Source organism: Vicia villosa, linkage group LG2 (genome assembly GCF_029867415.1).
Source record: "Vicia villosa cultivar HV-30 ecotype Madison, WI linkage group LG2, Vvil1.0, whole genome shotgun sequence".
Taxonomy (NCBI): domain Eukaryota; kingdom Viridiplantae; phylum Streptophyta; class Magnoliopsida; order Fabales; family Fabaceae; genus Vicia; species Vicia villosa.
This window is the reverse complement of record NC_081181.1, coordinates 124,936,648-125,008,736: the sequence shown is the minus strand read 5'-3', so window position 1 is coordinate 125,008,736 and position 72,089 is coordinate 124,936,648. Positions and strand designations below refer to the sequence as shown.

The window sequence follows — 72,089 nt, the reverse complement described above, 5'->3', positions numbered from 1 at the left end:
ATGAGTCTCCCAATTATATTTTCTGTTTTCCGATGTGATTCTCATTTTTTTATAAACATATAAAATGATTACTGTAGTTAGTTAGTTGATTTCTTTATCAAAGTTAGTGATAGTGATTCTTGTTTTGGTCTATTTATTTATTAAATTCATAATTCTCAAATGATATAATAATCATCATCATCGACTGGGAGATGAATGAGTCTCCCAATTATATTTTCTGTTTTCCGATGTGATTATCATTTTTCTTGATAAACATACAAAATGAATGTTGTAGTTAGTTAATTTCTTTATCATAGCTAGTGATAATGATTATTATTTTCGTCTATTTTGTTATTAAATTCAGAATTCTGAAATGATATAATAATCATCATCGACGGGAAGATGAATGAGTCTCCCAATTATATTTTCTGTTTTCCGATGTGATTCTCGTATTTCTTGATAAAAATACAAAATGATTATTGTAGTCAGTTGATTTCTTTATCATATCCAGTGATAGTGATTCTTGTTTTGGTCTGAATTTTTTATTACATTCATAATTCTGAAATGATATAATAATCATCATTGACTGGAAGATGAATGAGTCTCCCAATTATATTTTCTGTTTTTTCAATGTGATTCTCGTTTTTCTTGATAAACACCCAAAATGATTATTCTATTTTGTTGATTAATTTATCATAGCTAGTGATAGTGATTCCTGTTTTGGTCTGTTTTTTTTATTAAATTCACAATTCTGAAATGATATAATAATAATAATCATAATCGACCGGAAGATGAATGAGTCTCCCAATTATATTTTATGTTTTCCGATATGATTCTCGCTTTTCTTGATAAACATACAAAATGATTTCTATAGTTAGTTGATTTTTTTATCATAGCTAGTGATTGTAATTCTATTCACAAATATACTTTGACATTTTTTGGAAAAATGATTTTGTATAGAATAATAAAATAATGTTTATCATTTCTATATTTTAAATTTTTAGAATACTATGATAACATAAAAGTTATTTGGAAAATTTATTTAACTCCTCCAAAACCCCCCAAAATCATCCTTCAATACAAATTTCAAAGTTTCTCCCTATTAAGGAGTTTTTGGTGTTATGAATAAAAGATAACCCTTCATAGCCCTACCAACCAAAATCTTTCTATTCTTTTCACTCAATCTTTCATATTTTTCAAAGCACTCTCCTCCTTTCACCTCCAAACTCCCAAACAAAGCCTTAATAGTGGAATTGAGGTCACATTATCAAGTTAATTATTTTTACTATAAGGAAGACCATGTGAGTATCGAAAGAATTTATCCATTCATTTCACACCACAATCACAATGCTTCCGTTAGTTCCAGATTCTTGATCGATTTCTTCTCTATTTCTTAATTCAATTCCCTTTACCAATTTAATCGATTAATAACTTATCTGATTAACTCGTATTCCAAATTCTTGATGCATTTCTTCTCTATTTCTCAATTTAAATTCTTTCTACTTTGTTGTTTAATATTTTATCTTGTTAATTTGTATTAATTTATAGCTCTGAAGAATCAAGCAACGAGTAGGAGTTGCAGTTGATTGAACAATATTGAGACAATCTTATCTAGGAAGATGAACACAACTCAAAGTGTACGTTATTTCAATTCTTTTCTCCTTTGCGGGATTCTTATTTTTGTCTGTTTTTTTATTAAATTCACAATTCTGAAATGATATAATAATCATCATCGATGGGAAGAAGAATGATTCTCCCAATTATCTTTTCTGTTTTTCGATGTGATTCTCGTTTTTCTTGATAAACATACAAAATGACTACTGTAGTTAGTTGATTTCTTTATCATAGCTAGTGCTAGTGATTCTTGTTTTTGTCTGTTTTTTTATTAAATTCACAATTCTGAAATGATATAATAATGATCATCATCGACGGGAAGATGAATGAGTCTCCCAATTATATTTTCTGTTTTCCGATGTGATTCTCTTTTTTCTTGATTTACATACAAAATGATTAAGGTAGTTAGCTTATTTCTTTATCATAGCTAGTGATTCTTGTTTTGGTCTATTTTTTTTAATTAATTTCACAATTCCGAAATGATATAATAATCATCATGGACGGGAAGATGAATGAGTCTCCCAATTATATTTTCTATTTTCGGATTTTATTTTTGTTTTCTTGATAAACATAAAATATTATGGTTGGCTGAACGAGGGGACGTTCATACCAAGTATTTCCATGATTGTGTTAAGTAGGGAAGTATGAGGAACAGTTTGGCAGCCCTCCACGTGGGTGATCATTAATTGAAATAGGTTTTTGATGTTTGAGGGGAAATATCTGGGTTTTTCATGAAGCAGTTTTCAAACTTTCATGCATCAATGCAAACCATATAGCGGGTTTTCTCCCTAGTCATGTTGGGCAAGTAAATTCAAGCACAAGCGGGAAGGAGGATGAATTGTGGTATTTAAAATTCACAACTTATTTAGTGGATTTTTTAATTATACTTGAAATTGTGTTTTTCTTAAGGATAGAGTAAATATTAGGGCAAATAAAAAACAATTAAATAAATAGCACACATTAAAGAGGATAAGGGTTAGAGAGATTGCAGGAGAGATTTATTCAAGTTGGCTGAACGTTGGCCTAGTCCTGACCTCAAGAGATCTTCTTGAGATTTTGACTAAAACTTCGAGCTTTTAAAGGTTATGCACACTAACCTTTTGATACAAGATGATCTTTAAAATGGCTTATCCCTAATCAAACATGAAGCTTTTACCCTGGCTAAGATAACAAACCAAATAGAGATTTTCCAAGCTAATCTCAAGAACCATAAAAGAATTTTAAGACTAGTTAATCTCAAAAGGCAAACTCTATTCTTCAAGACTATCACACTCTTGAAAGTAATCACAAGGTTACTTCACTAAAAAAAACTTCCTTACATATAGTGTTTCACTTAAAAGCATAAAGGCAACTTTAAATGAAGAAAAATGTTTCTAGAGAGAGATAGGGAGAAAAATAGGGAGATAAATTCCAAAGAAAATATAAAATTGGGAATTGGTGTGAAATGAAGAGGAGGCGGCCCTCCTATATATAGGAGAAGGAAAAACCAAAAAAGAAAATGATCCATGTGTTACAATGCCATTCAAGATGGGATGATAACATAACAGTTGAGTTCATACACAGTCTTACTACAACATATATATGGTGAAAACGCACAGACTTGACTTCAATATCTATAACATGTTTTTGCACAGAGAAGTGTCAATAACTATTTCACAAATAAAACAAATATTAGTTAATGAAACTGGTGTTTTAATCTTAAATGTAGACAAGTTTTTAGTAGAGTATACCATTTAAATGTTGTTGAAGACCTCTTTATAAACTACATTAGCAGTTGACGACTTAGCGTTGTTCTCCTCATCGTGTATCAAGATTTTGATACACCTTTTGGTTGTAACCCTTGAAAGTGCAACATAAATTTGTCCATGAGTGAAATATTTGCGACGTATATAAAGTACGACACAATCTAATGATTGTCCTTGTGATTTGTTAATGGTCATAGCATATGATACAATAATAGGAAACTGTTGCATGTTTAATTTAAAATGAGCTTTTTATTGCTTTTATCAATGGAATTAGAGTAGTAGTAATCTTGTATCTCTCATGGAATTAGACTAAGCATGTCAACAATATTTTGGTCATGAATTTCAAATCTATCAATGGAATTAGAGTAGTAGTAATCTTGTATCTCTCATGAAAAAGCCAATATTTATAAGTGATATCAATGGTGTAAGTACAATGAATATATATATATATATATACATATATATATATATATATATATATATATATATATATATATATATATTAGTTAGTAAATTTACCCGACATCAACACAAGCACATGGTCATTGATCTTGTCAACAACTTCTAAAGTGGAAGCAAGGATGGCACAATTTTTGAGATAATCGTTAGAATGGTAGCATCCATTGAAATTTGGATATGTGTTGTTAACAATTGCAACAATAGGGTCGGTGAAGTTAGTAATTAAAATTTCAGGGGGGATTTCAATATTGGCATAACCGTCGTTTGGTTATGATATTCTTCCTTCTCCAATCTTTAAATGCCAATTAGAAAACTCAGCAATTTCCTTCTTTTCTTCTTCACTTGGTCCGGAATGTAGATGCATGTTCTTGGTTAAATTCATGACTTTGACGGAATGCCAAATACAAGATGCATTGATAGTTGAGTGGACAATATCAGAACGACTCCCTCTAGGGACGACGGGTAAAATCTATCTAAAATCCCCACCAAATACGAAGACCTTACCACCGAAAATGGTTTTGGAATTACTGTAGTTGCTCATAACATCCTTCAGAGTTTTGTCCAAAGCTTTGAAACAATGTTTGTGTGCCATTGGGGCCTCATCCCATATAATTAGCTTTGTTTGCCTCAAAATATTTGCAACATCATCATTGTATTCAACCTTGCAAGTTGAATTTTCTTCATATGGGACTGGTATTTTGAACTTAGAATGTGTTGTTCGGCCCCCCGACAACAAAAAAGATGCTATCCCACTTGTAGCAACAGTTAAACATATCTCATATTTAGACCTCAAAACACTTGCAAGCATTCTCCACAAAAACGTATTTTCGATACCACTATAACCATGTAGGAAGAAGACACCACCTTTTTTATTCTTTACAGCATCCATATTTTTGTCATAAATTTTCCTTTGCTCATCTAAATCAAAATTAAATAATAAAAATTAAAGGCTAAACATCAAATACAGAAGTTTCACTAAGTAAAAAATTTCAATAATTGTGGTAGCAAGTATCATTGTAGATAAACAAAGATAGAGTTACCAGTAAGAGCCTTGAAAAGCTTGGTGAATTCGTCTTTCATTAATTGGATGTCGTATTGCCTTTCGTCATATACCAAGCAATTTCCCAATTGCTGAATGACATAGCCTACTGGAGAAGGAATAGGTTAGAATTCATTCATACTTCGACGATTAGACTGTAGCAAACTCTCAATCTCGAGAAATGTCAAATTTTGAACATGTGCTTCTGTTAACGTTAATTCTGCTTATGATGCAATTATAGAAACACGAATATTTAGCACATTACAAATTGAAACTAAATAATGGAATAAGGAGATTATGTATATATAAGTTATGTAATAAATTGCCATGATTCTTTGTTCGTACAATAGACCATCCGATAACAAAACCCATGATTCATTCCAAACATGACTAAGACGGTTTACAGCACCCGACAATAGCATAACAACAAAGGGTTTCCTAAGATAATGTCATAATCCCCATGCACTTTCTTCCTTGATAGCACCGATGTATCCTCGATCATATTTTAGAAACCGCAATGCAAAGCAAGCTTCTCGAAAAGTTTCATATTGGGTGTCACCAACTTTTCTAATTTCTTCATAAGTTGTAGGTCCTTTGGCTATAGTCAACATCATCCGTAGATAGAAAAGTTAACCGGTTGTTGGTGGCACCCATACTAAGCGTCTGATGGTAAATCCTCTTTTTTGCGGCTTCCACAATCGACTTCGTTTAACATACACAAACTTTGTAACAAATTCACCATAGGTCAATGATCGGGCCTCCTCGTATTCTGCATTTGCAACCATCCAAGACGTGAACATCGATTTAGTGACACTTGCATTTTCTAAAATATTCTCCATCCGGTCATAATCGGTGTAATAGACGGCCTTTTCACCAATTAGATGGTAGAACATACAATCAACGGAAGGTTTTCATCCATGGATTTTGTAAGAAAAAATTCGTCAACATGCCTCACTTGGAGAAACATACCTGCAATCAAGATATTGTTTGATCTCATCTATGGGTTTGTTGTTTGCAGCCTTATTTGAGTTAGAAGCAACAACAGTTGCGGTGATTCGGTTGTATCCCTTATGAATGTACTTGAATAGATACTTGATAGAAGTACTTTGGTTATACCATTCCATATTTATATGCGCTTGATATTTCAACAACAATCGTCAAGACCTCTTCCTGCTTTCATTATGGTTATTATATCGTTGAGATGGTATAGTGTGGGCTATATTAGAGGTAAACATTGTTAAGGGTGATCGGGAAAATGAAGTTGTGTTATACCGGGAGATATTGAAACAGGAATAGAGCTCGTGGGTTGATTTTCTTTGTTTGAATTTATGTTGGAATATTTTCTCTGATCCAACATTAATTTCCTTCTTTTTCTAGCCAGAAATGTACTATTTTGATAATCATGCAGATGGTCTTTCTCCATGATCAAGCACGTGGATTTGAAAAATGGTAATGCACAAGCAGGGAAGAAGTAACTGCACATAGGCAATGGAGATATATCAGAATAGGTATAGTGAATGACCACTGAAAGTGTAAGCCGAAAAGAAATTTGAAAAATGGAGGGAGATGTGAAAACTTTACCACATATTTTAAAAAATTGAGGGAATTAGCATGGTTATCACAAAATGGAGTTTATCGAAAGATGTGAAAAGTTTTCCTCATATTTCAAAATAAATAAACGTCTCATTTTTTTAAAAATTTATAATGGATTGTGAACAGTGTTTGTTGTAGAACGCATTAAAGGTGCACAAAAAGGAAAAAATCCAAAAAAACATATTTTATATTGATATGTATGTAAGCATGCTGCATTGCCATGATATGTTTGGAAAATTTTGCATTGGTGCAAGAGATTTAGAAGAAAAAAACGTATATGACAGTTGGGCAAAAAGCACATGTCAAGTCAAAACTCTTTTACTGTTCCTACCTCTCCATACCATGTACCAGTAGGTTTGTAGAGAGTGAAGAGGTAGACTAAACTATTGTAAATCATGCAACAACAAAGAAATTCATCATTTGATAACCTGCAGATGGATGACATCATGTTTTGCGTTACATGGGTTGGATTATTTAGTTGCATAGACTATTACAAATACAAATGACATGGGGGAAGATGTATTATGCTATTGTGTTGGAGTTATCTACTCATTTTTTTAAAAACATCCTTCATATGGGATCTGATACACATTACAATGCATTTGTATTTTGGGGGTTCATTAAACAACACTTTAGTCCAAATTTTGTGACAAAGATGAAAGTTGAAATTGTACCAGTAAGGTTGTTAAAAATTATCAGTATGGTTATTGAAAATATAAAGATCTAAAACCTCGTACCGAAACTAAAATACGGAATGTCAAAAATATAATTAATCATAAATCCCAAAAATATAATTAATCATAAATCCCAAAAAATTACAATAATTGGCATTTTTAGCCACATCATATGTGTTTCAATAGGTTTTAAAGTGCCAAGGATGATAAGAATTACACAAGCATTAGCACAAAACAATAACTCCATACACAACGTAATTATAATATACAGCAAAACCACAAGTTGTGTGTCCATAAAATAGATTGTTTACCAAGGCACTATTACTTCTTCTCCACCTTCACATGCTTCTTTTCAACTTTCGTGACTTTATTGAGCTCTGTTAAAGACAACTCTCCTTCGCACAAGTTGGGAAGTGTTGTTGATTCACTCGAGCCATTTGGAGTCTGCCTTTTGGCCTTAGGTATCACTGGTTCTGGGTTGTGTTTTGAAGTAATTTCAAGATCCTGCAAAACAATGAAGAGATTAAGTTAAGATGTGTGCAAAAATCTATAATATGCATTAACAAATGTTTATTGGGTAGGTCAAAAATATGAACCGTAATAACATTGCAATCATCAACAACAGTAGCCTCATCGGCACTCTCTTTAATCTACACGCGTAAAAAACACAATCAATTTAGAATGACTCGGAATTAGTACATAAGCAAGACCGTAGGAGAAGAATGATAAAGGTGTGTATATCTGATAGGAAGATTCCTATCAAGACTACAAAATTAGGGTTTTCTACACTAAAGGGGAAGAACACTACAAGCTAAGAGAATAAAAGATAAAATAAACTTGGATTTCATTGATTGATTTCCACTTTCTCAATAAGAGTACATATATAGTGATAACAATAGTGGGTAGTAAAATAAAGGCCCAATAACTAAAAGACCAACTAAATAATATCTAAGACAAGCCCAACTAACATAAACTATTTTAAATAACTTAAAGCTCAATTTCATATTCTATCATTACCAACCCCTTCAAAAACAACCTTGTCCTCAAGGTTGTACAACCAAATTGCTGAATCAAGTTTTCTTTTTCCTCTCCTGGATCCCATTGTTTAGACTGAACAATCACAACATGCTTCTTCACAGTCCTAACATTTGGATGACCCTGATTCCTAATAATAACAAAATTCTCAGCACTAACAAGAACCCCACTTGGACCACCAGCCCCCCCAGGAACAGTAACAAGCAATTTAGCCCTATTATCAACCTGATCATACCACTTTCTAGAAATACGGTTAAGACCTAAAGCAAGCTCATAGAATGTCAAAGTCTTCCGAGCTTCAGAAACAGCCACACCAGTAGTAATAAAATCAATGTCAATAGTTCCAGCTTTTATATCCATTGCAGACAACAACATTGCAACTTCCAGAAGCCGAAATGCCTCCAATACAATATGTTTGGCAAGTCGTCTGTCAGTCTGTTCATCAGCCTTGTCAAGTAATAAGTAAATCAAATCAAACCTGGATAAAAGTGTGGGAGGAAGGTGTACGTTGTCAACGACAGACAATCGAGGATTATATCGTGATCCACTAGGATTTGCACAGGCCAACATGTAGTCAATAGCATTGAATACTACTCTTTTGTATACAACATTTGCATCTAGGTAGTGTTGCTTCCCATGTTCATCCACACTAATGCCCTCAGACACTAACCACTCTGAGAAACTTGGTTCAACAGGGCCTATCTCAATTATTGGGTTCACATGAAGGGAAGTAGGACCCATTGGTGTAAGGTACTCTTTCATGCCCCCCTTTACAATATCACATTTGAGTTCTAAGAAACCACTCATTTCTATTGCACCACATAGTGAGACTTCACCATCACCTTGTGAAAAGTGCATGTCACCGGTGCTGAGATTTGCTCCTTCTATAAAAACAAGAAGGTATACCTTTGAACCTCTGCTTAAATTCTTTATGTCACAATTTCCCCCATTCATTCTGCCAGGTACTGTTCTTACTGCTTTCCTAGCAATATTCTCCCGTTCTGGATGTCCCTCTACATCAAAAATCAGCAATTGGTTCATGGATGCAGCAGTCAGGTCATTGATAATTCTAAGAGCTTCAAGACCAGCAATAGTCGCAGCATCCGAAACAGTCCTTCTCTGAACATCAGTGAAATAAACCGGAATCCCTTGGAAGATAATAGTGTTCAAATAACATAAGGGAATGGTTGGCTGGGGTATTTCATATCCACTGCTGCAACGGAATTTATGTCCACTTAGGGGATGCTCAGCACCAAGGTTTGAAGTCCTGAGAATGATTGTGTTTCTATTATCGACAGTTCTGCCCTGTCCATTAGTTAGCCTTCCATCATCCAAGACTTGGAGAAGGGTGTTGAATATAGATGTATGCACTTTCTCAACTTCATCAAAAAGTACCACATTGTATGGCCTTCTCCTTAAACCTTCAGTTAATTGACCGAGGAGACAAACACGGCATCTTGTCTCCATTAAATTACATATATAACCGTGTAAAACTGAGTTAGAATGCCTCTGAGTTGTCTCTGAAGGAACCTGCTGAGCATATTTGATAAGCGAAATTTTGGCACACAAAATCAGATTGTTCCCCTTAAAATTTAGAACCAGTAATTGAACAGAATTATGCCCAGGTTTCAATACTGAGTTCATAAGAATAGACTTCCCATGATGATCTGCCTCATCGCCATTTTCATTTCCTATCATAGCAGATGACATGAAACATGCTGATAAAACCTCTGCACCAAGCAAATGTGCCTTGTATATATCTCCATGGGACTTGGGCTCCATGACTTCAATATCACGAGCCAGAGTCAGATATTCTTCACTTAGCTTAGAATTGTTTATGATATCCTGCAACACTTCTCGGTCTGCGTCATCATTACCCATTTCCTCATCAAGCTCAAAAGTGATTCCATGGCATGCAAGTATGTAACACAATTGCTTCTTTCGAAACGTGGTCCATTCCCTCATATGATTCTCAAATAACTCAGGGAGGTCTTGAAAATTCAACAAGTAAAATAAACTACAACATAATTTTTGTGACTCAAACAGTTGACGCAGGTTCTCCAAAGGTGGTGGAGGTGCCGACGTAGCAGCGGCGTCAATTAACGATGCAGTCTTAAGCAAAATCTCAAGCAAAGGACTTTTAGAATCACAAGAAAGGTTTACCGTGAGTGAATCAGGTGGCTCAAGAAGTGGAGAAGGTCGTGGTTGAATCGATTTCCCAAGCGCTAGCGTCGTAGGCTCACGGAGGGTGTCTTTGTCTTCGGCTTCTCCGGCGGCATCGAGGGAGAATTCGTCTTGGGTAGTAGAATGAACGAATTCGAATTGAGGCGTGTTGACAGGGATTTCATTACGAAAAACGGAGTATTGTCCGTGGTTGTCGGAATTTAGGGATTCCTCAGCGGCGAGAGCAAGTGGAGTGAGAGTGGTGTAGAGAATGGCTTCGGGAATCTGGAGATTCTCTGGTTCCGTAGAAACGAAACAGGTAGAAGAAGAGTGGAGGTTGTTGATGTTTGAGGCTGGTGATAGAAATTCGTTACCCAGGGTTTTGAGTTCGGCGACACATTGCTTCGAGGTTTTCTTCTTCTTGTTCTTCTGCGGTGAAGGTTCCATTTTTTGTTCAGTTGTAAGAATTGAATGCCTCTCGGGTTCACCCGAACCCCTATTCCCAACTTCATGTTCCAAAATGTTATGGAATTGGGATCTTTCAACATCACTGTTGGAATTGCGAAACTGGGTTTTTTGAGAGGTTCTTTTGGATCTTTTCTTAAAACAAGGGTTAGACACTTCTAAATGCTTCTCAAAATCTTTTTTAAATGTGTGATAGGTTTTTGTTGATTGCAGTGGTTGATGATGATTATTGTAGTAGAATGGATAATGAGATGATGAATATGAGTTAGGTGGTGGTGGATATGAGGTAGGTGTATGAGGTGAATATCCATGATTTAGATAAAATTTTGGTGATGAAGATCCATGAGTGTAGTAAGGTGTGAAGAGTTCCCATGGGAATGATGGAAATGAAGGTGTTGGTGTGGGTGTGGAATAGGTTGGAGGAATGCTCCATTGATGAGATGAAGGTGTATGATAAGCATAATCCATAGGAGGATTTGAGTACATGGATGAAAGCACCAATTGATAGGAAGATTCCTATCAAGACTACAAAATTAGGGTTTTCTACACTAAAGGGGAAGAACACTACAAGCTAAGAGAATAAAAGATAAAATAAACTTGGATTTCATTGATTGATTTCCACTTTCTCAATAAGAGTACATATATAGTGATAACAATAGTGGGTAGTAAAATAAAGGCCCAATAACTAAAAGACCAACTAAATAATATCTAAGACAAGCCCAACTAACATAAACTATTTTAAATAACTTAAAGCTCAATTTCATATTCTATCAATATCAAACCTGTAATGCAGGTGTGTCAATTGGCTGGGAAAAGGGTGAAATTTCAGGACCCCAAGGGGCTTTCAATTGATTAATAATAGCTTTTTCTCGAAGTAACATGACAACAGAATAATTCTTCCAGTCTGGTTGCCACTTTACCTTTAAGGCAATCTCTAAATCCAACATTTCGTCAAGTGCAAGCAGAAATTCAAGATGATCATTTATTCCACGCTATCAAAGTATGTAAAAATTAAAACTAATAATTTGGAAGGAACATTTGTATTTGTGAATAAAGTTTGAAAAGTCATTGCAAATACCTCAATCATCGTGGTGCGCATGTGTGCAGCAGACACACCTAAAAGTTGCTCACTTTCTTTGTCCAATAATACAAAGTTGCATTTTGTGCCACCATGAACAACACACAACTCAATGAGTTTCTTAGTGGTTGCAACAATTGCACAAAAAGTTATCTGACAATAGTTATAGGACACCACTAGGATTATATTTTCAAACATTAAATAGAAAAATTATTATAAACGGCCTAATAGATTGTTGCTAAAGAGTACCTCAGGCAGGTTAATAATTTCCACGAGAGGAAGTACCACAGATTTTGACATCAACTTATGGTAAGGAGATTGTTGAGAACCATAACAGTTTTGGAACCACACTTGAGATTGTGAACTTCGATGGTTAGACAGCTCCATCATAGTTTCCTTTGTTATTCTAAACAACAAAATAAAAAAACCATTGAAAAGTGACCCAACATATAATAGTTTGAAATATCAGAATACAAAAATTATAAAACCTTTTGGCAAATTGTTTTATAACGTCCAATTCCTCATTTATTGCCACTTTGGTCACATTGTAAGTGTTTGTAACAGATAGAGGATATTTTCCTACATAAAACAAACATTTGATCATACATCTGACACATTGTGTGGTGTCGTTTTTTTTACCTTCCCGTTTCACTTGAGAGGACGGCACGCTAAACCCTTCACGCGAAATTTGGAAGGAGAGAAGTGCCCTTGTGGGATGAATTTTATTCTAGTTCTTCCTACGATAGCACATGAACTTTTTAATTATCCTACGAGGAGGAAGGGGAAAAAGATCTCAAATAAACCCTATGAGTTTGCTAAGTGTGGGGATTCACCTAGACTAGAAATTCTGGAGTCCGGGAGGTCGGTTATACATAGGGAAGGTTTTAAGCACCCTACATATCCGTTGTACTCTACGGGAACCTTCTCTGTGTCTATGTGTTTGTGTTTGTTGCTAACTGATTGGGAAAGTTTCTCCTTTGTATTAGGAGAGAGAATTGAATTGAATTAAATGAAAGACAGACAGACTGACTATTTTTGGTTTTTTATTAACTCACTGAGATTCCTTGTGAACCTCATGCCTACATATCCCTAATGGAAGTCAGAGCTTTTTGTAGTTCGGGGAACTAATTAGGGAAATTAATTATTTTTGATGCCCTGCTTGAAGCTCAAGGTTGAAGCTTGAATTAAATCTCTGTTTACAGTATAGAGACATGAAATCATCTTTACAGAGAGGTATTTCTACTATTCCACCACAAACATTTAAAGTGGCAGAAAAGCTGAATTCATTTCATTAAGAGAAGGACCTTACTTGTGTATGTGCAAGTATACCAGTCAAATGTCTCTTGAATGAAAGAAGGATTTCTCAACCAAATTAGGGAAAGTTACACATGCCTAGGTTAACTTGCCAGAGCATGTCTTTCAAAATCCTAAATGGGAGAATGATTAAAAGTGAAATGTTTATTTGTTTGTTTGAATGTGGTGAGATAGGAGAAATATCTCTCTATAGAGATAAGCTATGTCTATCTACTGTATGAAAGATTTGATTTTAGCTGGCTTGTATGAGGCCCAAGCTTGAGGCTTTTTGATTGATTTTATTGACTCTGGGAGATGACTCCACTGGAAATCAACTTAAACTAAGAAATTTTGTATTTTGCACAAAGCCCAGAATTGAGGCTGACTCTAGTTGGAGAGTGTTTATTTTGTTTTATGATTGAAAGGTTTATTTAGTGTTTTGTACAAAGCCCAGAATTGTGGCTGACTCTACCTAGGGAGACTCTATTTTGTGCCTTGTATGAAGCCCAAGGTTGTGGTTGACTTTTAGCTAGGGAAGTTATTATTTTCTGCCTTGTATGAAGCCCAAGGTTGTGGCTGACTGTAGAGGAAACTGAGTATGGATGACTCTTTGGGGAAAAGATCCTGAAGGTTAGGAATCTTTTGACACAGGAAATGTGGTTTATCTGCCTTGTACAAAGCCCAAGGTTCTGGCTACTTGATGGGGAATGATTCACTGTGGAGACTCTATTATCTGCCTTGTACAAAGCCCAAGGTTGTGGCGGACTCTCTAGGGGAATACCTATGAGGAGGGTTCTGACTCTAAGGGGAGTATGTGCCTTGTACAAAGCCCAAGGTTGAGGCTGACTTTTAAATGGGGAAAGATCTACCAATGTGGGATCTTTTAACTCAGAGGGGATTTTTTGACTCTGTTGAGGATTATCCTATTGTTTAGGAACTAAAGGTTGACCCTACTGATGATTGTGCTTTTGTTAAGCAGAGATTGTTTGAGTGATTGACCTAAAGTAGACTCTACCGGGGAATTGGTTTTTATTGACTGAGACTGACCTAGGTGGGACTCAACTGGTGAGATTATCTTTTAAAAGTTGAATTTTTGGAAGCTAAACCTTTCCAAGGAATTATGACTTTAAAGGACTGATTTTGGAGGCTAACCCTTTCCAGGGAATTATGACTCTAAAGGACTGATTTTGGAGGCTAACCCTTTCCAGGGGTTTTTATTAAAATGAATGAATTAATGGAGGCCGACCCTTTCCAGGGAATTATGACTTTAAAGGACTGATTAATTATTTGAAACTTCTTGTTTAAAGCCCAAGATTAAGGCTGACTCTGACTGAGGATAGACAGATTGAGACCTAGACTCCGCTAAGGAGCAAAACTATTGAAGATAAAGGTGACAGAGACTGTCCATGTCTCTCATTCCAAAAGGTGAACTCAATGCTGAGATTGAGACATTCTTAGCTTGTTTAAAGTCTGGTTTTAAGAATAGAAGAAACTCACTAGGGTGGGCTAAAAGGTGACTAAAGACTTGTTCATATGTTTATAAGAAACCTGATGGGTCCTTGTATACAAGCTCAAGAGGAAGCTGAGAATGCTTTTAAGAAGCCTGTGGGTCCTTGTACAAAGCCCAAGAGGAGGCTAATCGAGGGTCCTTGTTATAGCACAAGAGAAAGCTATGTGGTTTTGAACTTATTTTTGCTCTAAGCAAATGGGTAAGAGGTTTCACCGGGAATAATTCCTCTTGGGTGGATGTATCCTATTTTTGTTCAAAGGCTTTTTTTCAAGATGTTTCACCGGGAATAGTTCATCTTGAGGTTTGAAATAAAGATCTCTAATTAGGAAAGAGCCTTTACTGGGAAGACATTCTCAATCCTAGGCCATAGTCCTATAATATATATATATAGTTTATTTGTCCTGTGGCTGACTGTAGAGGAAACTGAGTATGGATGACTCTTTGGGGAAAAGATCCTGAAGGTTAGGAATCTTTTGACACAGGAAATGTGGTTTATCTGCCTTGTACAAAGCCCAAGGTTCTGGCTACTTGATGGGGAATGATTCACTGTGGAGACTCTATTATCTGCCTTGTACAAAGCCCAAGGTTGTGGCGGACTCTCTAGGGGAATACCTATGAGGAGGGTTCTGACTCTAAGGGGAGTATGTGCCTTGTACAAAGCCCAAGGTTGAGGCTGACTTTTAAATGGGGAAAGATCTACCAATGTGGGATCTTTTAACTCAGAGGGGATTTTTTGACTCTGTTGAGGATTATCCTATTGTTTAGGAACTAAAGGTTGACCCTACTGATGATTGTGCTTTTGTTAAGCAGAGATTGTTTGAGTGATTGACCTAAAGTAGACTCTACCGGGGAATTGGTTTTTATTGACTGAGACTGACCTAGGTGGGACTCAACTGGTGAGATTATCTTTTAAAAGTTGAATTTTTGGAAGCTAAACCTTTCCAAGGAATTATGACTTTAAAGGACTGATTTTGGAGGCTAACCCTTTCCAGGGAATTATGACTCTAAAGGACTGATTTTGGAGGCTAACCCTTTCCAGGGGTTTTTATTAAAATGAATGAATTAATGGAGGCCGACCCTTTCCAGGGAATTATGACTTTAAAGGACTGATTAATTATTTGAAACTTCTTGTTTAAAGCCCAAGATTAAGGCTGACTCTGACTGAGGATAGACAGATTGAGACCTAGACTCCGCTAAGGAGCAAAACTATTGAAGATAAAGGTGACAGAGACTGTCCATGTCTCTCATTCCAAAAGGTGAACTCAATGCTGAGATTGAGACATTCTTAGCTTGTTTAAAGTCTGGTTTTAAGAATAGAAGAAACTCAGTAGGGTGGGCTAAAAGGTGACTAAAGACTTGTTCATATGTTTATAAGAAACCTGATGGGTCCTTGTATACAAGCTCAAGAGGAAGCTGAGAATGCTTTTAAGAAGCCTGTGGGTCCTTGTACAAAGCCCAAGAGGAGGCTAATCGAGGGTCCTTGTTATAGCACAAGAGAAAGCTATGTGGTTTTGAACTTATTTTTGCTCTAAGCAAATGGGTAAGAGGTTTCACCGGGAATAATTCCTCTTGGGTGGATGTATCCTATTTTTGTTCAAAGGCTTTTTTTCAAGATGTTTCACCGGGAATAGTTCATCTTGAGGTTTGAAATAAAGATCTCTAATTAGGAAAGAGCCTTTACTGGGAAGACATTCTCAATCCTAGGCCATAGTCCTATAATATATATATATAGTTTATTTGTCCTAAGGTTGTACTCAGACAGAGTTCTAAACAATATATATATATATATATATATATATATATATATATATATATATATATATATATATATATATATATATATATATATATACAGTTTATATTTGACAGGAATTTAAATGAAGACTGTAAATTGAAAGCTTGTAAAGCCTAACCTGGATGGAGTGGAGGCCTTTGAAGATGTATGTACAAAGCCTTACCAGTAGCTTTATTATTTATTGGCAACAGTTGAAGGTTGAATTGTAAACAGTTGAATATTTTATTTAAAACAAAAGAAGTGAAGATGGACACTAGGTCACATAGGTATCTGAAGAGTTTCACCGGGAATAATGCCCTTCAAATACCAGAAGAATGTTTTGAAAACAGATGAGGAGAATTTGTAAATACAGTTTTGAAAAACAAACTATGAAAAGAAAGAAGGTGTTGGGTCTTACACTCTATTAGAGGCCCATTGAAATTGATTTATTGTTTATGAAAAAAAGTTAAAGATGATTTGAAATTGTACAAGGTTTTGTTGTCTGAAAACCTTAATTGTCTGTTTAATCGAAGTTTGAAAACAGTTTAAAAATTGACAAACGTCAACTTAATTAGGATAAAGACAAAGTCTATATCTAATTAAGACCTAAATAATTAGGGTTTTATCACAACACTATTTACAAGAGATTAGGTTTTGAAAATCAAATGAAAATTATATTTTAAAGTATTAAAACATACTTAAAATATGTGATTTTAAACCTAATTAAAATATATTGAAATAATCTATTTTTTGTGATTTTTTTGGATATTCTCAAAATAGATATATTAAATGAGAAGTGTGTGAAAAATCAAGAGAAAATGATTTAATTTGATAGGTGAATTAATTGTGTGAAGTTGTGAAGAAAATGGAATAAACAAGTGGTAAAAAAAAAGGTTTTTGTCTCCACCATGGTTTGAACCCACGCCCTTGAAGTTGCCAATCAAAATAACAACCAATTGAGCCACGCGTGTGGACTGATAGTATATGGCAGGCATGTGATAATATATGAAAACAAGTATTGAAAATGTTTTGAAAAATAAAACAAACCAAAAGGTCTGAGGGGGGGATCGAACCCCAGACCTGAGGCAAGGCAAGAGAGTTAGGACGAGCGCTGTAACCATTGGGACATTAGTCACATTACGATGAATTCGTAAGTAACACACACACCACTAAATATATTTTAAATCCGGGCCTAAGGATTTGAAAAAATAGCGCCATCACCATCATCGTCTTCAACCTTAAGCTCTCCCATTTTGAATTTCTGAACTCTCTCAATTCTCAACCATTTTGAATGATCCAAACATCAAACTTGCTCGTTTTTAAACGAGGAACATGATTATGGGCTCAGAATTCATTTATTTTAAAGGTATCTAAAGAATTTCAGCATGAACTCTAAGAACACATAAACCCTAAATTTGAAATTAAATGATGGATACGATGAATAAATGAATGATGATAGAGGGTTTTTAATCCTCTGATGATGCTGAGTGAGATGATATTGAGTTTTAACAAAATAAGTGCACAAATTAAAGAGGTGGAGTTCAAAAACTTACCTCTGAAACTGAAGGTCGTGGTGATGGTGGAGAGCTTCTGGCTTTGAATGAATGATTGCAAAAGCTTCCTGGGACCTTGTTGATGCTATCTGTGCACTTAGATTGCTTTGAATACCTCTGCATTAATCTACTCGACCCCTCCTACTTGAGCTTCAAGTAGAAATGGAAGATGGTGATTCTGCACTAAGGAATGTGTCTGAATGCTTGGACTTGCTTGACACCCTCTGAATGGTTCTACAGACCTCCAACTGACTTTGCTCCAAATTGAAAATGAAGATGGTGTTCTTGCACTTACAGAAGTTTTCCAGGTGTTTGGATCACTTCTAATGGACCCCCTTTAGAGGTTTGAACACTTATTTTCAAAGGAAGAGCTCTGGTTTGAAAAAATCGAGTCTTCTTGCCAAAGAACCTTTGAAAAACCTAAGTGTGAGAGGAAGAAGGAGAAAGCAAGAATTGGAGTTGCTTTGGTGTGTTTATTACTGAGGAAGACACTTCTATCTATAGGCATAGAGCTCAGTACAAATTGGAGGAGTGAGTTTCCTTAATGAAGTCACTTTGGTTTCTTGGCCATGAAGAAATTCAAAGAATCTCCAAAATGTAATCATTGCAAATTCGAGCTAGCTCCCCATTGTCATACCCAAATTTTTGACCCGCGTATTTCATTCTTGGTCATGTCGCATCTGTATTTCATTTAATTTAGTTGTCGCATATTCTGCATATTTTTGAAATGAAATAGACTTTTAATAAGTCAACAAAAATAGTTTTCATTTTGCATCTTTTCATCTTTGCATATTCTTTATTCTAGTTACCATTTATCCGAGTTTTTATTTTTCATAGACTTTAATTTTTTTATTATTATCTTTTTTAAATAAAAAATATATCAATTTGTGTTTTAATAATTTAGTTTAATTTGGTCATTTAGTTAGTATTATTATTATTACTATTTTTTTATAGGATAGAATATAGTCTATTAGTGTAAGGCCCATTTAATTTTAGGTCCAAAATGGTTTTTCTTTCTTTTCACGTTTTCTTTTTGATTCAAAGTTGGTCCTTGCACCATCACCATCACCTCTTCCACTATCCTGCTACAACTGTCCAAAAATCTGCACTCTTGTGGTCCTAATACCCTGCATTTTTGCTGCATACAAAACTCCAAAATCTTCACCAAAATGGTCAACACATAACCTGCAAGAGAAAGCATAAAAATCAGTCAACCACAATTGTTTAAAAACCTTTTGATTTTCCCCCCAAAGATCAAAGGGCTGGGATTATAAACAGAGGGCCAGGACACACGGAGAGGAGGAGGGAAAAACGACCAAAAAATGAGAATAAAACCTATGCCTAAACCTTCATACAACATCATCTCCAACACACAAACTCTCTGAAAACCAAAACTCATCTCTTCACCAAAAAAACCATACTCATACCATTCAACATACCACTTACACAAAAACCTTCAGCAAAACCAAACACATAGCAAAGTCAGACACACATAACAACCAACAAAAACACACTCACTGAATACAACAACAACACAGCGGCTTCCACCACCGATTATGCACGGACCGGATGAAAATTAGACGAAGAGGGAACGTTTATCGAGAAGAAAGATTCAAGTATCATACCTCTCAGTTTCGGGATCGTCACCGGAGTAATTTCTCCGAAGGTATTCATTTCTAGTTCGCGTTAGACATCCGATTTGGTACCTTCAAGCTCTATTTTGCTCATTTGTATCTATGTGATTTGAAATTATTGTTGTTGTATGTTTGATGTTGTTTTGCGTTTTGTTCATGCCAATTTGTTCAATTTCTGAATCACTGAGGTTCGAGAGAGAGTGTAGACGAGTTGAGAGATTGACTGAGAGAAACCGAGTGAGGCCACTCTTTGTCTGATAGAGAGTGGTTATTAAATATTAGTTAGATATTTAGTTAGTATTTTAATATAATAATTAGTATTATTTAAGTTAGTTTATTAGTGGTATTTTTATTACATTTTAGTTGGGCTTTTTAATTATCAATCAAGTGGGCTTTTAGTGTTTAGGCCTTTTGTTAGATTATCCATTTGTGACATTATATAATGTATTGTCTTTGACACATTTGAGATATCAAAGAAATGAAATGAAGTTTAATTTTTCTAGTTAGTTTTTATTGTCTTTTATTTTACAACTTTTATTAGTCTTTCTCTAGTTTTGTTAGGGTTCCAAATCAACTTTCTAACATTGGTGCTTTCATTGAGAGTGGTTATTAAATATTAGTTAGATATTTAGTTAGTATTTTAATATAATAATTAGTATTATTTAAGTTAGTTTATTAGTGGTATTTTTATTACATTTTAGTTGGGCTTTTTAATTATCAATCAAGTGGGCTTTTAGTGTTTATGCCTTTTGTTAGATTATCCATTTGTGACATTATATAATGTAGCGTCTTTGACACATTTGAGATATCAAAGAAAGAAATGAAGTTTATTTTTATTAGTTAACTTTTATTGTCTCTTTTATTTTATAGCTTTTCTCTAGTTTGTTAGGGTTTAGAATTAACATCCTAACATTGGTGCTTTCATTCTTCCACTCAACCTCTTTTATGGCATATTCTTAATACATTCCATACCAACAACAACACAACACCTTCATTCCTCCATCCGTAAACCAATATCCTACATGTTATTACCCATCCACAAATCCTCCATTTTCAACCTTCATTCCATACCAACAACACCACATCATTTCTGATCCAGATCAACAACCACCCTTCACCTTCTCTTATCCTCATGAGTCCATTGTCACACACACAACACCTTCATCACCTAACCATATTTCAACACCTTCACCTCAAGATTTCTATTCACAAGTAAAAACTCTAAAACAATATATAACCGAAACTCATGAAATCTCTAACAGATCTAGAGAGGAGTTGAAAGAACAACTTCAAAATCTTTCTAATTCATTAAAAAAAACACAAGAAAAATGGAAAGAGAAATATGTTCTGAGTACTATGAAAAAACATATGGAGGAAGAAAACAAAAGAATCAAAAAAGTTTTTGTTTCACAAATATCATCCTCGGTGATATCTCCGGCAACAACTCCGGCGAAAATTCCGGCACCTTCTCCGGCGAAACTTCCGGCGGTGTTTTCTCCGGTGAAAATTCTGACAGCACCTCCGACGACTCTTCCAAAGACAAATCCAACATCATTTCGGGTGAAAACTTCGGTGACGCTTCTGTTGTCAACTTCGGTATCTCTTTCGACGAAATTTTCCGATTTGCAACTGCCTCCGGCCAAACCTCCAGATCTACAACTTTTATTGGCAAAGCTATTAGATCTGAAAAGACCATCACCGAAACCACCAGATTCAAGTGTTCAAAATGGATTTATTGAAGCAAATATGAACGAAGAGGTAAACACTACTAAAGAGAAACAAAGCAAATGTAAATGGTGGTACTGTGAAAGAAGTCCAAAACTGAAAAACAAAGCAGAAATGAATGCTACAAGCAATGGAAAAAGGGAAAATTTGAAGGAGAAAAGAGAATTTTTTTTCACTTGCTGGATATGAAACTGAGATAAGTTGGGTTATTGAAAGTGAGGTAAAGGTTGATAAAGTTGGAATTTCGTACTTTTTGGCTATTATTAATGTGTTTTTTTTTAACCTCACACAAAAAAAAACCATTATGTCATCTAAACTTTTTTAATACCAACCCTAAACTCTTTGTTGTGAAATCCCACTTGCTAGAATGTTGGTAAAAAGCCAAGTCCTTTTGAAAACGCCAAGTTTTTTTTTCTCTGCCCTCACGTGATTCTCTATGTTGTCATCATTTCACTATGCTGCATTACTCTTCCCTTTCCACTTATTACGGTTAACTTTTGACCCACTAAATAAATCATGTGATGTATTCTATATTTTTCCACATATTCAGCCTATAGTAGCTAGCTAAGTGACACAATTATTTTCTCCCACTATAGAATATTCTAGAGACATTATGTGCTAAATGGCTAAATTTTGTTGGAAAATTTTAATATGTCATGATGTTTATTTTAGAACCTTGAGGACAAGGTTCAAGTGAACCCGACGACAATGATAGAGAGTGGTTATTAAATATTAGTTAAATATTTAGATAGTATTTTAATATAATAATTAGTATTATTTAAGTTAGTTTATTAGTGGTATTTTTATTACATTTTAGTTGGGCTTTTTAATTATCAATCAAGTGGCCTTTTAGTGTTTAGGCCTTTTGTTAGATTATCCATTTGTGACATTATATAATGTTTTGTCTTTGACACATTTGAGATATCAAAGAAGTGAAATGAAATTTAATTTTTCTAGTTAGTTTTTATTGTCTTTTATTTTACAGCTTTTATTAGTCTTTCTCTAGTTTTGTTAGGGTTCCAAATCAACTTCCTAACATTGTCACTGTCAGTTTTCACGAGAGAGAGAGAATAGCGAGATTGAGATGAGAGCAGAGAGAACGCGTTGAAACCGAGTGAGATCGAACAGAGAGTTACCGTGATAGAGAGAGAGCGCGAGAGAGATAGATGAACAGAGGAGTTTTGTTTTCTTTCTGGAAACGCATTTTTGTGAAAGAAAAAAAAAAGATAACACAAAAGGAGGCCAGGGTTGTTTTTCATAGAAGATGAAAGAGAATCGGATCCGGGTTTGACCCGGTCTGCCCCAAGATGTCTTGTTTTATTTTTCATTGTTAAATTTATTTAGGCCTGTATCCTGTTGAGCCCAACCGAATTGCTTTCTATGCAGCACCTTGTTCCAACAATACACCATGCTGGTAGACTCCCTTCTTTTCTTTGGGCCTCAACCTTGGGCCAACATTTCTTTTATTTACACCCCATTTTACTATTTCTTTTAATTGTTAGTATTCCTTTAACCTTTTTTTTTTAGTTTTATAAATATTTCAAAAAAATACAAAAATACTTTATTTTAATATCAAAACATCAAAAATATGTTAGTTTTGTTTTCCATTTAAAAAATCTCAAAAAAAATATTAGATTAATTCTTCGATCCAAAAATCAATAAACCTTGGTCCAACGCCAAGTCGTCAAATAATTTCTCGATCCAACATTGAGTTTCTTCTTTTAAAAACTTTCTTTAAACCATACTGAAAGATCGAGTGACAAGAAGTGTACACCTCTTGAACACCTCGATTCTTTTGGATTAACACCTTTTTTTTAAAACCTTTCTTAATCAAATCAAAGTGATCAAGTGACAAGAAGTGAACACCTCTTGAATACCTTGATCTTTTGAATTAAAATACATTAATCAAATCAAAGTGATCAAGTGACAAGAAGTGAACACCTCTCGAATACCTTGATCTTTTGAATTAAAATACATTAATCAAATCAAAGTGATCAAGTGACAAGAGGTGAACACCTCTTGAATACCTTGATCTTTTGAATTAAAATACATTAATCAAATCAAAGTGATCAAGTGACAAGAAGTGAACACATCTTGAATACCTTGATCCTTTGAATCAAAACAAATTAATTAACAAAGACAACAAGTAACAATGGGGCTCGCTCCTGTTGAATACCTTGGGTAAAGACGCGCTAGGTGCACACCTATGCTCAATCCTTTACTAAACATCCGCAAATATCTCCTTACCATCTTAAAACTCTTTTCATAAATGAGACACTTAGTCAATTTTATATGTGAACATACTTCCACATGTGAAGATCGAATATCTTCCACTCGAATGCGATGATGGCCAAAATCTTGTCTTACTCTTGATTTAGTCATCCATTCTTGTAGTGATCCCATATCCATGTGCGCGTAGTATTGTTTCCATTTGAAAGCGATCGAGTACCTCTCGCTAAAATCAACACAACAAAACTTTCGTGGTTCCTAGCCCGAACTACGATTGCTCTGACTTTCCCATTGCACGAGGGAATACGTAGGCACAAGATACAAACGTCTTGGCGAGCATAATAATAAAAAATATTTTATTTTTCTTCCCAATAAATAAAACCCTAAAAACCTTTTCTTTTATCTTTTCTCGATTAATAAGCAAAAGAACGCAAACATTACGCTAAACACTTAAACACAAAGCTAACTAAATGGGTCCCATCGAGTACGATGGAGGTGAGGGGTGCTAATACCTTCCCCTTGCTTAACCGACTCCCGAACCCTAATTTGGTTGCGATGACCATCTTATCATTTTCTTTTCTCTTTGTGGGTTTTATCGATATTTTCCCTTTCCTTTTGGAATAAATAAAATTTGGTGGCGACTCTGTTGTATTTCGAGTGAGTGAACACGTCGAGTATTTTTTTACCGCTACAGAAAGTGGCGACTCTGCTGGGGACATACAATCCTAAGAGGGTCAACCCTAGTTTAGTTTGTTTTATGTTTGAGTGTTTGCTTTTGTTTGTTTATTCTTTTGTTTTTTATGCTTATGTTCTTTAAATTCATTCTTGTATTATTTATGTTTCTTTACTCTTGCTTTACCGCTTTTTATTTATTTATTTATGTATATACTTATTTATGAGTATGGGAATGATATTTGAGTGAAGCTCTCAACCCGAGCTTTTGAAAAACAAGAGAAAAACATAAGTTAGGAGGTGGTTGTGTAGTGTTAGTCCCCAAGGTGAACACCTTGAATGGCTAATGCGAAGACCCCACTTGGAGGAGACTTATTCATGAAATTTGTCATAAGATGGTTCGCCCGTCGCATGACAAAAATCTGATTTCGTCGTTAACTCCAAGGACCTTTAGAACCTGTTTAATATATAGAGGTTATGTATTGATCCCCAAGGTGCACTCCTTGTATGATTGGTACGATAACCTCACCTAGAGGATGCATATTCATGAAATTTGTCATAAGATGGTTCACCTATCGCATGATGAAATTCTGATCATGCTCGGATGCCTCTAGGAACCGTTATATCCAAAAACTCTAGAGCTAACCTTGTGAGGGGATTCTTGGGTAAAAGAACATAGAACTGTCTTATTATAAGAAGCTTTCCTCAGTAGGTTCTGTTATCCATTTACATTTATCATTTTAATTCAGTCTATGTATAGCATCGTGTTGCATTCCATATCATATGACATTGCATCATTCCTGCATGTAAAAAATAAAAAATAAATCATGCATCTGCATTCATACATTCAAGTTGTCAACAAAAGACTCATTTCATCTGTCTTCACCCACAAGTGGTTTGTCTACCGTCAAGTTGATTCCTCAACACATTGAATTGGAGGCATGAATCTGAATCCTTTGAGTGATGTCTTGGAGCTTTTTTTAAGGTTTCCCAAATGTGGTCCCTGATTTCAGTCCTTGATGGGCTCAAAACCCTAGTCTGGTGATCTGAGCAAACCTGAGTCTTGATGACTGGTGTCTAATCAATCATAGGTGAATGAATAAATCATTTGAGTCTTGTGATTGTCTTAGAGGTTATTCTCATATTGATTCATCCTTTTCCTGAACTCCCTTTGCTCTTGCACATCCTCGATTGAGTAACAAATAAATAGGTGACTGCTCTGTATACCTGTCTTGAGCTGATGAATGTCTGGAGGTGTAACATCTCAGGGGGTCAAAATTAGGGTATGACAGATGCCCCTATTTAAGTTTCTTTCATCTGGAGGGAGAAAGATTGACATCTTGATCTCTCCTGCGGGAAAGAGACTTAAATATCAAAGAATGCCCGAATTTTGGGCGTTCCTGAGATGTTGCAGCGATAATAAAATCCTTGTGCATGACTCGATCCCGTTGTCGCACTCAGCGGAGGATAGGGAGACAAACTCCTGTAGAAATATGTTATGCGGATTCTGGTGAATGGATGGCAATGCAAAATGCGCAATCCATCTTCTTTAACTAAGTTCTGATACTTAGAAAAAGGTAAACAACTTCCCCTCATTTCGGATGTATAAATTGCGAAACTGATCTCAATTGTGATTTTGGACAATATCTCAAATAAAGAGAAAATCTCCAAGAGTTTGTTTCCTCATCAAACTTCTCACAAGTACTTGTTGGAGAGATACCAAGAAGTAACTTTTATAAAAGGTGTTTCTTGGGAAGATGCAAAACATAACTATTCTCTACACATACAACCACACATGAGTTTATCGTGTAGTTGGTACAGAAAAGAAAAGTTGCAAAAAAAAAAAATTTTTGACAACCAATTGGATGAATGAAAAAGCAAAAAAGGTGTGGTCTTATTCGTCAAAAGCATGTATTAGTCAGAAAAAAGTTCTTTTTGGACAAAAAATAACCTTGAAAGTAATAGGTGTCAAATTTAGAGCAAAGGACAAAAATGACTTAACCATGTACATTGTTTTCTTATATTATAGATATAGATATATTCCAAATTCAACAATACTCTTTATTAATTTTTTTTTCATGTTACATAATAAAAATAATTTAAAAAAAAGTTCCGATTAAAAAAATTTTAAAAAAATAATTAATATTTATAATTTTAAAAAATTGAATATACACATTTTAAAACAAAATTTATAAATGATTTATTAATTTATACCCTTAGTACACATATTAACATGAATCAATCATATTTTGTTATAGTTATTTGTCGATCTAATTTTTGTTATAATTGAAGAATTTATTTTTAATATGAAAAAGTAAAAAAAGTGTAATAAAGAATTTTTTTCGATCTTATTTTTGATATGAAAAATAAAGAATTTGTAATATGAAAAAAACATCTTCAGCAACAACAAAACAGCATTCGTTACATCTCCTAAATCAAAAGTGCGCTCTCACAAAAACGTGAAAAACCCAAACTCTTCGTCGCTGCCGCTTTTTTCTTCATCGTTGTTCGTCGCTTGTGGAAATGGTAAGTTTTCCATCTGGATCTATACCCATTTTGATTCTTCTCAAACCCTATTTAACGATTTCTTGTTATTTCTCAATTATTTTGCAGGCGGATTCTCCTGTAAGAAGGTAACCCTAGAAATCTCTTTGATTATGGAAATTATGATTATATAGTACTTTTTGATCCGATTATCTTCGTTTATGTGTTTGTAATTGGTAAAAATTGATCACTTTTTAGATTTTAGGTTAATGTTAACTATTTTGATCTGTTTTTGGATTTTGATCATCTTTGATAACTGTGCTCCTTGTGAACCTATTTGTTTATCTGGTTATGATGGAATATTTTAGGCTTTCAAGGTCCCCTTCTCCATGGAGGGGTCAATCAAGATCTAGGTCTAGGTCTCCGGCAAGGTCTCTTGAGAGGCACAGGCCCAGGTCTCGGTCTATCGAAATGCAAAGGCCTAGGTCTCGGTCAAGGTCTCTTGAAATGCAAAGGCCTGGGTCTCAATCAAGGCCTCTTGATATGCAGAGGCCTAGATCTCGGTCAAGGTCTCTTGAAAAGCCGAGGCTTAGGTCTCGGTCAAGATCTCCTGATATGCAAAGGCCTAGATCTCCCTCGCGAGGTCGTGGAAGGTTAGTCATTGTTTAGCATTTAATCATTGTTTTTCCAATTTATCCCTTCTATAGTGCTTGATGTCTTCATTGTTTATTTACTGACAGATCAAGATCAAGAAGTCCTCCTGATAGGTTAGTCAATTTTACCTGCAAGTGGTTACAATCCTTTGATTGGAATACTAACTCTACCTTTTTGAGTATTTCTGATAGAAACAACTTTGTTTATGTAATTTGGTTTTGTGATTTTGTTTGTGTTAGGAATGGTGGGGATACACTCTATGTGACTGGCCTATCTTCAAGGGTCACTGAGAGAGACTTAGAGGAACATTTCTCTAAGGAAGGAAAGGTGAGTATTATATTGATTCTCTGTTCTAGTTTACTGAATAATCATCAGAATTTCCCTTGGTGGTGATACTCTAATCTCTGAATGGCTGTTGTGGGTTATTTACTTGATTAGGTTGCTTCATGTTTCCTTGTGGTGGAGCCCCGTACACGTATATCTCGTGGTTTTGCGTTTGTTACTATGGATTCTGTTGAGGATGCAAACCGCTGTATCAAGTACCTGAATCAATCTGTTTTAGAGGGTCGCTATATCACTGTTGAGCGGGTAATGTGTTTTTTAATTAACTACTAGTTGATAAAACACCTATGTTTTTCTTTCTTCTTGACCGGAAGGTTTTGTGCTTACGTTCAGAATGCATTACATCAGCTATGTTGGCAGCAATCAAAGATGACCAGTTCATCCATTTCAACTTTATTGAAACAACATGATCATTGGCAAAAGCCTAAACAGCTAATCAAATGCTTCTGATCAACTTAACATTAGCAACACCTATAATGTTCAACAACTTTACAACTTCAGCATTCACTTTCAACTCAACTAATCAACGGACATTATCAACAACTTTCTAATCAGTCTTTTATGGTATCTCACACCTGGCATTGATCATTAGTGTGTGGATATATTTTTTTCACTAATATCATAAATATAAACTAGACTCTTTTTCTTAATGAAACTTTTCTAGACTGTTTTTCTTAATGAAACTTTTAAAGGGCTCTTACTAAAAAAATTCCAAGTGTTTTCTTTTTACAATTTAATATGACGCGATGGATATACCAGATGATTTAATCTGTTTTATGTTCAAAATGTTACATGGACGATTGGTGCATAATTGTTTTATATCAACAAAATTCTAAGGATTCAGTTTCTCTATTTTATTTCAGTCAAAAAGTGTTTGCTTTTTACAATTTAATATGACGCGATGGATATATCAGATGATTTAAACTGTTTTATGTTCAAAATGTTACATGGACGATTGGTGCATAATTGTTTTATATAAACTAAATTCTAAGGATTCAGTTTCTCTATTTTGTTTCAGTCAAAGAGAAAGCGGCCAAGAACTCCCACACCCGGGCACTATCTTGGGCTGAAAAACACTAGAGAAATTGGTAAGTTTGAGACACTTCTCTAAATGTTGAACCTAATTTATTGCTTGTTTTATGAAATCTTATTGAACTTCATCTTTTGTTGGTCTCAAGGATATCGTGATGATCGTGGAGGTGGAGGAAGGTATCGGGGTGGATATGGTCGTGATGATTATCCATATCGCCGGTCTCCAAGGCACTCACCATATCGAGGTGGCAGGGATTATTCACCACCAAGGCACTCTCCCTATGGTGGTGGAAGGTATAGGAGGGAGAGGTCTAGGTCACCTTATGCTCCATATGGCAGCCCAGATAGGAGGTATGCTCGGGGGCCTAGGTGATATCTTAGAAAAGTTTATTTTGGTATATGTCTGAAGTTTGAAGAAGGAAGGTAAGAACTGTATTTTGACTGTCAGATTGTGCCTATATGTGATGTATGTGCGTTTTGAAGTGATTTGCACTCTGCAGCTATTATTGATGTATCCTTAATAGTCGTTTGTTGGTGACATTGGAGTTATGTTATCACTATATAGTGAAACTTATTAAGTTTTAGTATATTTTTCAACCTTTTCTATTATATTCTTTCGAATAAGTCAAATATTCTGCAGTAGTCTGATATTATATTAGGTCAAACAACAATTCCAAAGCTAAGGGTTTTTAACTTCAAAGCTTGTTGGCCCTTGCATTTGAAATCTTATACTATTTTATTGTGATAAATAACCAAAGTGCAGCGTGATCATTTGGGGGTTTCAAAAAGAAAAACTGGTAACAATGCTAGAACCAAAACTCTTTTCCATCTAAAGTTTAACAACATTTCTTTTGTTTTTGCTCTACAAATAGCTTAGTCATTATAGAAGCTATTTAACCCTTCTAATTGCAAAGCAATTTTTCAGTGTAAGTGGCAAGGCTTAGAACCAACAAGGTTGTGAAGATCATGTTTATGATACTAATTCATCGAGGGATATTCAAATAGTGACCAACACAAATAGAAAATAAAGGATCTATATTTTTTCACCAATCAATTCACAATTTTACAATTAATAAACTTTGGAAAAATAAGTTACGAACGTATTTCAAAAATCCAATATTATATTATTAAGGTTTTTTTATAATTGATACAATTAAATTAAAGTCTAAAAAGCAAATTTCTATTTTTGATTGAAATCTTTTAAAGAGGTCTATCAAATTCTATGAATACTTGTAGCGATTTTGATTCTATTTTAGCAATTGTATGGTTAGAAAGAGAAACATCTACAAAGATACACCATCGTTTAACAAACTACTATTTAAAAATAATTTGTTTCCATCTAGGGGAGATATTTACGTATTCAATATCATACTAGCCATATAAGATATATCAATTCTAATAATATCAAACTAGCCATATAAGATATATCAATTCTAATAAGTTATTCTGTAAAGGGTAAATAGTTTTTTCGCCCCCGATATATAGGCAAGTTTTGAAAACTCTCCGTAAAAAAAAAGTTGTATGGATTGTCCTAACATTTTCAAAATATTTTAATTTTAACCTTAAGCCTGACACATCATCAAAAATGCTGATGTGACTTCATTTTTTTTTATTATTTTTAATTTTGAAGTTATGCCAGATGTGTTCATTTCCTATTGAAAAGTACAATTTGCCCTTGTACATAAAACCACAAAAACACACATAGAGATGGAATCCACTTCTTCTTTCCAACTTGACCACACCCTGTTCCTCTCTTGTCAAATTTCTCCTTTGCAAATTTCTTTTCATGCTTATTCTTTTGTAAATCTTCTTTTGTTCTGCTTCTGTTCTTCTCATGGCTAAATAACAAACTACAGAAATCAACAAATCAACATAACACAAACATTCATGGTGAAAACCTAGATTCCTAATTCGAACACAATTGAAGAAAAAAGAAAGTGTAATCGACAAAAAACAATTGAAGAAAACAATTTCTTCTACTTCAACTCTCAGCTTGAACTTCTCTTCTTCTACTGCGAATTCGAGTAGACCGCGTTTCGATGTTGTTAAGCGGTTGAAGGAGAGTTGTTGTTGTGTCGCGTGGATGAGGTGTTAAAGTCGTTCAGATGTTGATGTTGAGTTTTAAATGGATGTAAGCGGATCAGTTCTGATGGAGCTTCATGTTAATGAGGGTGTAGGTCGCGGACGAAGGTCGCGAACGTTGTTGGTGATGAGTTTTGAACGTTGTTGTCGTGCTCTGGGGTTTGAAGAAATGCTTGAGTTGGAGCAAACTGGGTTAGTCATGTTTCAGGAGTTGGCGAAGAAAAAGATGAAGAAACGATGGTGCAAGAGCGACGAACAACAGGGAGGAACGAAGAAACGAAGAAGGCGGTGGCTAGGGCATGAGAGAGGAAACAAGATTCTTATCCCTAATAAAGAGGGCATTTTGGTAAGTTCATAAAAAATAAACACATGTAGCATTTGGTTTAATTAAAAAACGAAGCCACATCAACATTTTTGATGATGTGTCCTGCTTAAGGTTAAAATTAAAATATTTTGGAAATGTTAGGGCAATCCATGCGACTTTTTTTTACGGGGGGGGGGGGGGGGGGGGGGGGGTTCAAAACTCGCCTATATGGCAGGGGGCGAAAAAACTATTTACCCTTATGTAAATGAACGAAAAGATTCAATTGATGAGATCATGGATACACTCAACTATTAATCATATCATTTTAACATTTTAGATAAAGAAAAATCACAGTTTTATGAAATAAAATTATATGATATTATTCAAATCCATAATCAATGGTAGATATGAGAAGGTTTATGGGAGAATGCGTAGGAAGAGAGAGAAAGAAATGATTCACACATAAAACAAATTCTGTTAGGGCTGCACATGGCTCTGCCAAGTGGCTATAATTGTATGGAGAGAAAATCTAAATCTAGGAGAATAAATTCTGTGAGAAGGACCCATTATGGATATGCATGATAAGGAGAGATAAGGCATCTCGAAGTGTCTCTTTTGCAGGTTTACACTTTATTAATTTCTGCATTTTCTGTACTACTATATCCCATTTGAACTTTAGTACTAAATAAATTCCATTTCTTTCCTAGCTACTTCTGTGTACTTGTTTACTGTTTTCCCTAAATACTAAGTTAATTCTATCAATTTGGTATATAGAGTCGTGATTACGCCACCTTATGAATGGTCCTGACATGAAGAATCATGGAAAATAGAGTTGACACAATCGAATAGAGGATGGATAACTTTGAAGGGACGATGGAAAAAATTCGTCAGCTAGTGATGGAGCAACAATCACGACCGCAAGTAACAGTGGAACAGATTCGACACCTGATTCAAGAGAAACCGGCTCGGAATCATGGGCGAAATGGACGACCATGTGGAAGGGGATATGAGCAAGAAGAATACGATGAAGGGAGTGACCAGAGTATTTTTTCGCGGGAGTCGCGACCACGTCATCATCGTCGCGGAGGCGAATGTGGATCCCAATTTTTTAGAAGTAAACGATTGGAAATTCCAGTATTCAAGGGTGAGGATGCATATGGGTGGATAATGCATATTGAAAGATATTTCCACCTGAATGGAGTGAGGGTGCATGATAAGTTGGAGGCAATGATGCTAGATATGGAGGACAAGGCATTGAACTGATATCAGTGGTGGGAAGAACAAGAAACTTTGAGAACCTAGGATGAATTAAAGTTGGGAGGTTTCAATCGGGTCTTCTACACAACTCGATGGGACCTTTGCGGAGTTTGAGACAAAATGGGACAGTGGTGGAATACATGGAGAAGTTTGAAATGATGGTAGCCCATTTGCGAACGGAGGAGAAAAGCATGTTGGATTCCATTTTTCTAAATGGATTGAAGGAGGAGATTCAAGCAGAATTGAAGCTACATGAGATTCAGAGCTTAGCTGAACTCATGGATAGAGCTTTACTTATCGAGGAAAAGAATGAGGTTCTCACTAAAAAGGGGGGTTCTTTGAGAGATAGAAAGGGGGGGATTCTGAGGATGAAGGATCCTGGAGGTTTTGGGAGTTTTAAGGAGAGTGATAAGGCTAATAATGGGGGGAATGAGAAGTTTAAGGGAAGAAGATTGAATCCTGCTGAATTGGAGGAGAGAAGTAAAAAAGGGCTTTGTGTCAAATGTGGAGACAAATGGAATAGAGAACATGTGTTTAAAATTGTGTGAAGATAGTAGTGAGGGAGAAGAAATAGAAGTGGATAAGGGAGCTCAACAAGAGAAGATGGGGGGGAAAGGTGGAGGAAATGCAGACTTTACAACTCTCTATGCAAAGTAAGGAGGACTTCACTTCCAATAAGTATTTCAAAGTGTGAGTGACAGTGAAGAATAGGGAGTTATTAACTCTAATTGACTCAGAAGCCACCAACAACTTTATTGACTCTAGGTTGGTGGAGGAGTTAGGGTTGAAAGTGGTTGAGACCCATATACTTATGTGATTGAGGTGGGTAATGAAGAAAAAGTCAAAAATCAAGGGATTTGTGAAGGATTAATATTCTAGATGCAAGGAGTGGAATGTAATCAACATTTCTTATTGATGGAGTTGGGAGGCTCGGATATGGTACTAGGAATAGATTGGTTGGCTAGCCTGGGAAACAACGAGGCTAACTTTGGGGATTTATGTTTGAATTGGGAGTGGAAGGGCCAGAAATACAAGATCCAAGGGGATCCTGCTTTGTGCACCAGACAAGCATCTCGGAAAGTAATAGTTAAAGCCTTAACTGATGAAGGAGTTAGGTTCTACCTGCAGACTGTTAGGAGTGAATTAATGGTAAATTCATGTGTTAATATAAGTAATTTCTTCTCTAAACTAATGCAAATTGTGATAGATCCATAGGTTTTTAGTGAGAATTGAACTGAAAAGGTTTAGTTCATGTGTAAAGCAAATCGAATCACTTGTGGGTATTATTGATGCAGGTTTAGAGCTGAACTGGAGCTTTAGGAAAACATGAAGAGGAAAGGAAGCTGGAAGTCTCAAAGGCAAAGCAAAAAGATGAAGTTTGACAAGGGCGCGCCGCGGGAGTTCTAGCCAGCGCCGCGCCAAAGTCTCTGTTTAGGATCGCGCCGCGCACATCCGTTGCCGCGCCGCGGCCTCGGCGTTAAAAGCCCAAAACTTATAAATAGAAGCCCTAGCTTCCAAGTGAAAAACAGATCTTTTGTGAGCGAAATTAGGAGAGCATTCTGAGTTTGCAGTCAAGAACAACAATTGAAGGCCAATTCTTTACCAATCGAAGACATTCCATTGATGAAGATGAATCCCTCCATTAATTCTTGTGTGTTCTTCATGTCTATGGAGAGCTAAATTCCTCTTGTTGAGTTTAAGGTAGTAGTTAACCTATGAATATGCAATGCCATTAATTATTTCCTATGAACAATTGTTTGAATTTATTATCAATAAGAAACCTTGTTTTTACTTTACACCATTGTTGAATCTTTGATCGAAAGAAAGGATTTTAACTTTTGCCCTAGGTTACTATATTGATTCAATCTCAATTGCAGAGATGGAATTGTGATTGAGTTTTCATAATTATCGTTCCTTATTACTATTATCGATATTGATATTTGGAGAGAGATCGAATCTCATACCGGTAAAAGTTTATCTAATTTGATTTGCAGACATGGAATCATATTTGAGGATAAGTGAAGTTAGTAATTCAAATGATTGTTCAATTGTGAATTAATTGATAAGTTGTATAGGAATAGGTTGATGAACCCTAAAGCTCAACATATCTCCTTAATTGTTAACAAACGTTCATTATTTGCAATTAAATTATTGTTTAAATTTGATAGTATCATAATCATAAAATAAATTCAATTACTTTTTCTAACTCAAAATAATTAACTATAGAACGGCAGTGATATTAACCAATCCCTGTGGATACGATATATTACCGAAAATATTTACCCACAAATACTTTCAACAAATTGGCACCGTTGCCGGGGATTGGTGTCAATATTGCTCGCATTGCAATAGTTTTTATTTTGAGTTATTTTTATTTTTCTGGTTGTTTCACGTATTTGTTAGTTTTTGCAGATTTAGTGTATGCGCGACAAAGTTTCCGGCAATCAACTTCTTTTTGATCCCGAGATCGAGAGGACCGCTAGGAGAGGAACACACACTACTATTTTTAGTTATTTACTCAATTTTAGATTTTTTTAGTTATTTACTTAATTTTAGATTTTTTTTGTTTAGTTACTTAATTTTAGATTTTTAGTTTAGTTCCTTTCTTTTAGATTTTTTTGTTTAGTCCTTAATTTTAGAATTTTTGATTAGTACTTAATTTTAGATTTTTTTTTTGTTTAGCTACTTAATTTTAGATTTTTAGTTAGTTACTCTATTTTAGATTTTTTTAGTTTAGCTCCTTTATTTTAGATTTTTAGTTAATTACATTATTTTAGATTTTGTTATTGCAATAGTCTTTTAATTTTGATTTTTGTATAATTTTTTTTATCTTGTTATTTCACTTGTTTGCTAGTTTTGTAGATGTTTGTTTGTCAGAATGTTTGACCCAAATACAAATGACGCAATCCATGCTCAAAACGAGATCCTTTTTCAACAAATGGAGTATCTCTTTCAAAGTGTGTCACAGTTCACACCTCAAGTTAGTGAGTTTCATGATATCGGATGGGGCATACCGGAAGATGCGATGGAGTATCAGATGGCTAACCATGAATACCAACAACAAGGGATTTCACACTATAATCAAGGTTATCAAAGAGGACCCACTGAGTTAGAGGAAACCATGAATCAATTCATGCAATTCTCTTTAAGCATTCAACAAAACCGGGAAACGCAAGATATTCAACTTACCAAATTCTTCACCGAGCAAAACGTAAGTCAAGTCTCAACTTTTCAAAACCCTATGACTTGTGTAGAAACCTGCAATGCTACTTCTATAAGGAGTGTAAAAGTGATTGATGAGGAAGTTGAAAACAATGATGATGACAAGGAAGATGTTGTTGAAAAGGATAATATAGATCATGTAAACATCAAGAAAAATATAGAAAGTGAGTATGAGCTCTCAATAAAGCTACCTTATCCAAGACCTCCAAAAAAAGGAGATGATGTGTTTGTCGAAGGAACAAAAAAGGAGGATATAATCAAAGAAGTCGTGAATGAGTTAGAAACTTCAAAAGTTGAAACTTTTTCAAAAGAGAATATGGTGGACTTAGAGTTGAAGAAGAGTAGTAATGCAAAGGAGCATAAACTCTCATTGGAATTACTTCCTATAAAAGTTCCTAATAAAGAAGGGAATGAGAGTCATTACTTTCGGCCAATGAAAATGTTTAGCCGTTTGCAAATCACCATCCCATCTTTAGATGGTTTAGAGTTAAAGCCAAAATTTGTCAAATTCATCAAGGATAGGTTCTCACCGATGAAGAAATTAACGGATAAGAAGGTTATCTCTCTTGAGGAGAGGAAAATAAAAATGAAGGAAGAGAGATCGCGAGTTGAAGTGGTAAGAATTAAGGATGAAGAAATCAAACAAGCAAACTTTAAATACTTTTGGGGCTTCACATTGGTAAGAAAAGTACCAAGGAAAAGAGACAATGGTTGATGATTCAACCATGAACCGTCAAGCCATGCGACGTTAAACGAGGCACTTCGTGGGAGGTAACCCACACTTCTAATGTTTTATTTTGTTTTGTTTTTTTTTTATTTCAGGAAATAATAAGGGGACCTTTCTGGTGAAAGCTAGGAAGAATCAATTGATATGGCAATACCCTTTGTGAGTCAACCCTCTCGGGCTTGTTCTGAAACATTGAGGTCAATGTTTAGTTCAAGTTTGGGGGTGGATTTACTCTTTTGCATTTTTCAATTTTATGCTTTTATGTTTGTTATTTGTCCCCAGTTTAGAATGAGTAGTCCCATAGCATAATGAAAATCTCAAGCAAAGTACCAACAACGGAGCAACATGCGTGAAAGTGGTAGTGAGTGAAGTGAAAATTTTTGAAAATTTTTTTAGTTCACTTAATTTTTCAATAAAGTGACAAAGCAGGTATGGATTTTTGAACTCAAACTCCTAATGTGTGCATGAAACTTAGGTTGTTAGTAAATACTTAACAGAAGTTCTTTATGGTACACTATTTTATTGGATCGGTTTAGCCTTAACCATTGTGAGGAAAGCCTTCCATTGTTTACTATATGCAGGAGACCATCAATTGTTTTGACTTGTTTGTATCATGCTAAACCGTTTGTTGCATCGTTTGTGGAAATCTGTGAAAGTGATTTAGGCACTTGTTTGAATCTGAGAGTTCTTTTAACCAATTCCAATGTAAAACTTATTTTCTTCTGTGAGAGTGTGATCCTTTGCTAACCATTCTTTGAGCCTGAGGTCAAGATAAGCATCATAATATGCACCAAGGAAAATACCTGGTGAGTTTTGATCTCAATAAAAAAGTTTTGTTTCGAACCATCAACCATAAAATTTGGTGATGTGTTTTCTCTTTGACCTTTCTTAGAAAGTAGGGGAGCATTCACACAATCTAAGTACAGGTTGATCTCCAAGTTGGGGAGAATCACAATCCGAAGAAAAGTAAGTACAAGTGGTAAGCGGTGAAGGACAAAAGAAATTCGTAGCTCGGAAAAAAAAATTATATATGAAAAAAAAAAGAACAACATTTGAATATAACGGTTGTTGGAAAAAATAGAGAGAAAAAGAAAAACCGAGCTACGAATGAGAAAAGATGACCGGGTGAGAAAGCAAAAGTTATAGAGAAGGAGGAATGAGTTATGATTCGGATGCTTCCCTAGATTAGGAACAACCCTTGATTATCTTCTTTTCTTTGAATCTAAACCACATTACAACCTTAGAAAGACCTTCTGATTCTCATATTCCACAAGACTTGATGCTAACAATTTGGTGAACGTATGATATGGATCTTTGTTGATTTAATTGATTGGATGAGTGTTTAACCCCTCTTTTATTCATCATACTTTTTAATGAGAGTGATTAGTGCTGATTCAATTTCAATTGTGTAGTGTTTTGAACTTCTGGAGGTAATTTGCTTTCAAAATTTGTTTCGTGTATATGTTCTGAGCTTGCAGGAAGAGGAGGAGTATTTGACTTGGTTACTGAATTGAACCACTTGAAAAAACCTTTTTGAAAAACTTGTTGCATGATTGTCGGTATGTTTAGTTGGAGGTAAGTAATTTTGTTTAGGGACAAACAAAGCTCTAAGTTGGGGAGAGTTTGTTAGGAGTGAATTAATGGTAAATTCATGTGTTAAAATATAAGTAATTTCTTCTCTAAACTAATGCAAATTGTGATAGATCCATAGGTTTTTAGTGAGAATTGAACTGAAAAGGTTTAGTTCATGTGTAAAGCAAATCGAATCACTTGTGGGTATTATTGATGCAGGTTTAGAGCTGAACTGGAGCTTTAGGAAAACATGAAGAGGAAAGGAAGCTGGAAGTCTCAAAGGCAAAGCAAAAAGATGAAGTTTGACAAGGGCGCGCCGCGGGAGTTCTAGCCAGCGCCGCGCCAAAGTCTCTGTTTGGGATCGCGTCGCGCACATCCGTTGCCGCGCCGCGGCCTCGGCGTTAAAAGCCCAAAACTTATAAATAGAAGCCCTAGCTTCCAAGTGAAAAACAGATCTTTTGTGAGCGAAATTAGGAGAGCATTCTGAGTTTGCAGTCAAGAACAACAATTGAAGGCCAATTCTTTACCAATCGAAGACATTCCATTGATGAAGATGAATCCCTCCATTAATTCTTGTGTGTTCTTCATGTCTATGGAGAGCTAAATTCCTCTTGTTGAGTTTAAGGTAGTAGTTAACATATGAATATGCAATGCCATTAATTATTTCCTATGAACAATTGTTTGAATTTATTATCAATAAGAAACCTTGTTTTTACTTTACACCATTGTTGAATCTTTGATCGAAAGAAAGGATTTTAACTTTTGCCCTAGGTTACTATATTGATTCAATCTCAATTTGCAGAGATGGAATTGTGATTGAGTTTTCATAATTATCGTTCCTTATTACTATTATCGATATTGATATTTGGAGAGATCGAATCTCATACCGGTAAAAGTTTATCTAATTTGATTTGCAGACATGGAATCATATTTGAGGATAAGTGAAGATAGTAATTCAAATGATTGTTCAATTGTGAATTAATTGATAAGTTGTATAGGAATAGGTTGATGAACCCTAAAGCTCAACATATCTCCTTAATCGTTAACAAACGTTCATTATTTGCAGTTAAATTATTGTTTAAATTTGATAGTATCATAATCATAAAATAAATTCAATTACTTTTTCTAACTCAAAATAATTAACTATAGAACGGCAGTGATATTAACCAATCCCTGTGGATACGATATATTACCGAAAATATTTACCCACAAATACTTTCAACACAGACCTTGAATACTGACACATGTGCTTCTCCAAATCAGTTGACAGGATGGGGGGAAGTATTGGGTCCTTTTGAAGATGTGTTCCATTTGCCTACATGATTACCTCCCATGAGGGAGCATTATCATGCTATTAGGCTTAAGGCTTAAGCTATTATACCTAATCTTAGGCCATATAAGTATCTATTCTACTAGAAGAATGGAATTGAGAAAATAGTGAGAGATATACTGCAAGCTGGCATCATAAGACATAACACTAGTCCTTTTTCAAGCCCAGTTTTGTTGGTAAAGAAAAAAGACGGGGGATGGAGATTCTATACTGATTATAGGGCTTTGAATAAGGTTACCATTCCTATCAAATTTCCCATACTTGTCATTGAGGAGGTGTTACTATTTTCTCTAAGCTAAATTTGAAATTTGGATACCATTAAATCAAGATGAAGGAGAAGGATATAGCCAAAACAACATTTAGAACCCATGAGGGTCACTATGAGTATCTAGTGATGCCTTTTGGATTGACAAATGCCTCATCAACATTCCAAGCTCTCATGAATGAAGTTTTGAGGTCTTTATTTAAAAAATCCTGCTTGGTTTTCTTTGATGACATATTGATCTATATCAAGAGTAGGGAGGAACATAAGGAAAATCTCACTATGGTTTTAAAGGTGCTCCAAGATCAGAAATTATATGCTAACGAGAAGAAGTGTTCTTTTGGGCAAGAAGAGGTTGAGTATTTGGGGCATATCATTTTCTGACAAGAAGTATCAGTTGACCCCAAAAAAGATAGATGGTATGCTAAAATGGCCTAGACCTAAGGATGTGAAGGGGCTAAGGGGATTCTTAGGTCTAACTGGACACTATAGGAAGTTTGTGAGAAATTATGGGAAAATTGATTAGCCTCTAACCCAACTACTGAAGAAGGACATCTTCCATTGGAATAATGAAGTTTAAGTCGCATTTTAGGGGTTAAAAATAGCTATGACCACTATCCCTGTTTTAGCCATGCCAGACATTGAAAAAAAAATTGTGCTGGAAACTGATGCTTCAGGTAGGGGAATAGGGGATGTCCTCATGAAAGGAGGAAAACCTATTTGTTATATGAGTCATACTTTACTTGACAAGGCCCAACAAAAGTTAGTTTATGAGAGGGAACTCATGGCTATTATGATTGCCATTCAAAAATGGCGACCCTACTTACTTAGCAGGCACTTCAAGGTTCATATTAACCAGAAAAGTCTCAAGTTCATCACCCAATAGAGAATTATGGGGGAAGAACAACATAAGTGGTTATCTAAACTTCTAGGGTTTGACTTTGAGGTTAAGTATAAACCAGGAAGGGAAAATAATGCTACAAATTCTTTATCAAGGCAGATGCAGTATGCCCACATCACCACAATTTAGTGTGAAGCCTGGGAAGGATTGGAAGAGGAAATTCATAAGGATGATAAGCTGAGAGCTATTGCGCAGTCATTAGTTTCAGACCCTTATAGCCATAAAGGGTTCTGGCTTAAAGGGGGGAGGTTATATCATGATGGTAGAGTAGTAATTCCAAAGAACTCACTAAGAGTGGCTTGGATTTTAAATGAATTTCATGATACAAATGTAGGAGGAAATTTTGGACACTTAAGGACTTACAAAAGAATTACTAGTGTGGTGTATTAGGAAGGAATGATAAAGAAAATTCAAGAGTATGTGCAGGCTTGTGAAGTGTGCCCGAGAAACAAATATCAGACATTGACACCTGGAGGGTTGATCTAACCTTTACCAATACCAACACTGATATGGAGTGATATATCAATGGATTTCATTGGAGGATTGCCTAAAGTACAAGGAGTAGATCCAGTGATCGTAGTTGTGGACAGGCTAACAAAATATGCTCATTTCCTTCCTGACAACCACCCTTACACAACCAAAGACATTGTCGAGTTGTTCACTCAGGAAGTGGTCAGATTACATGGATTTCATAGATCTATAGTATCTGACAGAGATAAAGTTTTCTTAAGCAATTTCTGATATGAATTGTTTAAACAGTCAAGGACTGAGTTAAAATATAGCAGTGCATATCACCCTCAATCGGATGGGCAAACTGAAGTGGTGAATATATGCTTAGAAACCTATTTAAGGTGTGTGACTGACATGAAACTCAAGCAGTGGCCTAAGTGGTTAGCTTGGGCAGAATATTGGTATAACACCAATTACCACCCTTCATTGAAGACTATACCTTTAGAGGCTCTGTATGGGAGAGCACCTCTTGTGTTAGTCAAAGGAGACACACTTTTTTCAACAATATATGAGGTCAACAAGATGACTGCTGAAAGAAATGTGATGCTTAAAAAATTGCAGGAGCAGTTGCTTAAGGCTCGGGATGTTATGAGGAGCTAAGCCAATAAGCATAGAAGAGAAGTGGACTATGAGGTGGGAGAGATGTTTTTTTTTGAAGATCCAACCTTACAAGATGAAGAAATTAGCTAAGAGGGTGAATAAGAAATTAAGTCCTAGGTATTATGGACCTTATGAGATACTACAATAAATAGGGGCAGTGGCATACAAGTTGAAATTGTCAGAACACACGAGAGTACACCCAGTTTTCCATGCATCTCTTTTAAAGAAAGCTACCACACCTTCTATGGAACCTCAACCACTGCCAACTTGTATGAATGAGGAGTGGTGCCTTGAACCTACCCTTGAGAAGGTGATGGGTGTTAGGAAGCATGAGCAGGGGGAGGTAGAGATTTTAGTGAAGTGGAAAAATCTACCATATTTTGAAAATTCTTGGGAATTAAGAGACAAGATGAGGACAAAATTTCCAACAAATCTCCTTAAGGTCAAAGAGAGTCTTGAAGGGGAGATAATTGGAGATATGAGAAGTTTTATGAGAGGACACGTAGGAAGAGAGAGAAATGAATGATTCACTCATAAAACAAATTCTGTTAGATCTGCACATGATTACGCCAAGTGGCTACAGTTGTATGGAGAGAGAATCTAAATCTAGGAGAATAAATTCTGTGAGAGGGACCCATTATTGGTATGCATGAATTGAGTGGAGAAATCCTCCTAAGAGAGATAAGGCATTTCGAATTGCCTCTTTTGCAGCTTTCCACTTTATTAATTTTTACATTTTATGTATTATTAGATCCCATTTAAACTCTAGTACTCAGTAAATTCCATTTCTTTCTTAGCTACTTCTGTGTACTTGGTTATTGTTTTCCCTAAATACTAAGTTGATTCTATTAATCAATCATATTTTTTGATAGAAGAAAATGAATATTGAGTCCAATTTCCCCTAATGTAAGAGTGTGAAAAGAAGGTCCAAACTCAAGTTTTTTTAAAAAAATAGTTGCTTTAAATTTCTCGACCTTTTGACTTAGGATTAATGAGTTATTTTTTGAATAAAAAAAAAAACAGAAGGGGGTATGACTCAATGGTAGAGATTCACTTTGACGTGGTAGAAGTCATCCGTTTAAACTTAAATATTCCTAAATTCAATTTGAATTTTTCAATTTTGATATGATATTCATGTAACCATACTCTAGAGTTCGAACTCACATCCATCTAATATCGCTATACAGTTTTCAATAGAATTGCCTTATCGGTACTAATTTCTTTAATAGTTATAATGTGTTTATACTGTTTATTTTTTAAAAATGTTTTATAATTAAAACCTATTTTTTATAAGATAGATGAGAAGAAAAATCTATTTTTAAGAAATAGAGAAGTTTTGGGGAATGAATGAATGAATGTTACCAATTGCAAGAGCAGCATCAACAACAACAATGTTCAATTTCTCCACACTAGTGCAAAATCCTCAATCCAACACACTCTTCTTCTCTCCCTTCCCATTCTCCCCTTCTTCTCCCACGCCCCGCAAATTTCACTCTCTCAAACTCCCCACAAACTCTAACCTCCACAATTCCCTCTCCTCATCCTTCCAAAACGACAACGACGAAGAACATGTAATCGGAGACTGTCTCGTCTTCGAGGAAGGCATTTTCGAAGACCCCATTTTTCCCACTTCCTCCGACAACCTCGTAGACAACAAAAAACCAAAACCCACTTCGAAGAAGAAAAAAAAGGTAACAATTAAGTCGGAGAATTTGGTCCCTGACAAGTGGAGAGAAGTGCAAGCAGAGTTAAACATAACGAAGAAAGAGGGACGTAAGATAGCTCAGGAGATTGAGTTCAATAGTAAGGTTTTGAAGAAGAAAATAGGGTTGGTTCCTTTGAGGGACATGAATTTGGAGGACTATAGAGCTTATAAAGAAGCTATGTTGGCTAAGTTGAAACCTATGGTTCTTGATAAGCCTCCAAGTTTTAGTTTTGCTGAGAAAGAGGAGGAGGAGGAGGAAGAGTTGGAAGATGAATTGAATGATGGGTTTAGGGAAGAACGTGTTGAGCCTAAGAATCCTAGGTGGGCTGTTTATGGGAGAGGTTTGGAGGATGTCAATGAGTTTTTGAATAGTCCAAGTTATGAACTTGCTGTTCAGAAAACTGAAGGTAATTGGTATCTATCTACCTTTTCTTTTTGGTTTTGGTTTTGATTTTGTGTGGATGTTGTTGAGGAGTATTACTTGTACTTGATGGCTTCATATTGAATACATGTTTGAGAGTTAACTTCTATCACTTCCATTTTTTAAATTACTACCAGTGTCTACGTGTCAGTGTTAGTGTTATACTCGTATATAGTATTAAGTATTGGGTCTGTGTCGGGGCTTCATAGATTATGATTGATGAAGTTTATCCAAAATGGCTCTTAAATTAGTGCTACATTAGACCTCATGGCATTTCATTGATGATGATATAGACGGAGTAATTTAATTATGATGAAGTGTGTCATTTTATTCGGTGATTGTTGAATTCGAGAAAATCTTTATCTTGATCACTGTTGCTTCTCATAGTTTTTCAAATATGGTTTTTAAGTGTTGGGATTTTCATTTTCATTCTTTTGTGGTTGTGTGAATAGGTCGTCCTAAGTTGTTTACGAAGGAGGAGAAGGCTTTGTTGAGTATGAATAAGCCAGACTTGTCAGTTGCTACTTCAGTAAGTATTCTTACTTTGTCGGAAAATAAGAACTTTCTTGTTTTCCTTCATTTCGATGTTGAGTAGTTGCATTAGTTGCTCATGTTGTTAGTCTTGTTGGGCTGATATCTTGGACCATGGTTATCAGTATCTTAGGATGCATGCAAGTCATATTTCGATTCAATACTAAACTGAACTCAACTGATACAGATCTTATGACTCGTAATAAATTTTGATTCATGAATTGGAAAATAGGTTGTCCAATTCATGATCTGAATCTCGATTTGATATCCATGTTTGGGACTAAAACATTGTTGCGTTTTTTTTAAAATGTTAGGACTAAGAAACATTGTTGCCTTTGGTGAATAATCTTTACATTTATTTTTTTAATGGCTAATAGCCCAATACTTGTTATTTATAGGATAAATGGCTTCCTCTGCACACTTTTGCTGCTAGCGCAGAATCTTTCCTCTTAGAAACTTTGTTGAAGCATGGGGTTGATATTAATGCTATGGATAAGGTACGCGAAAACAAAATTTTACCCAGAAGATTAGAATGCGTGGAATCCTCTATTCAAACTATTGTGATTTGTTTTACTTTTTTTTAGGATGGTTTGACCGCTCTCAACAAATCGATAATTGGAAGAAAGCATGCCATAACCAATCATCTCCTACGAAACTCGGCCAATCCTTTTGTACAAGATAATGTGAGTAAAAAAAGTTACTTATTTGGGGACCGTGTCGTTGAAAGTTGCATACGTGAGCCTTTATTTGTTGGTTTTCTTCTGTGGTTTATATTTTGTGCTCTTTCCTATCCCTACCGAAAACTCATCGCCGATATCATTACATCTCAGGCTTTGTTGTTTGTGCTTGAAACAGGATGGAGCCTCCTTAATGCATTATGCTGTACAAACAGCTTCTGTCCCAACAATTAAAGTGCTTTTGTTGTATAATGTGGATATAAATCTTCAGGACAATGTATGGTTAATTGTTCCAACACTTAGCTTATCTATTTCTTATACTTTTGTGGAGCAGTGTTTGAGAACTTAATTCATTTGCTCTGTCTTAGGATGGCTGGACACCATTACATCTTGCAGTTCAAACTCAGAGAAATGATGTAGTAAAGCTTCTGCTGATTAAAGGCGCTGATAAGACATTAAAAAACAAGGTAATTGTATTTTAATATAGACACTGACACAAACACCAGACATCAGACATGACTCTAATACACAAACACTTGATACACAAACACTAGTTATAATTTGAAAACGAAAGTAATTAAATGGAGCCACTTGTGTAACAACCTAAGAGTGGCGATTTCTTTTACATTGAAATTTTTTTATTTCAATTTTTCTTTTGTTTGTCTCAGGATGGTTTAACTCCACTTGACCTTTGCCTCTACTCTGGTCAAAGTATCAGAACATATGAGTTGATCAAGTTGTTGAAACAGCCTCCAAGACGCTTTAGAAATACTCGAAAGAAAGAATACGTCTCTTAGAGACTTGGACTAACTATTGAAGAGTAGACATTGCCATGTTTTGCATCATAGCCCTTCAGCATATGGAAATTTTAGGACAAGTATGTTATTGTATTGTATTCAACATTGTATACAAAATATGACAGGAAAGTAGAAATGTTTTCATGAGAAGGAAAATATTTTCATCAAGCTAATCCAATGAAACCACATTGGCTTTGGTTTAGCAGAAAACATGGCTAAAGCTAATTAAATACTCTATCCAGAATAAAACATGAAGAGAAATTATTGTATCTGAAAAGTTAGTGTATCTGGTTAAAAATTAACCTTCATATCAAATTTTTAGATACAGTTTTTGCTTAAATTTTACTTTCGCTGGAGTATTTACTAGCATTTGTGGTGTAATTTGAATCGTTTTTAAAGTATCCGGTTTAAAAATAAAATTACATACAGCTTGATTTTGACGACACATTTTTAAAATAATGTTTGATTCAAATTAATGCGAATTAATTTATATGGAGGAATTTATATTTTGTAGTTATCTGGTTTTAATGTAGTACAAGTTAATGGGGGCCGCAATAGATGGCGAAATTCTCCCTTAAAAGAATTTAATACTGTTGCGTGTTCAAGGCCGAGATCGAATTCAGGATTTCTGATTAAGTTGAAGGAGATTTTTTATCATCTCATTCAAATACATTTGATCAATTAATTGTATAATTGCATGATAAAATTGTGTGCCTTGTGGAATGTCTATATCATTTGGAAGAATTATGAATTTTAATGAAATGATATAATGATGAAGTTTTGTTAAAAAACATAATAGAAAACTCAAAGAAATATCTAAAGGGTGGGTGGGACACTTCAACTAATATGTGATAGTTGAGTTAGATAACCGTAATCAGCTAATTCAGAGCTCAAATCTAAGAATAATATTTATTTATATCTATATAATGTTGTAAATAAGTTGTTGATATTTATAAATCTTATCATTTTTTTAAAGAAAAATTCTCAAATTTCTTTGTACATGTGATGCAAAATAGTATTCTTTTATTCGTGTTGTACATAATAACATCGAATTCGTTGGTACCCATATTTTATGTGTTTATAGAAAAAATTTACAAAGCAACATCAATTAAAAACCATTGATTAACTAGACCTTTTAGAACATTCATTAAAATAACATGTAAATAAAATAAATCAATATGTTTTTCTAAACAATATTTAAAAGTAAAAAAATTAACAAAATACTAATTTAAGTGACTCATAATACGCGATCAAACACTCTAAATATCAACCTAATAAAATATTAATTTTTATTCTTTTTCAGGGTTTTCATCTTTGTCGATGTTTTATATTTTATTGGTGTTTTCTTCTGAATGGACGCACTTTGCTGAGATGAAATCTAATGCATAAGTCAGTTGTAGGTCTTGAACATAGCCTGCTTGTTATTGATGCATTTAGTCTCGTCGTTGGTCTCGTAAGTCTTGCATTTGTTGTGACTCTCTTAATGTCCAATTTTGTCACTTTTGTAGTATAAGTCTCATTTGTTGCCCATGTAACCTATGTATGAGCTTGTGATAGTGTACCATTTGTAGTCATTTGTAGTGTTTGTATCTTCTGACCGTATTCTATTAGTTGAGTGAGCATTTCCTCTTGACTCTACACCATCAATTTCTTAACCTTGTAATTATGCACCATCAATAGCTTGAGACGGTGCTGGAATATTGCATGTTGACGTGTTATTGCCATTTTCACCTACTACACTTAACTTGAAATCTGTCATCCTCATGTTATAATCATATATATCAATCTCATAACGTTCTAGATTCCTTTTCTTTTTGGGTCTTCTTGAAATCTTGTAAATGGTGGTTGCACATAATGATAAGTTGTTTTGATTCATAATTAGAACCATTAAAAGGATGAATAATCGGGTTATAGTCCGTTTGATATTGTGCATTTTTATAAATGTCCGTAACCAGGAACGGACCTACTCTTATAACTATGTGGACACAGGACCCCACTAAAATCTCAAATTGTTTTTTTTTGAAAATAATTCTAGTGTGAGTGATATATGTTTTGCATTATATATCAATATTAATATTAATATTGAATGTTATTTAAAAGCTCTTAAATATTGCGATATAATATGTTAGCATAGTAATTAGTTATAACTTATAACCATCATTCGCAAATATGTTGGTAATTTAATAATTTTAAACTTTATATGAGAGTGATAAAAATGAAACAAAGGATCTCTTACTTCAAAACTATAAAATTAATTGGAAAAAATTACGATATATATTTATATTTTAAGAAATAATATATTAAATTTTGAGTGTTATAAATTTATTTATATGATTTTTGCCTCCACTTAATAAATTTTCTGGGTTCGTCCCTGTCCGTAACAAACCAATCCTAATGTGTTTCATACTTTATATGGTCGGGACAAAAAATTTATTATAATATGATCTCAAACTATATTAACCGAGTCTCACCCTAGACAGATTGAAGGCTACCTACCCTAAACGAACATTTTTTTTAAGAAAATATTTTTAATTAAAATTATTCGAATTAGACAATTTCATGTCACCTCTGCCCAATTTAATTCGAATCACACTTTGCACATGATTCGAATCACACAACTTCTTAGCATTTTTCAAAGTTCCTGAATCAATTGATTCAAATCAAATATTGCACATGATTCAAATCACATGGCCTATAATTCGAATCACACATTGCACTTGATTCGAATCAATTGCAAAAATGGTCAAAACTATGAATCTTTTTTATTCCATTCACTTGCTCACTTAAATCATTACATGCATTGACTTTGATTCAAATTTAGTCAATCTTTTTAAGTCTTTTTTTGGGCTTCATCTCATGCACACATATAAGTTTTTGTCGACACTTTTCAAACAAGAGAATTCAAGTGGATCTCCATATTTATGTGAATTTTCTGTGAAAAATTAACCACCTCCTTTGAAACTCTTGCATTGAATTTCTTTCATCTTCAACCTTAGTTTCAAGTTCATTTCTTAATCATGAGTGATTGTTAATTGATTGAGGGAGACACTGTCTTGAAACTAATCGTTCTTGAGGATCGGATAAAACATTTCCAGGTTCTTGTAAGATTGGAGTTATTGTCATTAGTGCTGACAAATTCCAGTGAAAAGAAGAAGGCATTCTCTCAAGAATTGCCTTAGTAGTGAGTGTGCGGAAGGCTACAAATAAGGAAAAGTTATTTTTTACATCTTCGCGCAATTTACCGCTCAAAGAATCGGTGGATCAAGGGGTTGATTGCTACACACGAAGGCCTGAAGCAGAATTGGTGATATTGGAAGATTGTAAGCGTTGATCAAGTAAAAATTGCGCAGAAGAGTTTCACATTTGGCCATATACAAGTCAAGATTCAGATTGGAGATTTTATTTTTTTTATTTTTCTTCAACATTATTGTGGATTGGTGATTGTATATATTCTCAAGATATTAAAGTGGACGTAGACTCACGCAAGGACGACAAAGTCGAACCACTATAAATTCCGGTGTCATCTCTCTATCCCTTACTATTGAATTTAAATTTCGTAGAACATGCATGCTTAGATTTAATTTTGGTAGTCACGATTTATTTGATAAAATTAGGTTTTGTTGGAATTGGAAACCTATCAAGAGCTACAGTGGTTAGGGGTGGGAATAGGCCAGGCCGACTAACAGGGGCCTACGGCCCAGCCTACATAGGCCTAGGTCAGGTCAGGCTTTTTAGTTAAATAGAAAAGGCCTAGGCTTTTTTATAAGCCTATTTAGCTAAAAAAGGCTAGGTCACAGGCCACATAAAAAGCCTTTTAACCCTAAGAGGCCGGCCTATTTAAATAAATATGAATAATTTTATTAATATTATATTATATTTTTTACTTTGAATTAAAAATATAAAAATAAATTTTAGTTATCTTGAAGAAATTATGAAAATAAGATGAAAAGAATCTTATGAACAATGTCATAAGTTGTTTCGATAAGTTCTTTCAAACAAATAATATCACAAAATTTAAGCTACTAGGTAAACTTAAATAAACTAATGCAAACAAACATTTAATCTCACTGATCTTTTAATTTGTTAGTCTATATAAAGACGAGTTGAATGACTTATTTACAAATGTTCAAATGAAATAGGCTTTTAAGTAGGCTAATAGGCCAATCAGGCCTTCAAAAAGGCCGGGCCCAGGCAAAAAAAAATAGCCTATGATAGGCTATAGGCCAGGCTTAGGCTCTGAATATTATAGCAGGCCAGGCTCAGGCTTGGCGAAGCCTAGCTCGGCCCAGCATATTCCCACCCCTAACAGTGGTGACTAAAATCTGAGAAACATCCAGCTTTTAGAAATCTCCTTATTGATTAATTGCTTAACCACATCTCGTGATCCAATTAATTCAATTGCATACACTGTGTTTCTTCATCTATACATTATGATATTTGTAAATTGATTTGAGTTGTTACTCTATAATTATTAATCGAGTATATTTTCACATTTTCGCTCTATAAACTTTCGCGCGCAAACTCTAAAAAACCTCTGGTTATTCTCATTTGAAGAATTGATTGGTTTTGATTTTAAAAGTCTATTCACTCCCCATAGACTATTTTCTATTGCCATTTTCTCACCCAACAGTATTTAGCATTTTAACATCATAATCTCTACCGAAATTGTGAATGCCCACCACCTTTTTCAGTTGTCATGTATTTTTATATGGTAATTTTCCATAATAAACATTTCACTCACATCCTTCTTTACAAATCACCTTCACCTTTTTTTGTTTTGACTTTTTTTTAGAATTTTAGATTTCTTCCCGACTGTATTTATATGTTGCTATAATTTCCTTAAAATTGGCATTTGTACCAAAATAGGTTCCTATTTTTCACTTGTAATCTGTCATATTTTACTACAACTTAAAAATTGGATATTTCTCTTTAGTTGGTCCAAAATCCTCATGACTCATGAGTTGGATAATGACTGTCCAATTTGCCACTTTCAGCTTCACTCTCATTTAAATCCTCACATACTTATATTTTTAATGGGTCCCTTTGCCTTCGGAACAACATCTAAGATATTTTCAATTTCATCTTCTAAAAATTCATCATTGCATTCATTTAAGTCTTCAAATCCTACATCCATTGCACTATCATAATTATAACTCACTCTTCATTATCATCAATAATTTCAATACCATCCTCAACCTCTTCATTATTCACATCATTTTCTACATCACTGAAAACATTTTATAGATAATTTATGTCTGCATTTTATATTTTGTTTATTTTTTAACTTGAGATAAAACAACTTCTTGAAATTCTTATTTTAAGGGAACAAATGTCGAACATGATGTCCTGGACAACTGGTTTGACAAGTTAAACCAGAATCACCAGAATTAACACAATCTAACTTACACAAGATGATGAAGCAGAAAAGCAATAAAAACACAAGAGATTGGTAATCTAGTTCGGTGCAAACAACACCTACATCTGTAGGGCACTTTACCGAAGAAATGAAATTCACTACTTGGAATTAGTACCTTTAGTCTTACAAGAACCAACAAACCCTATGTTGTTCTAAACCTCTTCCTAATCCTAGTGACTTTCTATTTAAGAACTCCTCCTAAATATGAAAACATACTCACTTTCTTATCAATCACACAACTCGTGATTGGTGTTTACAACTCAATGAATAATGTTGAATATTACAACTTAACCAAGCCAAAGCAACTATGCCAAGTTACTGAAACATAATGGTGTACACAAAATCAATAACAAGGACTCAAATAAACTCTAACACTCTAAAGATCTTCAATGTATTGCTTGTTTTCCAATGTAGGTTTGAGCCCCTTATATAGAAAAAGTATTCTGGGATTTTTTCCTTGGTTATTTGATTATATTTCCTCCAAAATAGTTGCACAATCAGTTGGATATGAGTTGTTCCATAAATCTCTCAAACTAAAATATATGATTTGATTTGTTTCAAATTCAAATTTAAATCTTCATTTAAATATGATTTGATCTTCGTAGCTGTCCAACAAATCATATAATCATATTGCTAAATAAAAGCAATAAAATATGATTGAATCTTAATTATAAAAACATCCAAAACGCAGCACTCTGGCCTGTTGAGCAAGGCCCACATGTCATACCCACATGCTGGGACATCGTGTCCAACGCGTGTCCCTTCATCACCAGAAAAACAACTTAACACAACTGAACAATCTTGAACACTTCTCCATATTGTTGTTTTGCATGATGTAGCCAATCCAAAAAGGAACAAGACTTTTTTATCATTAATTCATTCAGTTTCAACATATGTCTTTTTATTCACTTCAACTTCTTGATCATCCATATAACTCAGTTATGATCGATATTGATTTCAACTTCTTGATCATTCATGACAACTTATTCATATAATTTGGAAATGAAATTTTTTTAATCAGGAATTGCAACTTTCACAACTTCTTCCACTATAAGTTCATCAAAGACCTTAGGTTGTGACAAATCACCTTAGATAATTCAACAATGTCTTGAGCACTTTTCCCAATTATTTATATCACAATACATTCACAATGTCTACCATTTAAAAAATACTTCATTTATCAGGATTACATTTTAGAACAAATACTTTCCCTTTATACTTAGACATTTATTTGCCTACAAATGACCATCCACAATGTCAAAAAACAAACAAATTTTCTCATTGATGCGCTAATAACATCATAATCCTAAATGATTCAAAAATACTAAATGATACATGAACATATGACATGTATCCTAAATTATTCCAAAAATCCCCTACTGTAACCTTAATTGATATGAGCCATAGAGATCATTTTAAGTTTTTAACACACTATTTCATAACAATCACAATTTAAACTTAATCCTATTGTAAATCCTAATCGATTCATAATCCTAAAGAATAAAGTCTAAACTTGATACAACAATCACAATCAAATACCCGAAAAATAAAAAACATATTTATCTAAAATGAAGTACACATTCTTCCTGCTCGTGTTTAATCGTTCGTTCGTGTCATCGTGCTTTTGTTGTATGTGTGTCTCTTTCATCAATGTGTTTTCTTCAATTATTCGTATTTCCCTATAAAATGCATGGTTATGATACATGGTGCCTTTTTTTTTTAATATACAGGTTGGAATATATGTGACTTACACCTTATCAAAAATAAAATTACACAATTCACATTAGTGTTACATAGACTACCTCATTAACTTTAACTAACATATTAGACAATTAAACAAAAAGAATATATCTGATCTGTTTTGAACAATTGAAGGATTTTTTTTTAAAAAAATTATAGAACCAAAATTAATTTTGAGATTAAGTTAAAGGATAAAACACTACAATTAAAAACATGAACAAGAGAAGAGATGCACAAATTGCATTGACTTAGTGACCAACACTACTAAATAATTATATAATTATCGTAAAGAGAGTAAGTATGTCTGATTAGTGTTTAAATTAGAGGTGGAAAACTGACACGTCAGCTCCTACAAAAATCCGAAAAAATAGGATAGGACAAACGAGTATTGTTGAGGGTGCAGATGTAAAACTTCGACCCACCTCACGAAAAAATGAAAGTTGAGCGAAAGAGACTTGCGGGCATTAAACATTTTTAACCTAAAAATTGAAAAAAATTATGTTAATGTCCATGTCCGCAAAAGTTCACGAAAATACAGAGTAGAGCGAAATAGACATATTAAAGCGTGCAAGGTTATAATCTTTTGATACGTACAAAAGAAAAACGGACAAAACAATATATTTACTTTATAGATTAATATTAATGGTTAGATTCTTAAGAAGCAAGAAAACATTGAATTTGTTTATAATATGTCACGACTCATTTTTGTCTCTTAACCATTTGGATTTTAGAAGGACTTGGATAATTCAGAATTCGAATGAGATAAATAAACTTTAACAAATAATTGCTTCCAACAAAATTTAAACTAGTTTCTTCCAACTAATTTGTACTACTATTTTCAAGTAAAAGTCATTAGTGATTCCACCTACACTCATGTTTATCTTCAAATTCTTTTTGAAATTTGAAAAGACATCATTATCTTCATTGACTCATAAGTTTAAATGCATCCAAATTTCAAATAGTAAAACCTAATCTAGTAAGTGATAAAAACAAAGGCCACATGCTTGTTTTTTTGTAACATGATGTAATTAGATAATTCTAGGTGGAAGCCAATAGGAAAACGAAAGATCAGCATCACGAGAGTGGAAACATCTTTGTGATTATTATTGCATCAAAGTATCTTTCGTTGCTACATTGGTTGTTGGAGTTGGACTATTGGCACTTATTTTTGTCTTCAAAAACAATACCGACACAGACAATAGTTTCTACTTCAACTTTATGTGTTAATAATGGTTGTTGTTTAACGTGTACGCGTCTTATAGCATTATTATCTTTTACAAACAACTCACAATGTTTGTAAATCATTTTTGTTCCTTGTTTCATTATGGTATAGTATATGTATATCTTTCAATCTACAAGAAGAAAGTAGTTATTAATATTCACATATTTTAATTCCTTACGATTTATTATTATACTAAAAAAAAGCAATAAGTTTGCGTAGAAGTGCCATAAAAGCGAAGGCCACGAAACGAATCTTGTTTGCGTCTTATCTTGCCTAGTCATCTCTCTTTTGTAAAGTCTACTATAACAACTAATAAATGATAATTATATTAAAAAATGCAGGTCACAAATTGTTTGGTAAAAACGATAATTAAATCATCTTACGTGGAAACCAGTAGGAAAAAGAAACATCAACATCAAGAAGTCTAAGAGTCTGTTTGAAATAGTTTTTGTTTTTAGTTTTTAAAAACTGAAAAGTAAAAATCAAAACACAATTTAGCTATTTCAGTTTTTTACTTTTAAAAACTGAAAAATTGTGAAGAGTTTTTAAAAACACATTTGTAAATTATTATATTCAAACAAGCTTTTAGTTTTTAAATTTTCAAAAACTAAAATAGAGTTTTTAAAAAGCCTTTCAAACAGGCCCTAAATATCTATGTGAGTGAGTAATGTGTATTCATAATTTCTGTTAATTGTAGTTGGACTTTGATTATTGGTATATGAGGATACAAATACTAACTACTTAGTAGTTACCGATGATTATGGGTGGAAATAAACTCAATCGAGTTAGGCTTTATCAACTTTAAGTTTGGTCTATTAAAAAAATTGAAATTTAAGTTTGACCTGTAGTATGTCGTAGCCTTATTTTTAGATTTGAGTCTGATCTTTTCGAAAGTCTGGTTAGCCTGTTATCCTACATAAAAGACTATTTGTTTTAAACATGTAAATAAGCAATTAAAATAATGTTTAAATAGATTAACTAACTAAAAGAACAAGAGACTAAAAATTTGTTTACATTGACTTGTTTTAACTTACCTTTTTTTTATAAGCAAAATTCATTACTAAACGAGCACTAGGGATACTCGAATCCGCTTACAAAAACCGATGACGAAACTCGAAAAAGGAAGATTTCCCACCAACTGAAACTTATCCTAGATTTTCCACCGGATTTTTACAAAAATCATAAAAGTTACACTTCGATAAAGAAATATTGCATATACTCATCGATTTCCACAATTTAATCCTTATATTCCAAACCAAACCAGAGATAGAGGGCAACATTCCGTTAAAAATTATATCGTTCTGATACCTCCAAACACACCACGAAACCGTAAGCCAAATACCACATGCAATGTCCTTACTAATACCCACTTTTCTACAATCCTTCATCCACACCAGTAATCCATCCGTAACAGTTCCTTCCAAATCCGCCTCAAAACCCAACTAAGTACTTATATCAGTCCACACGTGTTTAGAAAAGATGCAAGCCTTAAAGAGATGGCGAACATTTTTGTCACCCACGAGACAGAAAACACACCTGCTATCCACATTAACGCCTCTTCTAATCAACGAATTCTTTAAAGGCAATCTATCAATCAAACATCTCCAACCAAAAGCATTTGTTCTAAAAGGAACCAAAGCCTTCCAACACGCCGATAGACAGTGACTGACTGAATCCTCCAACGGCAGAACATCCCACAATCCAAACAAAGTCGTATAACCTGACTTAGTAGAGTATCCTTTCTCCTTATCTTTTAACCACTATAATTGATCTGAACTAGACACCGAAGGAATCGCACTAGCGATTAAGACTCGCAACGCCAACACCTCATGCGATAAGGCTGGATTACTCGAATCGATACCGAAGTTGCCCCAAACCCAATCAGATCCTAACTTGACCCCCATCAAATTCACACTTCCGCCTTTAGCTGTACTAGCCTTAAACAGCGTTGGAAAAATATCCAATAACCTTCCCACGTTCAGCCAATTTTCACTCCAAAACGGGATGTCGATACCATTGCCCAAAACAAACACACAGTTATTTGACAGAATTAAACTAGGAAACTTAGATTCGGAACTCAACAAATCAGACCACCAAGCTGATCTTGACTTAAACTCACTCCTGACTCCTGTTGATAAAACACAATGCTTCACGTTACCGTACCTCGCCTCCAAAACTTTCGTCTAAAGTGCATCAGACCCTAGCATCAAGCGCCAATTCCATTTGAAAAGAAGGGGAGCATTGAATTCCCTAAAACTCTTAAAACCCAATTCCCGGTGCTCCTTCGACAAACATAAATACTCCCATTTGATCCAAACAATCTTCCTCTTGCCAACTGATAAGTGCCAAAATGTTGTTATTTTGAGTATATAATTGTGGCACTTATCGATTCTATTCATTCTAATTTTGTAATAAAATCCCCACTTTTGTGTATATATTCACATTATTTAGTTTTTATATGTTTTATATACCGTTTAATAGTTTTTCCTTTGTTTTTATAGGTATTCATGCTTATTGGAGCCTCGAGGAATAAAGTGTCGAAGGCACGGCTCCGATTGCGCGATTTTGGATCAAATAAGCAAGATTTGTGCAGAGAGCGCCGCTGAGCGGCGTGTAAGCGCGCTTTCCAGGGGCGAACCAAATTTCTCTGGCCGCTAAGCGGTGACTCTGGCCGCTAAGCGGGGCCCTGTTTACTGTTCTAGATATTTTTGTAATACGTGTAGTCCGCTCAGCGAGGTTTGGCCGCTAAGCGGCCGTAGCAGAAATTGTGTTTATATTTCTTCATTTGTAACATTTCTAGGGTATGGTTTTGGAGAGTTTTTGGTTCCAACTCCATCATTTTCATTCTTAGAGTAGGATTAGCTTAGAAAACAACACCGGGTCATGCACTTGGAAGATCGGAGGTGGATTTCTCATCAACCGGAGCTGACAACCCGCGAGATGTTTGGTTTATCTCTTCTATTCTTTGTGTATTTCTTTTGTGTTGGGTTTGTTTGTATAGATACTTGAATCTTATGTATATTTACCGATTATAATGTTATGTTTAACTTGCTTTACAAATCTGTGTTGATATTGTTCTGGATTTTTGCTCTGTGCTGGAGATTTGAGTTGCTTTAGAGATAAACTTCTTGAATCCTTATCTAGGATGATAATCTGTTGGTTCTGAACTCTAGAGATAGATTTAGAGCTAGCATTCACTGTGGGTATCTGTTCTTAATGCTTTCGTGTTTGAGCGGCGCGCGAGAGATCGCCGACGCGAGAATACGGATGTTCTCGTGACTTCGCGTTAGAGATAACCTTAGTTGTGAGATGATCTCGTTTGTGCTCCAGAGATGGACGCTTATGTGAGAGATACGTGATGACATAGACGAGTATCGTAGGTTGAATATAATGGGTTGGTAAGTGTATGTTTGTGAAGAGTGAATATATTTACATTCCTGATAAGTTCTTTCTCTTCTAAGAATGTGTTTGTTATTCTTTCCTGTCTATATCTTTGTTTACTTTTTTCTCATTCAAACCCAAGCTCGAAACCGTAGAAACTGTTGAATGGCATCTCTCCATCTCTGAGGACGATAAATCCCGGATCAATATTTCCAAATCTTGTTTGTTGCTTGCCCTATACTGCATTCAACAAAATGGCGCCGTTGCGGGGGATGGTTGTGATTGCATCGCATTAGTTTCCGTGGTTTTGAGCTTTGTATATATCGTATATATTGTATAGTTTCACGTGTATATATTTACTTGTACATGTTTACTTGTTTATGTTCACCAATTTAGCTTACTTGTTTATAATTACATATAATTATACTTTTGTATATAACATATATATTTTTATAGTTTCTCTTGTATATGTTTACTTGTTTATATTCACCAATTTTTCCTTTTTGTATGATAATAGTTGTTTGTGTTCCATACTTGTACATATGTGTTTGTTTGTGTATATAGTTGTATACTTTCATTTTTAAGTTCGTTTAATTGTTGTATATATTTGTACCCGTAACGTTTGTTGAGTGGTTGGTTAGGACACTTTCTTTAGGCTTGTGCGGTGAGACGTCACCATGGCATGACGGGAGGAAGCTACTTTCCAAACACCGAAACAATAAAGGCGTCGAGCTAATGACGTAAAACAAGCGCTTGTTGGGAGGCACCCCAATGGTTGTAAAGTTTTGGTTATTTTTATGTTTATGAGGTGTTTAGGTGAAGTGGAGAGGGCTGGAACACCTAATTCTGTTCTGGTTTTTCTGAATTTTACTGTCATCGCTTAGCGAGCTCAGCTCCGCTAAGCGAGCATAGCAGAATTTTGTTTTCCTGCTCTGTACCAGTGGGGTTCCTATTCCACTTGGTTCACTTTTTTTTTCCACTTTCACCAAGGCTAATTAGTAGTAGATAATAGTTTTGTTTTTCTAATTCTTTTATTGGTTGTTTGTACTCAAATTTTGTCGGTAATTCGAAGATTTTTGAGGTGATTTTTCAAAGCTTGAGTGTTTCAACTTGCGGATGTATGGTAGGATATTATTTTTGAAGTCGTATCATTCAAGGTACTTATTTATCGCTTTCTACAGCATAGCATGTTCAGGAAACTTTTCATTTGTACAATTACCATACCATTCATTCTTTTACATTACTTGCTTGTTGATTGAATCACTTTAGTTCCCAAACCATAAATGTGAGGAAGCTTTCCATTGTTCATATATGCTGGAGGACACAATCTTTATTTTAACTGGATTTTATTATGCTTAATCTTTTGTTTATGTTGATTTTATGAAAGCATGAAAAGGATCAAGGCATTTCGTTTCATTTTGAGCACAACCACCAAAACCAAATAGTCAATTCACCTTGTGAGTGTGTGATCATTTGTTAACCCTTTTGAGCCTTTTTGTCAATGTCCATGTTGTTTTTGCTAAATGCTTATCTTTGAGTGTTTAGTTCTCATTTTTGCATGGATGATTGATTCTTTGTTTTCTTGAACCCTCAACCATGATTTTTGTTATGAATTTTTACCTTGCCTTAGAAAGTAGGGAGTATTCATATGATGGTGTGGTTGAATTCAAGTTGGGGAGAGAAATGGTTGCTACTTATGTGTTTGTTGATATGAGGTTGAAAAGAAAGAAAAAAAAAAGAAAAAAATGTGAAAAGAAAAGAAAAGAAAAAGAAAGAAAAAAAAAAGAGAAAAAGTTTTGAAAAACAAAAAGAAAAGAGAAGCTAATAATTGTGCTAATAAGTATTGTGATTGGTTTGAGAAACTTGTGATTATGGAAGAAGTTTAATCGAGATTTTGTTGCTTAGAACTTTGTGGATTGATCACTCCCTTAGGTTTAGGCAAGTTTTTGTTTCGATTAGCCTTAGGACATATCCCTTGTTTGTTAACCAAGCCACATTACAACCTTGAAAAGCCCTTGTGATTCTTGCTTTTTTTAATTTCAATGTGATTTTTAGATGAATGCATAATTTAATATTTTGTTTGCAAGATTGTTGGATGAGTGTTAAAAGTCCTTCATCTTTGTGTGTTCTTCATCCATTGATGAAATTTTGCTAGGTGTGATTCATGATGTGAGCATGTATTGTGTTAGAATGTTTTGTATGCTTTTTGTGCTTATGATTCGTTTCATTTACATGCTGTCGTTGTAGGATAGTGGTAAGTACTTACTTTGTTTATACGTTTTTGTGTCGAACCATACATTTGTTTTTGGTTTTCAAAACTTGTTGATTCACAATTCTTTGGTTTATTGCTTTTGATTCTTTGATTTATTTGACATTGTTTGAGGACAAACAAAGTTTTAAGTTGGGGAGAGTTTGATAAGTGCCAAAATGTTGTTATTTTGAGTATATAATTGTGGCACTTATCGATTCTATTCATTCTAATTTTGTAATAAAATCCCCACTTTTGTGTATATATTCACATTATTTAGTTTTTATATGTTTTATATACCGTTTAATAGTTTTTCCTTTGTTTTTATAGGTATTCATGCTTATTGGAGCCTCGAGGAATAAAGTGTCGAAGGCACGGCTCCGATTGCGCGATTTTGGATCAAATAAGCAAGATTTGTGCAGAGAGCGCCGCTGAGCGGCGTGTAAGCGCGCTTTCCAGGGGCGAACCAAATTTCTCTGGCCGCTAAGCGGTGACTCTGGCCGCTAAGCGGAGCCCTGTTTACTGTTCTAGATATTTTTGTAATACGTGTAGTCCGCTCAGCGAGGTTTGGCCGCTAAGCGGCCGTAGCAGAAATTGTGTTTATATTTCTTCATTTGTAACATTTCTAGGGTATGGTTTTGGAGAGTTTTTGGTTCCAACTCCATCATTTTCATTCTTAGAGTAGGATTAGCTTAGAAAACAACACCGGGTCATGCACTTGGAAGATCGGAGGTGGATTTCTCATCAACCGGAGCTGACAACCCGCGAGATGTTTGGTTTATCTCTTCTATTCTTTGTGTATTTCTTTTGTGTTGGGTTTGTTTGTATAGATACTTGAATCTTATGTATATTTACCGATTATAATGTTATGTTTAACTTGCTTTACAAATCTGTGTTGATATTGTTCTGGATTTTTGCTCTGTGCTGGAGATTTGAGTTGCTTTAGAGATAAACTTCTTGAATCCTTATCTAGGATGATAATCTGTTGGTTCTGAACTCTAGAGATAGATTTAGAGCTAGCATTCACTGTGGGTATCTGTTCTTAATGCTTTCGTGTTTGAGCGGCGCGCGAGAGATCGTCGACGCGAGAATACGGATGTTCTCGTGACTTCGCGTTAGAGATAACCTTAGTTGTGAGATGATCTCGTTTGTGCTCCAGAGATGGACGCTTATGTGAGAGATACGTGATGACATAGACGAGTATCGTAGGTTGAATATAATGGGTTGGTAAGTGTATGTTTGTGAAGAGTGAATATATTTACATTCCTGATAAGTTCTTTCTCTTCTAAGAATGTGTTTGTTATTCTTTCCTGTCTATATCTTTGTTTACTTTTTGCTCATTCAAACCGAAGCTCGAAACCGTAGAAACTGTTGAATGGCATCTCTCCATCTCTGAGGACGATAAATCCCGGATCAATATTTCCAAATCTTGTTTGTTGCTTGCCCTATACTGCATTCAACACCAACGCTATTTCCCCATAAAAAGTTGCTCTGAATTCTCTCAATCTCTTTGATAATATGACTCGGAGCTTTAAAGAAAGAGAGCTGAAAGATGGCAAGACTAGAAAACACTGATTTTATTAATGAAATTCGACCACCCAATGAAAGAATCCCGCCTCTCCACAAACCTAGCCGATCCTTAAATTTCTTCAGCAAGGGATCCCACCAAGAAACAGATCTATGATTGACTCCCAAGTGAAAGCCGAAGAAATCAAAAGAGTTACATTGAATCCTGTCGTTCAAAAAATTAGTCGCTGCATAGACAAAATGATGATTCAAATTAATTTCGATAAGACGACTCTTATGAAAGTTAACTCCCAGCCTCAAAATCAATTTGAAGCCTCTTAGAAAAACCTTTAACGCCCAAACCTGATGCCAATCACCATTATCTATCATCAGAGTGTCGTTGGAAAACTGGAAAATACTCACGTCACACCGACCCTTAATGTTGAAAGCAGTAAATTCGTGAACCTCTATTGCCTTTCTAACCATCCCACTCAAACCTTCACTGATTAACACAAACAGAAAAGGCAACAAAGGGTTTCCCTGTCTAAGCCCTCTACCGACCTTGAAGTCTTTCGAAGGGCTACCATTAACAAGAACTGACATCCAACTCGAACAAACTAGCGCCTCCATCCAAGAAACCCAACGATCTCCAAACCCCAATGTCTTCAACATAAACTTGAGAAAAACCCAATTAACTCTATCATACGCCTTTTCGAAGTCGACCTTAAATGACAAACAACCTTTCTTCTCCTTGACTGCATAATCCATAATCTCATTAGCAACCAAAACCCCATCCAAGAGATTCCTACCAGGAACGAAAGCACTTTGGACCTCCGATATCACTGAGTCCAAAACCCTCTTCAGACTAGCAGCAAGAAGCTTGGATAAGGCTTTATAAAGGCGACCCACCAAGGCAAACATATGGGCATGTAGTCATCAAGTCTCCTAGGGCACTCCTTTTTAGGGATCAAAGTTATGAACGAAGAGACAATCTCCTTAGACAAAATACCGTAAGCATAAAAATCATTGAAATATAAGGAAAAATCCTTCTTCATAAAACTCCAACACCTTCTAATGAAGTCGAAATTATAGCCATCCGGACTCGGGCTTCTCGTCCCTTCGCACCCCCACACTGCCTCTTTGATTTCCTCCTCCGAAAACGATTCTTCCACAACCCTCTTGTCTACCGAAGAAATAGACTTAAAAAGAGGACCTTCAAGCGAAAGACGCACAACTTCAGACTCCGAAAACTTCTCCTCATAATGCCTCCTAACTTCCTCTTTTATTGAACTCACTTTCTCTAATTCACCTCTATCAATTGATAAACTACCGATAAAGTTACGCCGCCTCCTAGCTTTCAAGATATTATGGAAATACTTGCTGTTCAGATCCCCTTCACGATCCCACATCACTTTGGACTTTTGCAGCAACATATTCTCCTTTAACTTCATATTCAACCACATCTTTCTCGTAGCCTCACTGCGATCTTTCACGATCCCACCTCACTCTAGGAGACTATTTGTTTAAGAGAATTTATGAAAACAATGTTCATCAAGTGTTCTCATCTTATTTTCACAAGTTCTTCAAGATAATCAAGTTTTATTTAAGTATTTTAATTAAAAGTATAAAATATAACATAATGATAGTAAAAAAATATTTATATTTATTTAAATAGGTCGGTCTGATAGGCTTAAAAGACTTTTTTGGGAGCCTGATGCCTAATCTTTTTTAATTAAATAAACTTATAAAAAAAACAAAAGTATTTTTTATTTAAAAAAATATGTGTGGCCTGGCTTGAGCCTGTAGGCTCTTGTTATCGGTCTAACCTATTTTCATCCTACTATTGACCCTCAAATTTTACCTTATAACATTTAATTTTGAAATAAAATCACAAAATAGATAAAACCATAGTTTGATCTTATAAAATTACAATTTTAATGTTTAGAGGAGAGATGATGAAAATTATTTGAATAATATAGATGTTTTTTATGGCAATTATTTGAATAATGTTTTAGAGGAAATAATTAAATATATGTGCGAAGTATAACATATAAATAATAAAGTTAATTTTACGGAAATGATCAATTTTATTTAAATATAACTATAGTAAGTAATTCAATTAAATTAATAAATATTATTAAAAAATTAAAATCGACAAATGATAGATTAGTAGAATATATCATGCTAACAAATAAATGAATAAATAATTAGATAATATAATAAAAGCTCAACTACAATTTTGATCTTTTATTTTATTTAATTTATAAAATTGATCTCTTATTTTAAATTTATACAATTTTAGTCTCTCTATTTTTAAATTTAAATTGTTTTGGCCCCTCTCATATTTTTAACCTTAAAATTAAAGATTTTTTTAAGATGATAATTTCTTATTTTGTAGTTAAGAATATACGTTAAAAAATAAAAAATTTCATTGATTTTCTATGAAAAATATGAGAGGAGACAATAATTATTTGAATTTAAAATAAAAAGATCAAAACTGTTTCAATTTATAAGAGAATATCTTATCACATCCCTTGGATATCTCACACACCATATGAGTTGCCTAAAATGCCTTATTGCTTCCGTAGATGTACCTCCAGAGATATCATTTTTTGTTTAACGTTGTTTTGTTCCGTAGATGTACATACGAAAACTTTCGTAAATGTATCTACGGAACCATTTGATGTTATATTCGCGTCAGACTCTTTCTCTCCCAATTCTCCACTTTCTCGTTTCAAAACTCTCACTTTCTCTCAACCTTAAAAATCAAACTTCCACCGAAGTTGTTTTCTTCCTCTCGAGTTCGGCCGATAACGTTAACATCAACTACCAACACATTCCAACAAATTTCAAACTCCATTTAATCGGTAAGTTTTCGACGTTTCGAGTTATTTTAGAGTTTTTGAAATAGAGATTGAATTCGATTTTTAGGTGTAGAAATGATTGAGTAGTGTAAGAAATATGGTTTAGAGATAATGTAAGTATTGTTTCATGTGTAAAATGGACGATCAATCTATTAAAACGAGGTTTTTAATGCTCTGCAACAGTGACCAGACGCCATTGTTGTGTTTTGGAGGTTTCAGAACCTTTCGTAGATGCATCTACGGAAGAGTGGAACGTTGGGGCACTCGACTGTACAGGCAGAGTAGCCTGCAGACGGCGCCGTGGACGCAAATACAAAGGCGGGGTCAAAGGCAGCAGAGAGGTGCATGATGATGTCTGGCACACACAGTAGTGATGTTTATGATTTATTTGATATATTTATTTTGATGTCTTTTATGTACGAGGTTTTGATATATGTAGTCGACATTATTGGCCGACGATTTATACGATGAATTTTTTTGGTGTACCATTTACTATTGCCTTTAAATTGCATTACTTTAATTTAGTGTAATTGGATTTTTCATTGTTGTTTTAAAAAATGAGTTTTAGAGTAAAATGTGTCATTTGAAAATATAGCAGACTGTTCTATATGTGCATCTACGAAACATTCTGTTTTAGCACGTTCCGTAGATGCACCTATAGAAAGAAACATTTTTTTTAAAAAAATATTTTCAGATATGCATTTACGGAAGCAAGAGAAATAATTGAAATTTTGTCTGATAACTAAGAGATTTAAGAGATGAAAGATTTTCTCATTTATAACATAAAAACTAATTTCGTAAATCAAACAAAATAGATGTTAAAAGTGTAATTTAGCTTAGAATATAATGTATGTATGTAATTTGGTTTAGTTTAAATTTTTTTTTTTTATTAAACTTGAATAATTTTTATTAAAATATAAACTTAATTAACATGAAAAACTAATTTTATAATATTATCCAATAAAAAATTTAACTCTCTATGTTATTAAACTAATCTTAATATAAATAATTTATTGAAATACACTTAATTTATGGGATGTTAGTTTAAACTTATTTTATAATCAGCCTATCAAACACATTCAACAATATTTAATTTGAATACAATTATAAAACAATTTAAAGCGTGGTTACATAAACATATATATTTTTTGTTCATACCATCTTTTGCAATATTATTATAAACGAATCAACCAGGTCATTCATTTCATGCTACACAAAACCTTCATAAAAAACATTAAAAACATTTTTCAAAAAGCAGAAAAACATTATAAACATTAATCTCTCTCTTTCTGGCATTCTCATCATTTACATTTCATTTCACATATTAAAATCAAATCAATCACCAACCTTTCTCAGATCTTCATCTTCCTCATCTTCCTCCTTTGAGCTTCATCATAAAAATGATCGGATCTCGTCTCCGCATCCACCCAATCACCACCGTCACCTCCATCACCGCCGATCACACAAATGCCGCCACCTCCCGCTCCCTCCCTCACTTCATCTCCTTCGATTTCTCCCCCATTCACCTCCCTCTCCTCCGCTCCCGCCGCTTCCGCTTCTCTAAACCCAAATCCTTCCTCATTTCCTGTAATTCATCTCCCATCAGATCCAGCTCCGGCGATCATCACCACAACCACAACGACACCGATTTTCTCGAAGCTTCCCTCCTTCTCTCAGGTCCTCACTATTTCCCCTCTTTCTTTCTAGGTCATTTACACTGTTCACCATAAATTCATAAATTATCAAATAAATATATACAATGAAGCATTCGTTTTTGGAAATGGTGTTACAGTAGTAGTGTGTGTATTATAGTAGTAACTGTGGTTTTTTGATCATTTAGGTAACTATCCATCATGTGTATGAATCGCTGAAATTTTAAATTACTTAAACTAGCGCAGAAACAACAACACACTATGGTATGTGGAGACACCGTTTTCAAGATGAGTTTCAATGGAAATCACCCGTCTCATCATTTCCACAACATACCTCAAGAACGGATAATAGTTTGTTAAGACGAGAAGTTCTAAAGAATTTTCAGAATCCCACCATTTTTCTCAAGATTTCTTGTGATGGAGACTATGTCCTTCCCATTGTTGTAGGTATGTGGGCTAGTGTTCTATAATTTGAGTTATTCTTTTCTTGGTTTTTTCTAGGAATATTTTGTTTTGTTAACTTTGATTCTTTGTTGATGCAGGAAAGATTGCTATTGAAAAGCTTATAGATGCTGAAGTTGAAGATGAAAGTGGGGTAGGTTTTTAACCTGTATTCCAATGTTTGTGGACTTGAGATTTTTTATTTTTGTTTGTGACTGGTCCTTATAAAACGGTGGTGATATTGCAGGATTTTCCGGATCAGTTCCAGTTTGTGAAAAATCTAGTTGAAAGACTAGATCATGAAGTATGGAGCTAAGCATATTCCATTTTGTATTGATGCTAATGGATATTCATTCAATTAACTTCATTTTTGTGTTTTTGCGTTATGTTAATATCTTTTGTTTACTCTGTTGCTTATCTGTTAGGTTCTGTTTAGGTAGTAATATTTAGGACCCGGATTCCCCATTTTATTTATCAAACGGACCAAGTTGCTTGAAAGTTACCTGCCTTTCCCGGCTCAAAGGCAGGGAATCCGGATCCTAATATTTATGTATACAGCAGCAACAAAAGTATTTCACTATATTATGCCATATTCTTGGAACTTTTGATTTTTATGAATTCTTCTTGACAAAGAAATGCTATCTTTATGAGAACCTTCTAAAAAAAAGCTATAATATTAATCTCTCATTTCAATATTCAACATCCATTGTCAAATCATAATTTACCCACCTATTATTTCAAAGAATAAATCCAAATATATTCTATGTTAGTACTCAATTGTGAATGTCCTTTATTTGGTCTAATTGCATTGTTAATTCCCGTCAAGGAAATCGTGTGAGTTCATAGCATTAGTGCCTATTGAATGTTTGTGTTTGAGAAGTATCATACTAAAATGAAATAACTATTGGTCGTTAAAAAGTACAATTTGAATAAAGTTATTTCGATAGCAGTCTTCCCGTCTTTATTCTTGCTTTAAAGTTTTAAAGCAATAACAATATATTGGGTGTCAAATAATTTATTAAGATGTTTTTCCGTCATTTTACTCTTTCAGGTGGTAATGGTGAGAATTACAGAGAGAGTAGTCAGTACTTACTTTGCCAGATTGTACCTTAGTCAGGTATTAACAACTTTTCAATTCTAAATGATAAATGCCTTCATGGTATGCTTTTTCATTTATAAAAATGTTCATCAAAGTCTATAATTCCTTCAGCCAGGGAAAGGTGATATTATTAGTGTGGATTTACGTCCCTCAGATGCCATTAATGTTGCAAATAAATGCAAGGTATGAATTCTATGGTAACCCTGCTAATATTTGTTGAGAAGTTTTTAATTTTGAAGATAGAATCTATGAAGAGACTATAACATCAGTGCTCTTATTTAGAAAACCTAGTAATATGCATTTTGTGCCAATAAGTTAGACAAACCCTCTTGTATGATTTTATATTTGATTTGTGCAGGCTCCAATATATGTAAGTAAAGAAATTGTTTTCACAGATGCTATAAGACTCGGCTATGGAATGGGAAGAGTGCAAAATAAAAAGGCTATTTATGATGTATTACTTGACAGGTATTGTATAGTTACTATGTCTTACTTTGTCATATATAACATCCTTGGCACCATAGATCCTATGTGCAAGTTTCCTCCTTTACATTATTGGTATATCATTTTAGCCTAACTTCTTTCATTTGCTACAGTCCCGTAGATGGTCCAGATTCGGTAGCTCAAGAACTAAGTATGATGCATAATATGCATTTAGCCATCAAACATGAAAGATTCAAAGACGCAGGTAAAATATCATTTGGGTATGCCTTCTGCAAGCTGGAATACCTAAATCTTGACAGTTTCAAACCTAAGCTTGTTTGTTGAATTTTGCAGCTATATGGAGAGACAAACTTGAAAATATTCGTAAATCATCTCAGGAGCACTAATTAGGTACATCCAAAATTGTCCTGGCCACTTCAATAGTTGAAATCTTACATCAAAACAAATCAGTAAACAAAATTCCATGTCTACTTGATTCCACTGTATAGTTGTCTAATTATGTTTCGAAAATTTTCAGGTGGTGATGAAGGGTAAGTTCTGAAGAGGAAAGTGTAAGATTATCTTTTCCTGATAATTTTTCAACAGGAATAAATTTAAGTGTAAGTTACAGAAATGAAGCAAAATTGTGTGTTGTACAGCTGTGAATTAGAGTCCTTAACCTTAGTTTTTGTACATATAATCAAATGTATTAAGGCCTAAAATCTGTGGAAGATTGTTACTTCCACCGATACTTGAGAGAATTGCAACACAATTGAGTATGTTTGCAATCTTTGACATGATGATCATTAAATGAAATTATGAAAAGATTATTAGTGATTACAAGAATCTCAACAGTCAACCCTAATCATATTTATGCCAACAAATTAGCATCATTATACATTTTCTAACAATATAGAATCTGGACTTCTGCTCCTTTACCATAACAAAGCATCCATGCCTTTGTGAATCAACAGATCCTCCATCATCACTGAACTCTTCGCGGTGGATTTTTCTACGTGATGATGCGCATTGTCCCATTCACTTATATCACAATAATTGAATCAAATATACAGAACAGCTTGATATGATGCGCATTTTACTAGCTTTTAGTTTTTTTTCAAAAGCTATTTGAAGTAGCTTTTGAGCTTGTAGTTTTTAGCTTGTGAGTTTTTCTTCCATTAATATCCTTATTATTTTAACTAAAATATATTATTACCCTCATTAATTAAAATGTCATTTTGTATCTATCAGCTAATGAAACAACTAATTTACCAAACACTCACATTAGCTTATCAACCATCAGCTACCAGCTAAAAGCTACCAGCTATCAGCTAGTTTTACCAAACAGAGCCAATAAGTAATTATTTTTATTTTGAATAGAACTTTATATCTGTTATAAAACTAAATAAAACTATAGAAATCAAAGAAAGAGAGATAGAGAAAAGAGAAAGCAATATTACATTATCTTCTTTCAAGTGTTTTTTACATTGCAATGTGGGTCTTCTATTTATAGGATCAAAAGGAGATAAAAACCTTACCAGAAAACCCAGTGGCACAAAATCATGGTGAAGGGAAAAAGAGTGCAAAAAATATTTATTTCCCCCCCTCACACATCCAATTATATGTGAGACAATATTTTTTGTAGTAGTAACTTAAAATGTTTTCTACGAAGTGACTTCATGCAGTGCTAATTGTTATGCAGGATTTTATGAAGTTGTTTCCATGATTTGTTTTATTGATCTCCATGAAATGGATGTACCATCACATATAAATAAATAACTTGTTTCTGATCCACCATTATGAGAATCTGACAAGTAACCTGCATCTCTAAGATATCAAAGTATATGTTTGCCTCTGTTCCAATGTCTTCGTGTAGGTGAATAATTGTATCTTGCTAATAGATTAACCGCAAATGATATATCAAGACGTATATAATTAGTAAGGTGCATTAGTGCTCTAATTGAACTGAGATATGGTACTTCAGGACCAAACAATTTTTTATCCTTTTCTCGAGGCTTGAAAAGATCTTTCTCCATATCTAATGATCTAACAACCATATTGAAGTAGGCAACATGTGACATTTGTCCATATAGAAGCATTTTAACACTTTTCTATATAGCCTTCTTGATGTACAAATATTTCTTTGTTCAAATGCTCAATTTGTAAACCTAGACATATTTTGTCTTTTCTAGGTTTGTGATCTCAAATTTTTTATTTAAGCAATTTATAGCTTTTGGAAGCTCTTCAGGAGTTCCAATAATATTTATGCCATCCACATAGACAACTATTATTGCAAATCATTTTTCACATTATTTTATGAAAATACAATGACAAATTAAGTTATTTGTATACCCATCCTTAAGTAAATAGTCACTGAGGTGATTATACCACATGCATCCAGATTGTTTCAACCCATAGTGAAACTTGTTCAATTTGAAGGAGTAGTTTTCTCAAGATCCAAAATTACGTGCCTCTAGTATATTGAAGATTTCAAGAGGTTTCATGTAAGTGTCATAACATTCATCATGTTCAAGTTAAGCCCTTCATGTTCTACAAGGCTAATTAAATATCGATTGAATCCACTACATGTAGGTATGTTTTATCAAAATCAATCATAGGTCTTTGTAAAAATCATTGAGCAATAAATCAATCTTTATACCATTCTTATTTTTCTTTTTCATAAAAACTCATTTATATCCAATTGGTTTCACACCTTGAGGTGTTCGGACTACAGGTCCAAAAGTGAGTCACTTGTAAAGTGAGTTTAATTCTTCTTCAATTGAATATATTTATTTTGGCCAATTCTCAATTAGTCTACAATCTTTAATAGACTTTGACTCACGATCCTCGTTATCATTGATCACTTTTAGCACTATATTGTATACAAAGACATTGTCAATATTGACTTTATTTGGTTATCTCAATTTTGGTTCCATTTCATTTCATCCATGACATAATTTATCGATATCTCTTTATTTCATATTTCAAGTACTTGATTTGTTCTTCTGGAACTGAAAATTAAATTAGGTCAAAGTGCTCTTAGCATTTTCATATTCTCACTTGGGTCATCTTTAGTCTCTTTTCTTAGTAAAGGTTTTAACATTGGAACCAACATTCATACTACGCTTCAGGCGCAATAACAACTCATTTGCAATATTATTTTATCCAATAAGAGAATCCACTTTGAGTGGAGTATTATCAGCTGATAATTTATTTCATAAACTTTGCAAATGAATAATATTTTAAACTTTTGGTTCATATTGATTTGTACGAGGATCAAGACAACAAATTATTTTAAATTGTTCATTTGAACTTCTTGTTCATGATTTCAGCTGCTTATTTCATCCCCCTAATATTGGGAAAATTAATTTATCAAGTGATAATCAGCCTACTGGGCTGCATTCAAGTATTTGATTATTTGCTCAAATAATATCCCCAAAATTGATATTCATATTAATTATATTTTTCCAATATTCTTTCATTACTCATTTTAATGTATTATATTGGAGCGATTCCAACATATCCAAATGTTCACTTATATGAGAATATTAGAATAAATTAGGGAGGACTAAGATATAGTATCTTGTTGGCTTAATGCGAATAAATAACTTAATATCATACTTTGAGTGTTTTAAATATATAATTTATAATTGATGATCTCATAATTAACTTTAGATGTCTAAAGAATGGATCTTCGGGTCCATTTTATTTTTATGAACATATATTACATGATATTCAATATCAATTTTAATAATATATGTGATACTTATGTTAGACGCTGGCCTTAGGATCTAGAGGGGGGGTGAATAGATCGTTCACAGTTTTACGGAGTTAAACGACTTTTCAGCGGAAGTGATTCTGAATCGACTCGCGTCTATTCCGAACCACTATCGAAACGATTATATATGTGTTTAAAAAACCAGTCAAAGACTTGAGATAAGTGATAAGAGTATACGTTGCAGAATCAAATCGTTGCTCTAATTGAAAATCAGATTAACTTCTTGTATGATGGACAATGTTTGCAATGCAGTAAGATTGATAGAAACAAATATACAAACACTTGGTGATAATGATCAAATTGAAGGTGATTCAATGTGTGGTGGATTGTGATGTTTATGTAAGTTCTTAGTTCACAATCTTAACACTCGAATCGTTGATCAATTTGCTATTATAACCAAATATGAACAGAATGTAAATGAAAAAGTAAAAGCGACAAGAACACGATATTTGTTTAGGCAGTTCGTCGATCGTCCTCGCTACGACTACGTCTGCCCCCAATTCCAAATTGAAATTGGGTAATCTTTCATTAATGTTGAAAGTAGTATATACAAAGAAGATAACAAAGCGATAAACGATAAACCAATTATGTCGATCCTTTGAATCTTCTTCCCCCTTAATCTTGAGCAAGATCAAGGTTATCCAAGAGCTTCACTTTGATTCCCTTCTGCAGTGT

General features: G+C 34.3%; 4 protein-coding genes across 6 annotated transcripts; 3 read left to right on the top strand and 1 right to left on the bottom strand.

The window, feature by feature from the left end:
* Positions 1 to 26,617: 26,617 nt before the first annotated feature.
* On the top strand, positions 26,618 to 29,355 carry LOC131651997 (serine/arginine-rich splicing factor SR45a). 2 transcript variants are annotated; one of them, XM_058921755.1, is made up of 9 exons: positions 26,618 to 26,760; positions 26,848 to 26,867; positions 27,087 to 27,122; positions 27,273 to 27,371; positions 27,459 to 27,485; positions 27,612 to 27,699; positions 27,811 to 27,960; positions 28,733 to 28,802; positions 28,893 to 29,355. In XM_058921755.1, the coding sequence occupies exons 1-9, from the start codon at positions 26,758 to 26,760 to the stop codon at positions 29,117 to 29,119; spliced, it is 720 nt and encodes a 239-aa protein (XP_058777738.1). In that variant the 5' UTR covers positions 26,618 to 26,757; the 3' UTR covers positions 29,120 to 29,355. The 2 variants fall into 2 exon arrangements, with proteins under 2 accessions (XP_058777738.1, XP_058777737.1); XM_058921754.1 differs by having other exon boundaries at positions 26,619 to 26,760; positions 27,087 to 27,371.
* Positions 29,356 to 42,814: 13,459 nt separating this feature from the next.
* LOC131646737 (ankyrin repeat domain-containing protein, chloroplastic) lies at positions 42,815 to 45,946 on the top strand. Its single transcript, XM_058916705.1, has 7 exons — positions 42,815 to 43,625; positions 44,092 to 44,168; positions 44,569 to 44,667; positions 44,755 to 44,853; positions 45,026 to 45,124; positions 45,216 to 45,314; positions 45,516 to 45,946. Exons 1-7 carry the CDS (start codon positions 42,869 to 42,871, stop codon positions 45,642 to 45,644), a joined length of 1,359 nt encoding a protein of 452 aa, XP_058772688.1. The 5' UTR covers positions 42,815 to 42,868; the 3' UTR covers positions 45,645 to 45,946.
* Positions 45,947 to 65,205: 19,259 nt separating this feature from the next.
* On the top strand, positions 65,206 to 68,482 carry LOC131651995 (bifunctional nuclease 2). Of its 2 annotated transcripts, none has more exons than XM_058921751.1 (10): positions 65,206 to 65,698; positions 65,920 to 66,120; positions 66,216 to 66,268; positions 66,362 to 66,418; positions 67,166 to 67,231; positions 67,325 to 67,396; positions 67,572 to 67,681; positions 67,810 to 67,901; positions 67,991 to 68,047; positions 68,175 to 68,482. In XM_058921751.1, exons 1-9 carry the CDS (start codon positions 65,422 to 65,424, stop codon positions 68,041 to 68,043), a joined length of 981 nt encoding a protein of 326 aa, XP_058777734.1. In that variant the 5' UTR covers positions 65,206 to 65,421; the 3' UTR covers positions 68,044 to 68,047; positions 68,175 to 68,482. The 2 variants fall into 2 exon arrangements, with proteins under 2 accessions (XP_058777734.1, XP_058777735.1); XM_058921752.1 differs by having other exon boundaries at positions 65,561 to 65,698; positions 65,862 to 66,120.
* Positions 68,483 to 68,497: 15 nt separating this feature from the next.
* Positions 68,498 to 68,720, bottom strand: LOC131651996 (small polypeptide DEVIL 17). The gene has a single exon (XM_058921753.1). It carries the CDS (start codon positions 68,672 to 68,674, stop codon positions 68,498 to 68,500), a length of 177 nt encoding a protein of 58 aa, XP_058777736.1. The 5' UTR covers positions 68,675 to 68,720.
* Positions 68,721 to 72,089: the final 3,369 nt, after the last annotated feature.

What these genes read in the sequence shown, in the direction of transcription:
- LOC131646737 (XM_058916705.1), top strand. Translation starts at nt 42,869, where the DNA reads ATGTTACCAATTGCAAGAGCAGCATCAACAACAACAATGTTCAATTTC. An exon ending in ATATTAATGCTATGGATAAG is followed by an intron (nt 44,668 to 44,754) that starts GTACGCGAAAAC and finishes ACTTTTTTTTAG; the next exon opens with GATGGTTTGACCGCTCTCAA. An exon ending in ATAAGACATTAAAAAACAAG is followed by an intron (nt 45,315 to 45,515) that starts GTAATTGTATTT and finishes TGTTTGTCTCAG; the next exon opens with GATGGTTTAACTCCACTTGA.
- LOC131651995 (XM_058921751.1), top strand. Translation starts at nt 65,422, where the DNA reads ATGATCGGATCTCGTCTCCGCATCCACCCAATCACCACCGTCACCTCC. An exon ending in AGCTTCCCTCCTTCTCTCAG is followed by an intron (nt 65,699 to 65,919) that starts GTCCTCACTATT and finishes AAACTAGCGCAG; the next exon opens with AAACAACAACACACTATGGT. An exon ending in ATGTTGCAAATAAATGCAAG is followed by an intron (nt 67,397 to 67,571) that starts GTATGAATTCTA and finishes TGATTTGTGCAG; the next exon opens with GCTCCAATATATGTAAGTAA.
- LOC131651997 (XM_058921754.1), top strand. An exon ending in GCGGATTCTCCTGTAAGAAG is followed by an intron (nt 26,868 to 27,086) that starts GTAACCCTAGAA and finishes GGAATATTTTAG; the next exon opens with GCTTTCAAGGTCCCCTTCTC. An exon ending in ATTTCTCTAAGGAAGGAAAG is followed by an intron (nt 27,700 to 27,810) that starts GTGAGTATTATA and finishes TTACTTGATTAG; the next exon opens with GTTGCTTCATGTTTCCTTGT.
- LOC131651996 (XM_058921753.1), bottom strand. Translation starts at nt 68,674, where the DNA reads ATGGGACAATGCGCATCATCACGTAGAAAAATCCACCGCGAAGAGTTC.